The sequence below is a fragment of the Miscanthus floridulus genome, chromosome 14 (assembly GCF_019320115.1).
Source record: "Miscanthus floridulus cultivar M001 chromosome 14, ASM1932011v1, whole genome shotgun sequence".
NCBI lineage: Eukaryota > Viridiplantae > Streptophyta > Magnoliopsida > Poales > Poaceae > Miscanthus > Miscanthus floridulus.
Window position 1 is genome coordinate 37,431,146 of NC_089593.1, and position 72,089 is coordinate 37,503,234.

Sequence of the window (72,089 nt, forward strand, 5' to 3'; positions counted from 1 at the left end):
AGTCCTATCTCATCCGCTCAAGTATAGCTAGAAGTGTTGGGTCAGTATGTGGTGGCTATGGTGGAGCTAAGCTAGAGCCACTGGCATCTATGTTGTGTGGATGAGGTGCCATCTGTAGAATCGGATGATAGTCATTGTCTGAGCTATCACTCGGGTCGCTCTCAACCTCATCTTCCTACTATGCATCAAGCTTCTCCTCCTCTATCTTTGCAATGCCCCTGATGATCTCATCCTACTAAGTTGCTGTCTCTGGTACCTTTGGGTGACGACTCGGCTAGTGAGGTGTCCTTGCACGACTATGACATAGCACCTAGCTCATGTCATACTATGGAAACTCAGTAGTAGCACATGTCCACTCTGCCATTATCTCTGGGGACTTATGTGGAACTGCCTTTTGGAGTATGAAAGTGATCCAATGAGCATAAGGCAGCTAATGGTGACCTCTAAAGCCCTCTGCTAGTGTGTTCTCCATCTCTGAAAACATCACATCCCAAATATCAAAGACAGTCTGAGACACTAGGTAATGCACTAGCCATAGCTAAATTCGAGTCAGGCCCTCGTGGTAGCCCATCCTCGGAAGCAGAGTCCTCATAATAGCATCAAGGAGCCAAGCTATAGGTGTAAGGTCACATGGTGTCCTGCTCGACCCCTCGCCAAATGGCTCTGTGAAGCATGGTCTAACAAGATCTATAGGTGGCACAAGTCTGCCGTGAGGGCATCTCAGAGGCTATGTCTGTCCATAGCATTCCTCGTGAAGATGAATAGGTGACTCTAGAATCCTTAGTATCTCTCTAACCCTCAAGTTTTGGAGCCTATAGTCATGCCCTCGAAAAGCAAAATGAATAAACCTATGTCTCAGGTCAATCCATAAGGAGGAGTAGAACTCATAGACCCAAGATGGAATATACCAACCAGTTCGTTCAAGAAGATCTGACAAGCCTGACAGATAAGTGAGGTGAGGACAGATTTGCTCGTCTGCAGCTGCAACTAGAGACTCTAAGGAGCAGACCCGCTGAGATCTGAAGGCAACACCGTTGTTGAGATATGCACTATAGAAGTCCTCCTGCAACACTGTGTAGAAGTTCTCTAAGGCATGCTCATCCCACCTCGGCAAAAACCAATCCTCAAACTATATGAACCATAACTGCTGCACCTGTCTGGCTATGGTTGCCCTTAGGTCAAGGTGAACAACCAGAGGCAGACCCTATGGTCTGGGAGGTGGATGAAAGCCCCACCTCTGTGTCTAATGCCTCAATGACACCTAAGTGTGTGTGTGACTGGAGTGTTGAAGCTGTGGCTGTGCTACCTGCTCTGTCTCCTCAACCTGCTCTCCCTACTGAGCATCCTCTGTTTGCTCTATCGACTGTGTCTACTGCTTAGTTACCCCTTGAGTCTAACTCTCCTCTAAAGAGACACACCGTCCTCCAAGCATGATGGTCCCGGGTGGACCACCAAGACTAGCCTCAATCCTCTCAATGGCGGCCCTCTAAGCTAGTGACAACTGATTGCCTATATGAATGCCACTACCAGATCCACCTAGCTCGGCTCACTCTGCAGCGGCTGCCATAGCTGCTGCTCTCTCTACCTCAACATCATCGAACTTGCGCTTCTTCTTTGTAGTGTTTTTTTGCCTTTCCTTTTTGCTGAGTAGTCAAGCAAGGCGGGGGGCTTGGATCCTCATCGTCAAGACCACCCCTAATGTTCTTGCAATGAGCCATCTCTGAAGATATCAAGAATCACTACCACTAATAAGGAACAACTGCCAACTGGCACTCGTGAGGCTTGGCCTCAATCCATACTCGTAGGTGCGGGCATGGCGGTGAGGTGAAATAAATGAGGGCCCCCCATGATAGTTATAGAAGAAATAGAACTAATCCACACAAGTTGAAGCGACCGGACGCACCGGTGAAAATGACCGAACATAGAAAACCAGAGTCCGATCAAGTATAGAGAGGTCCAGAAATGCCCAAATGGCGATTGGACATGTCCGATGCACTGTGACCGGATGTAACTCTAAGTCCGATCCTTTTCGTTTAACTTCCTCGTGTTGACCGGATGCGGATTCAACTTCACACCTGATGCGCATGAAATATTGTTGATATTCCAGTCTTTCTTCAGCAACTGTATCTCCCCATGATGTAATGATGGGACGCTACAAAAGGTGAGTCTGGTCCCTGTGTCTGGTCCCTCTTCAACTACAGATACTCCTCCTTTCTTCACGACGCTTTCTCCCAATCAAGTCCCAAACTTCAATAAGACCCAAATAAACACCAATTGGGACTGATATGAGAGACCTCTCTCAAACCCTCAAGTTTTTCTAAATAATTTGCCTTCGGCTATAATTCATTTTAAGAAAATAGGCAACAAAAAAGGGGCGAGGAGCACCATGTGACCACACAAGAGGGTTTTATGACCAATAGGAGCTTCAAATGCTCTCCCTATTTGTGGATAAACACAGCAGGTGCTCAAAAGATAACCGAAAAGAAACAACAAAGCAACACACATGCACATGCAATGCAATACTTGAAAGTAAGTCTAGTTGCTTGTCAAGTTTGTTCTAAGGTTAAGCTTCTTCACATGCTTTTTGGCAGTTATCTTAACCATGTTAGACAAGCTCTAAGTGCATTACTAAAAATTAAACATATTTTATATTACTAAAAATTACACAGCGGGTGCTCAAAAAATTAAACCATGTTAGACAAGCTCATTTTTTAGTGAAGTTACTAAAGTCAAGCACATTTAGCTTATTCCTTAATCGATAAAATGTAGCCTCATCTAGCGGTTTAGTGAAGATATCCGCCAATTGATCCTCGGTCCTTACACCTTCTAGTGATATATCATTTTTAGCAATATGATCTCTAAGAAAATGATGGCGGATATCTATATGCTTGGTGCAAGAGTGTTGAACCGGATTATTAGCAAGCTTTACCGCGTTACAAGAGAGGTACCTTTTCTATAACTACACCATAGTCTAGAAGAGTTTGCTTCATGTAAAGAATTTGTGCACAACAAGCACCCACGGCAATGTACTCCGCCTCGGCGGTGGACAATGCCACACTATTTTGCTTCTTGGAGGACCAAGACACTAGTGATCAACCAAGCAAATGGCACCCTCTGGATGTGCTTTTTCTATCAATTTTGCAACCGGCATAATTCAAATCAGAATAGCCAACTAGTTGGAATCTAGCTCCTTTGGGATACCAAAGACCAATGCTTGATGTGTGCTTAAGATACCTAAGGATTGTTTTAATGGCAACCATGTGAGCCTCCTTAGGATTATCTTGAAATCTAGCACACATACACACACTAAATATGATGTCGGGCCTAGATGCGGTCAAATATAATAAACTACCAATCATAGAACATTAGAGAGTTTGATCAACCGATTTACCTCCCTCATCTTGGTCAAGATGTCCATTAGATGGCATTAGTGTCTTGATTGGCTTACATTTATCCATTTTGAACCTCTTGAGAAGGTCCTTGGTATATTTTTCTTGAGAGATGAAAATCCCCTCTCTCATTTGCTTGACTCAAAAACCAAGAAATAATGTAAGCTCTCCAATCATAGACATCTCGAACTCCTTTGACATCAATTCACCAAACTCTTTGCAATAGTCTTCATTTGATGAGCCAAATATGATATCATCAACATATACTTGACAAATGAAGATCTCTCCATCAAGCTTTTTGGTGAATAGTGTGGTATCGACCTTCCTAATGGTAAAGCCCTTCTCAATGAGGAAATCCCGAAGGCGCTCATACCAAGCTCTTGGGGCTTGCTTAAGCCCATATAGCGCCTTAGACAACCTATAAACATGATTAGGATATCTAGGGTCTTCAAACCTAATAGGTTGATCAACATAGACTAGTTCATTTATGATACCATTTAAAAATGCACTTTTAACATCCATTTGATATAATTTCATTTCATGATGGGATGCATATGCAAGAATGATATGAATGACTTCAAGTCTTGCAACCGGTGCAAAGGTCTCTCCAAAATCCAACCCTTCAACTTGGGAGAACCCCTTCACAACTAGCTTTGCCTTGTTCCTAACAACGATGCCTTGATCATCTTGTTTGTTGTGGAACACCCACTTTGTTCTAATGACTCTTGCATCTTGTGGTCGCTCTTCAAGTGTCCAAACTTCATTTTGGGTGAAGTTGTTCAACTCTTCATGCATAGCATTTATCCAATCCGGATCTTGAAGAGCTTCTTCTACATTTTTAGGCTCAATGCAAGAAACAAATGAGTGATCAATAAATAAAGCAAGTTTTTGAGAGCGAGTCATTACACCCTTTGAAGGAATCCCTATGATGAGATCTTGTGGATGTGCTTGTAGTAGGGGTGAATTTCTTCTATCAACCACTTGAGGGGGAGGTTGTGGAGCATCAACATCTTGAGCTTGTGCCACCATTTGATCATGGGAGACATGAGTATCTTCATTTTCTACTCTTCCATCTTTATCATTATCTTGTGGCACATTTGATTAAAAAGATGGATCAATCACTTGTACATCATCTTCATCATCTTTGGGCTTGATGTCTCTAACTAGAATGTTCTTCATGGCCTCCCTCAATGGTTCATCACCTACATCCTCAAAATTATCATGTGCTCCTTAGGAGCCATTAGATTCATCAAATTCCACATCATATGTTTCTTCAACCAAGCCGGTGGCATGATTAAATACTCGATATGCTTTGGACTTTGATGAGTAACCAACAAGAAAACCAATATCACAACGTCTTTGGAACTTCCCTAGGTGTTGCCGCTTCTCATAGATGTAGCATTTGCAACCAAACACCCAAAAGAATGATACGTCCGGCTTCTTCCCATTGAGCAACTCATAAGGGGTCTTGCCAAGAAACTTTTGAAGAAATAGGCGATTAGATACATAACATGCAGTATTGATAGCTTCTGCCCATAGAGCTTTGGGTGTATTGTACTCATCAAGCATTGTTCTTGCAAGGGTGATAAGTGTGCGGTTCTTTCTCTCTACTACACCATTTTGTTGAGGAGTGTATGTTACGGAGACCTCATGTTTGATCCCTACTTCATCACAATATGCTTCAATGTTTGTGTTGTCAAATTCTTTTCCATTGTCACTTCTGATCTTCTTGAGCTTCACTTCAAATTCATTTTATGCTCTCTTGGCAAACTTCTTAAAACATGCGGTCACTTCGGTCTTGTTATGAAGGAAGAACACCCAAGTATATCTAGAGTAGTCATCAACTATCACAAGACAATAGAGATTTCCTCCCAAACTCTTGTAAGTTATTGGTCCAAATAGATCCATATGAAGAAGCTCTAGCACTCTTGTTGTTGACATGTAAGTTTTTGTTGGATGAGTGTTTACAACTTGCTTGCTAGCTTGACATGCACTACAAAGCTTGTCTTTCTCAAATTTTACATCCTTCAAACATCTCACCAATTCATTCTTCATTAGCTTTTTGAGTGAGCTCATCCCAACATGTGCAATTCTTCTATGCCATAGCCACCCAAGTGATGTTTTGGTGAATAAGCATATCTTCAAGTTTGCATCTTCGAAGGTGAAATCCACTAGATATAGGTTATTGTATATAAAACCCTTGAATATAACTTGATCATCATCTTTCTTTGACACAAGCACTTCCTTCTCGGTAAACAAACATTAAAAGCCAAGATCACACAATTGACCAACAGATAGCAAGTTGAAACTCAATGAAGCAACATATAGCACATTTGATATTGAATGATCATTTGATATTGTAACTTTGCCCAATCCTTGAACTTTGCCCTTTGAATTATCACCAAATATAATCCTTTCTTGACCATCTACTTCTTCATCTAGTGAGGTGAACATACGAGGATCACCGGTCATATGTTGAGTGCAACCACTATCAATAACCCAATGACTTCCACTGGTCTTGTAGTTTACCTACACACAAGAGATCAAGCTTGTTGTTTAGAGACCCAAACTTGATGAGGGCCCTTTACTTTCTCAACTAGTGACTTTGCAACCCAAATTTGTTTAGGCCTATTCTTGTTGGGTGGACCTAAGAACATGACTTTCATTTTTCCACTAGAATCCTTTCTAAGCATGTAGTGATCATTAAAGGCAAAGGGTCTAGCATGATTGGGCAAGGGTTGTGGTGGTGGAGTTTGACACTCATGAGCAAAGTGACCTTCTTATCCATACTCAAAATATCTCTTTGGCTTAGGCTTTGACTTGTATTGTTGTTGATGTTGAGCTTGAGCTTTCTTCTCTTGATTTGCCAAGTACCCAATACCACTTCTATCCATCTTCATCATGGTGTTCATGAGTAGCTCACTTTGGAGATATTGACCTCTTGTGAACTTGCTCAAACCGGTCTTGAGATGTCCTTTCTCCAACTTGAGCTTCTTATTTTCTTCTCTAAGTTCATCATGATTTTTCTCCATCTTGAGTGTCTTGTTCTCTTCTTTAAGCATCTCATTCTTAAGAGCTATATCATAATCATTGTCAAGATTCTCTATCACAATTGTGTTGGTGGTTGATAGCTTTTCAAGATCTTTCTTGAGCTTTTCATTCTCATTCTTGAGCTTGACATAATCATCATAGTTGTCGGACTCAACCACTTTCTTGCCTTTGCTACTAGAACCTTACTCAATGCTCTCAACAATTAAGTCATCACATGATGTAGATATATCAATCTTAACAACATTGTTAGTAGCATCTTGTGACTCATTGAATAATAACTCATGAGAAAGAACAAGATTGTCATGATTAATCTTGATATTGGTGTACTCTTCTTTTAGCAAATTGTAACTAGTGGTGAGCTCATTATATATCCCCTCAAGTTTATCATGTTTTTCTCTAAGCTCCTTTTTAGAGGATTTGAGCTCCTTGAGTTTGGATGACATAATTTTATTTTCTTCTCTAAGCTCAACACTAGCTTTTTCGGCTATGTCATACTTTGCTAAGAGTGAGTCCTTTTCAAGTTCTAGCTTTTTATTTTTAGCTCTTGTCTTTCTAATGATTTTAGTGTATTGGTTTAGCAACTTGACAAGATCATCATAAGAAGGTGATTCAAATTCTTTATCACTATCACTACCACTTTCATCATTGGTAGCATTATCGTCACCACTACTATCATTATCATTTTGTACCTTTCATTCACCCTTGGCCATAAGGAATAGGTGTGTAGAGGATAACGATGGCGGTGTCGGTGAAGATAGTGAAGAGTCAATCACAAGAGCGGCCACCTTCTCCTTCTCATTCTCACCTTTATCATAGGATGAGCCACTTGATGATTCAATGTTCGTGAGCCAATTACCAACAATGTATGCCTTGCCATTCTTCTTCTTCTTGTGAAATTCCTTCTTGCCATCATTCTTATTGTATGACTTATTCTTCTTCTTCTTCTCACCATCATTTTTATCACTTGAGTCATCTTTCTTGCCCTTGTGCTTCTTCTTGTACTTGTCTTTCTTAGGTTTGGGGCATTGATGAACTAGATGACCAAGTTTTCCACAATTATAGCAATCCATTTTGGAGATGAGCTTCCTTCTATTACTAGTGAAGAATTTTTTTTCTTCTTGCCATCAAACTTGACACCATTCTTGTTTAGCTTCTTGAGCATCTTGGTAGTTCTTCTCACCATGAGAGCAAGACTTGCATCATTAATCTCATCATCACTTGAGCTATCATGATCAACTCTTGCTTTGCCCCTCTTCTCTTGGCTAGCCTTGAATGTCAAATCTTTCTTCTTAGTGGAAGAAGAGCCATCTTGTGGAGTGATGTGCATGTACATCTCATGTGCATTGATCTTTCCCAATATTTGAGTTGGTGTAGCGGTGGAAAGATCACCTTGATGAAGCACCGTCACTATATACCCATATTTGTCAATGGAGAGGACACTCAAGATCTTTCTCACAACATCGGAGGGTTGCATTTGTGTGAGTCTAAGCCCATTGACTTCCTCTACAAGAACATTCAAGCGTGAATACATCTCATTGGCACTTTCTCTAGGAAGCATCTCAAATGAATTAAGCTTTTTCATCACAAGGTGGTAGCGTTCCTCACACTTACTCTTGGTTCCCTCATGGAGCGCACAAATGTCCGACCATAGTGCATGGGCGTCTTTGTGGTTCTGCACATGGTTAAAAACATCCTTGCAAAGGCCTCTAAAAAGGGTGTTTCTAGCATTTGCATTCCACTTCTTGTAGTTAACCTCATCGCCTTAAGGTTGGCAGGATCCTTAGGTTTTGGGAAGCCTTGTGAGGCGGCTCTAAGAACTCCAACATCTAAAGCCTCTAGGTATGCCTCCATGCGAATTTTCCAATAAGGAAAATCATCTCCCTCAAAGATAGGAGGGGATCCATCCCCGTGGGATATCTTGCTCTAGGCGGTTAAGCCTAATTTAGGGAGCACGAGGCTCTGATACCAATTGAAAGGATCAAGATGCCCAAGAGGAGGGGGTGAATTGGGCTAATTCTATTTTTTTGCAATAATTAAGCCCTACACTTAGCCCGTTTTACCCCTTGTGTCTAGAATGTGTTTCTATTATTCTCCCGTATAAAAGTTTTGCACCCTAGGTTCTAATCCTATTCTAGCATGGTAATTCTAGGAATGTAAAGACATGAAATGAATTGCTCAAATATAAATGCTCAAAGTAAATAGAGAGAAAAGAACACGACGATGTTTTCCTGAGGTATCGGAGAGTCGCCACTCCCCACTAGTCCTCGTTGGAGCACCCGCGCAAGGGTGTAGCTCCGCCTTGATCCATGCAGGGATCAAGTGCTCTCTATGGGCTGATTCTTTGACACTCCGTCGTGGTGAATCGCCCATAACTGCTCACAAAATGACTTGGGTCATCCACAAGCTCCATCGGATGATCACCAAGCTTCCAATCACCACTGAGCCATCATGGTGATGGCGATCACCAAGAGTAACAAGCACAAACTCTCACTTGACCAAGATAAGTCTAGTAAGTAAGGTGGATGCACACTTGCTACTCCCTTATGTACTAATGAGGTCCTTAATCTTAGATTATCAAATCTCAATCACCCCACTAGGCTCTTGCTCTCCCTTGCACTCCAAAGGTGTTTCTCAACTACAAAAATGGGCAAGAGACCTCAAATGGACGAGTGGGGTATGTATTTATACCCCCATTCAAAGCATAACAGTTGAGGTCCAACTCAGCAAGTATCGGGATGACCGGACGCTCAGGTCAAGGTGATCGGACGCACCGGTCAGTGTAATGTGTTAGCATGCCAGAAAGAGTCGTTTGCTCTGACTAGACTCTGGCTTGCGTCTGGTCAGCACCCATCGGACACGTTCGGTCATCAAAAACCCTCTCTAGAACCTTACTGATGTTGACCGGACGCTGGCACCTAGAGTCCGGTCATTTTTCTGTTCAGCGTCTGGTCCGTGGTCAACAGCCTGTCCATGCTGCTACAAATACGGCTAGCATCGTGTCCGGTGAGCACTGGTGTCTAGCGTCCGGGCGCACTCTGACTACTGTTGCCGATCAAATGAACTGACCGGACTATCCAAGCTGCGTCCGGTCAAAACTAAACCAGCGTCCGGTAAGTCATTTGACTCTCCATTTACTTTCAATTCGAAATTCTTTGTGAATGAAGTTGACTCCTATCGATCTTAGGGCTATTCCTGAGCTACCTAGTGCTAAGTTTGATAAGTGTGCACCACACATAATCCATTAAACTCACCTAGATTAATCTACTAGTCCATACCTCCTTAATAGTACGGCCAAAGGAAAAACAAAGTCATAAACTACTCTAAGTGTCCCTCTAACACCAAATGACACTTAGAACTAGTCCGTCCTTAACCTTGTCGTCCATCCTTTGAAAACCAAAACAATTTCCATCGACTGGGGCATGACAACCATGATTGCCCAATCAATTTCCATTACCATGACATAACTCAAATTGCCTCTGCAAAATACACGTTAGTCATAGTAATCTCGTGTTGTCATTAATCACCGAAACCCAACTAAGGGCCTAAATGCTTTCACACCTAACCCAAACATGGCCAGCGACATCGTCGGGATGAGCTGCCTCGGCAGGTTCAAAACCATTGTGATTACAGTTGCCAAGGCCCTAGTGACATGACCATGCACGCTCGTCCCTGCTCGGGGTGGCGGTGTGCTCGCCCGACCCTAACTAGCAAGGTTGTGGGACCTCACCTCCCTGCCCTTGCATGGCCTGAGGACGTGGCCATGCGCTCACCCACCCTAATGGATGTCACTATTGATTTGGAAAAGAGTGGGGCGCAAGGTGGGTTTGGCTGTGCGGCTATGCCAGTTGGATCCTGTGGTTGGTTAGGTGGCTCTGTTTGGTTAGTCTAATTAAGGGCAACATTGTCATTTCAATCAGCAGCAATGTCTCTCAGGTGGATATTCCGTCTAAGAACACAGGTATAAAAAATTACTGTAGTAGTAGACAAGGGAATTCAACAACTATAATGACATATAAGAAAGTTATAATTTTTTAGTGACATCCAAGGAATTAGATCTGTATTTATAGGGCTAGAGGTCTATCCTGAGAGTAAAGCTCGAATACATCATGAAAATCGACCTGAATCAAACATGTAAATTGAGGGCTTGCTTGGGTGGCGGCTGGATCTCGCCACGTCGTATCTACAGCGATGCCAAAGCTGCGGCACCAGAATCCAACGCCACACCTGTAGCGAAAAAAACCTACTACAAACTAGTAGAAGCAACAATGGCACGTCAAAGTTTACTCACCCACCAAATAGCACCCTTTGCTTTGTTGCGGCAGCCATATCCATGGCACATGACTTGCGGTGACGGGCAATCAAACATGCCCCGAGTCCTTAGGCTCAATCCCAGTCTCGGCCCTGCCTAATTTGACTATGAACAAATGCATACTCCATAATCAAGGTGGTATCAAATCCCATAATCTGTCACCCTCTTTAATAACTAGGTGGCATTAAACTCACATAATTTCAACCCACATGGATCATCACAGGGCCGATTCAAACTAGGCCATGTCGCGGTCAGTCTATAATACAGTGATAGATGAAGAAACTTATTTCTTTAATACGGAGTATTAGATATCAATGAAAGAATATATTACATGTAGATTCAGATTTTCTTGTAAATGATGCAAAATGAGTCGTCCGACAAACGTGAAATACGAGCCTGCTGCTAGTCATAAAGGGCATGTTTGATATGTGGCCCGTGGGGCTGGCCGTGCCCGTGGGCTGCAACAGCTCATGTTTGATTTACTGGGCCTAGCACCGAGCCCGCCTCGTCGGATACAAAATACCCTTTCTCTCTTGGCTCCTAGGAAACGCAATGAAGGTTCGTTTCTCGGCGGCCCGGCCGGCTTCAGCGCTCGCAACGCTTTGAGTCACCTCCTAGCTCGGTGTTTCTCACCCACCACTGACCGCTCCCTTCCTCCTCTGTTGGTGTCGCCGCGCCTCCGACTTCCTCCTCTCTAGCTCTTCTTCATCCATGGCTGCGACGGAAGGGGCTCGCATGTGAGGATGCGAGTCTTCTCCATGCCTGTCGCCCTCACCACCGTGGTGGCTGCAGAGGCCGCGCACACCGCTCAACGCTCGGCTGCTTCGCGCGGCGCGGCTGGCTTGGGGCAGCAGGCCGTGGCGGTGACATCGATCTTGTAGCGTGCTCTCGGCGACACCGATCTCGTACTGGATGTACTTGAGGCCCATCGCCTCCGCGGGGTCACCGTAGTCCATCCACTACAGCCCGCCCCACGGCACGATCTGCACTAGCAGTGGCGGTGTGCCCATCCACGCATTGGGCATCCCACATCCTCCGAGATATCCACAACTAGATAGAAACAGCAGGAGGCACCCACTTGGCAGCCAATTACAGCGGCACGGTGACCTTCTTGTCGTCCTCCCCGCGAGCCTCTGCCTCCGCCTGGTTGCCGTCCGCGGAGGCTACGGCTGGTGGCGCTTGGGCCTCTGGATATCGAGCCAACTACAGTTTTTTTTCAAGCTTTTTTGAAAATGGGCATAATCTTATTTATCATAGTCTCCTGAATTATTTAAGACACAACTTCATGCTGAGCTTAACGAGCCGAGTCAAAGTCGAAAGTTATTCCAAATCAAGTCATTTTTATTTCAAAAGAAAAACGAGTCCAATCAGGGTACTCTTGTTATCTTGTACGAGCCACCGAACTAGCTCAACGAGTTTTTTTGTCCAGCCCTCCTCGTGGGCGAAGGCGTGCTTGGCAGCCCTGCATGTGTTTGATGGAATGCCAATGACGATGGTTGGAGGAGGGCCTTATGTTACCATGTTCTAGGTCTAGGTTCACCATACTCTTCTGAACAGCCAATCAAACACGTTCTCAACTGGACTCGGCTCTGCATAAACATGAAATAAAAACACACACGGACACTCGTACTATTTGAACCGGACTCTGGCCAGCCATCGCAAGGCCAGCCGGCGAGGCCGGGCAGAAACCGGAAATCAAACACGCCCAAAATATCTCTACAGACGGACAGGTCGGACCCACTGCCCAGAACCGGGCACCGATCCTTTCCCCAAGAGGCTTTTTCCTGTGTACCATTAAAAAAGATGGCCCTTTCCTACAGGCCACTAAAAAGTTCGGACTTACCTAGATGCCATGACACTTTATTTTTTTGCCCCTCGAGCCATTCCGTCCATTTTCGCTGGCAACGGTGTGTAACTGGGAAGAGAAAAGACCGAAGTGCCCTCAGTCTAGGAGGATGAGTAAAATTGCCATTTGCCCTGTGTGCCACTCCCTGACCAGCCCTTTTTTGTTCTGGCCCGGGGGCTACCTGCTGGCCATCCATCATCCGCGGAGCGAATCAGGCAGCTAGTTTGCCTGGTGCTGGTCTGGACTCTGGTGGATTGGTGGCCGGAGTGATCGGACGCTTCATCATCGTCCGAACTGCCGAATTTTTGGGTGCAACGGTCGGCTGGTGCCGTGGCTTTTGGCACGTACAGGAAGTGGAGGCAGAGAGAAGTGTGATCCGCCACGGGTTGACTGACAGACAGGTCGGGCACTTGTTGGACGTGCAGGTGCAGCCACGGGAATGGAACGGAATGCCACTGTTTTTTGTCCTGCAGGCAGCTCTGCCATCCTGTTCCAGTGTTCCTGTGTGTTTGACTGGTTGGCAGGTTCCGTTCGGTGAGTCACGGACCCGGCGGCACACAGGAAGTGGAGGCGCAGATCGCAAAGTGGCCAGCGAGGCTGAATGGCTGCGATCTATACGACCACTGATCCCATGTCCGGCAGAGTCAGTCTCAAACTGCAGCGCTCTCGCTCCATGCTCCTCACTGCCATCTCGAATTCGTGCTGGGTCACGCGGCAGCTGCAGGCCGTACTATGTCACAAGTGGCTCCTGCTGCGTCGTGTCAGAGTTGCAAGTACTGATGTCGGGACTTGGAAGGGCCACACAATGCAATGCAACGCAACACACAGGCTGGCTGTCTACTCCCTCCGTCCAGAAAAACGTTGCATTTTTTGCTGTTGTTGACTGTTGCATGATCGATCCATCAGCCAGGCGTTCACGCGTGAGGTACAGTAGGAGTCACTAGATAGTCTGCCAGTGCTGTGCGTACGGCATGCCTACACATATAGCACCGCTGTTTCGCTTATGGACACGCACGACAGGTCGGGCACCGCTGCTTGCTCGGCGGCGTGAGTCCAAATCACAGCTTTTCGTTTCGCGTCGCTGGTGGTGTGGTGATGGTACTCCCTCTGGGTAGCGTGCCAAATAAATCAAAATTTTAGTGAATCATATTCATATTTATAACTCCAAATTAATCTATTATAAAAATATATTTCATAATTTAAGTTTTTTATCTATAACTGTTTAAAGATATAATATACTAAAACATAGTACTATACTAGAATTACATGTTGCCGTTGCTTGTTACATCGACTTGAGATGAGGCTGCTCAGGTCGGGAAGCTTTCCTTTTGGATCTGGAACTTATTGGATGGGACAAAACTGAACGGTAGGGTAATCGATTAATCCTAATTACTGCACCAAATTAACGCGTTGCGTGCCATCATCGCAGCCAAAAACAAATGCTTGCCCAACGACTACCGCTGGAGGAGTAGGAGTAGTAGCATTGCAGTAAACCTATACCCCGCAAATGAGCGACGTGTAGCAAGTTCAGGAGGAATCCTGCGCTTTTTATGCTTGGAATCTTGGCATACGTCGTAGCAAGCATTCTTTTTCTGAGCAAGTCCTTTCTGCTGAAGCTAGCGTTCGAACGAGATGCTGCGCCGGATATCAGGAAAGGCAAAGAAAGGGCACGGCGGAGGAGTACGTGTAGAGTTTTGAGTGAAGTAGTGTGCACTCCTGTTGCTGTTGGTCTGGTCATTCGTATTCATGTTTGGTCGTCGCGTGAATGATGAGAGGGGCCACTCACTGTTTTCTCACGTAGTCGCATCGCCCTGCTCGGCTGGACGCCACGGAATCGGCTCCGCGGATGATGGATGGCCAGCAGGTAGCCCCCGGGCCGGAAAAAAAGGGCTGGTCAGGGAGTGGCACACAGGCCAAACGGTAATTTTACTCATCCTCCTAGACCGAGGGCACTTCGGTCTTTTCTCCTCCCAGTTACACACCGTTACCAGCAAAAATGGACGGAATGGCTTGGGGGGCAAAGAAATAAAGTGTTATGGCACCCAGGTAAGTCCGAACTTTTTAGTGGCCTGTAGGAAAAGGCCATCTTTTTTAATGGTACAAAGAGAAAAGCCTCTTTCCCCAATCATCTCATCCATCATCCACGTGCTGATGCGAATTGCGAAATCGCCGACCTCCCCTCCTCTCCTCTGCTTTCGTCTATTCCCACGACAAACCGACCTCCTCCCGCCGGCGACCGCCGTCGATCCACCTATCGGGCGGCCGAACGACCACCCCTCCCCGAAATAGGCAGCTGAGCTGTCCCCGCCGCCACCGCCGCAGAAAAGCCTCGCAGCCTGCCCCCTTCCTCCCCCGCCCCCTACACCTCGATTTCTCTGGGCCCCGGAACCCCGCCGGCGGGAGCGCTCCCGGCATCTCCTACTCGTGCCGCTGCTGGAGATCCGTACGTCCGCCACGGAATAGCGTTCCTTCTTCTGTTGGTAAGAATCGGTTTGATTTGCACGCCCCGCAATCTGAGTATCCGACCTAATTTTCGTTGCGATTTGAGCAAGGGGATTTCCCCATCGCCTCCTGTTTTCTTCTCGTGTTTAGCCTCAGTGACCCTGCGTCATCTCCCTCGTCCCCCTCCCAGCCCTCTTCACCGAGTGTGAGGCGACAGCTCCGAGTCTTAGCTCGTGCTGCAACGTGCGAGGAGCGCGGCTCCGGTGGCCCCACGCGTGGAAGTAGCGCGGCCTCTGACGTCCTGACGCGCGCGAGCGAGGTGTTGGCGGCTCCGGCGGTCCGACGTGTGGAAGGCGAGAAAGGCTCCAGGCTGAGGACGGCCGAGCGCACCGGAGGGCAGTAACCTGCGGAGCTCGCTCTCGACGGGATAGAATCGGTGGGACAAGAGGTCCGTATTTCCGCCCTCCCCGTTTTCCTTTCCCATCATCCCATGAACCAGCACCAGCTTCTACCCTTCCTCGTTTCCCTATCCCACCCCTCATATCCCGTTATCCAAACGGCAACTTAGGTCGTTACTCATTAGGATGATGGCGTGGTTGTTCTGTTTAGGTTAGGTCTGTTGCTGTGTGCCTGATGAATCTTGTTGTGCTGTCAGTTTCTGGCATGATTTGGGATATACACACCTGCAGATGTAATTTCGAAGCATATGGTATCTAATATTGCATAGAGCTTTGGAGTTTATGTTCAATGAATTAATGCTTGTGCTTATTTCTCTTATTTCTTCAAGGAAGCAAAATTAGTGGGTCATTTAATGCGGACATATTAATTCTTCCAAGTCCAGCACTAGGTTACTGCCATTGCTTGTTAGCTGAGTTACTTTCTATGTACAGTCAGTGCCTACCTGAAATTGATCCCAAAATATGGACGGGTTTTTCTACTAACCAAGTTCTGTTCCTTTCAAAGCTTTTGCATGTAGTGCAATTGCCTGTCTAGTTTCTTGTCGTTGCGAATTGTCTTCCTATCACTAACTAAATTCAAATGAGCAAATTGTTGCGAATTCTCTTCCTATCAATAACTAAATTCAAATGAGCAAATATATGCGACTAGTTGATTGCAGGTAAACTTTCTCAGGAATTAAATGACGCTTTGAATTTTGTATTAGTTCCCTGTTTTCTCATTTCTGATTGGCCAATAACATCAGTTTGCCATTTTCTCCTTTTTTTATGTTCTTAGCCCCTTCATCTCACCACCAAATTGAATACAATTGGTTGTGGAGCAATATATTTTAGCATATAAATCAAATATAAAATGTTTTCTGTAAATGCCATGGATTACATTAAGCTTGGCTATTATCTCCGGGAGATGTGGGGAGTTGATTATATGGGATATTATATGTTCTATTCCTGTCTAGGGGTGTAGATTTGTTAACTTATTCATATTGTTACTATTTGTTCAACTTTTTGAGTATCTCTTTGATATGGATTTGATGGAGAACTATCCTTTCAAGGACAAGGATTTTGCATTCGTTGAACTTTATGCCTCCATGTTTGAAAAGTACATTGAATATTTGGGGAAAAAGAACCCAGAAAATTCAAGAAATAACATGTCTATTTCTGCAGTTTTATCCCATATTAGTGACACATAGGACATAAACAACTTAAACAAAATTGATGCATGCAATCGAGTAGCTAATGGCATTATTCATGACATAGTAAGTACTGGTGGATTTTGTTGCTGTTGATTGATACTACTTATTATGATACTTTCATGGAGATTTATCAACACTTTAGCGGTTAGCCTTTCCGTGTCATGATTGTATGCTTTTATGCAATTAGTGTACCAACATTTTTTGTGGTCATCTCATACCCCAGTTGAGCTTTATGCAACCATAGAGCAGAGGTATTCTCTTGTCCATGTTAATCTTCTGCATTATTTTCTGTTTTTGGTTGAAAGAGGCAAAAGGTGTGTCCATACTGTACCTAGTCACGAGATATGGTATCTTTTGCTAGCGGTACAACAACAACAACAACATAGCCTTTTAGTCTCAAGCAAGTTGGGCTAGGCTAGAGTTGAAACCCACCAAGAGCCCCAAGTCACGGTTCAGGCACTTCAATATCTGCTTTTCAAGCACTCCTATTCAAACGTATATCTCTAGGTATATCCCAAACTTTCAAATATCTTTTTATTGTCTCCCCCCATGTCAATTTCGGTCTTCCTCTACCTCTCCTCGTATTATTAGCTTGGCTTAGGACTCCACAATGCACTGGTGCCTCTGGAGGTCTCCTTTGGACATGGACGAACTACCTCAACCAATGTTTGACAAGCTTTTCTTCAATTGGTGCTACCTCTAAGCGATCACGTATATCATCGTTCCGAACTCGGTCCATTCTTGTGTGACCACAAATTCATCGCAACATACGCATTTCTGCAACATTCAGTTGTTGAACATGTCGAATCTTTGTAGTCCAACATTCTGCTCCATACAACATAGCCGGTCTAATCGCCGTTTTATAAAGCTTATTTTTTAGCTTTTGTGGTACCCTCTTGTCACAGAGAATGCTAGAAGCTTGTTGCCACTTGGTCCACCCTGCTTTGATTCTATGGCTAACATCCGCATCAATATCTCCATCCCTCTGTAGCATCGATCCTAGATACCGAAAGATATCATTTTTAGGCACTACTTGACCTTCCAAACTAACATCTCCCTCCTTCTGTGTAGCTCTGCCAAAGCCGCATCTCATGGATTCGGTTTTAGTTTTGCTCAATCTAAAACCTTTAGACTCAAGAGTCTGTCGTCATAACTTTAGTTTTCTATTTACTCCTGCCTTGCTTTCGTCCACTAACACTACATCATCAGCGAACAACATACACCCAGGGATATCCCCTTGTATGTTCCTGGTAACCTCATCCATTGCCAAGGTAAAGAGATACAGGCTTAAAGCTGACCCTTGATGAAGTCCAATTTTAATCGGGAAGTAATCTGTGTTACCATCGTTTGTTCGAACACTAGTCACAACATTGTTGTACATTTCTTTGATAAGGGTCACGTACTTTGATGAGACTTTATGTTTGTCCAAAGCCCACCACATAACATTTCTTAGTATCTTGTCATAAGCCTTCTCCAAGTCAATGAAAACCATGTGGAGGTCCTTCTTTTGCTCTCTAAACCGCTTCATAACTTGTCTTATTAAGAAGATTGCTCTGTGGTTGACCTTCCGGGCATGAAACCAAATTGGTTTGTTGATATCTGCGTTGTTCCTCGCAAGCGCTGCTCGATGACTCTCTCTCATAACTTCATAGTGTGGCTCATTAACTTAATTTCCCGATAATTATTATAACTTTGAATATCTCCCTTGTTCTTGTAGATTGGTACCAATATGCTTCTTCTACACTCCTCAGGCATCTTATTCGATCGAAAGATATTGTTGAACATCTTGGTTAGCCATACTATAGCTATATCCCTGAGACATCTCCACACCTTGATTGGGATACCATTATGGCCCATCGCTTTGCCCCCTTTCATCATTTTCAAAGATTCTCTGACCTCCAATTCTTGAATCCTTCGCACAAAGCGTCTGTTAGTGTCATCAAATGAGCCGTCCAGCTAAACGGTGTTGTTCTCGTTCTCACCATTGAACAATTTATCAAAATACTCTTGCCATCTATGTCTGATCTCATCCTCGTTCACCAAGAGCTGCTCCCTCTCATCCTTTACACACTTGACTTGGTGGAAGTCCCTTGTCTTCCTATCGCGAGCCCTAGCCATCCTATAAATATCCTTCTCTCATTCCTTCGTACTCAAATGTTGGTAAAGGTCCTCATAGGCCCGCCCCTTTGCCGCACTCACCGCTTGTTTTGCAGTCTTCTCTGCCACCTTGTACTTCTCTATGTTGTCTGCACATCTATCATGATACAAGCGCTTATAGCACTACTTTTCCTTAATAGCCTTTTGCACATCTTCATTCCACCATCAAGTGTCTTTCGAGTCGCATCCACTCCCTTTGGTCACTCCAAGCACCTCTGAAGCAACCTTTCGAACGCATGTTACCATCTTCTCCCACATGCTGTTTGCATCGCCTTCATCCTTCCAAGGGCCCTCTTCAATGACCTTTTCCTTAAAGACCTTTGATGCATCCCCTTCTAATTTCCACCACTTCGTTCTAGCAACCCTAGCTTGTTTGTTCCCACGAGCTTGCACCAGAAAGCGGAAGTCAGCCACTACCAGCTTGTGTTGAGCAACCACACATTCTCTAGGTATCACCTTACAGTCCATGCATGTTCGTTTATCCCTCCTTGTAAGGACAAAGTCGATTTGACTATAGTACTGGACGCTACTAAAGGTTACTAAATGGGATTGTCTCTTACGAAAGAAAGTGTTAGCTATCATCAGATCAAAAGCTATGGCGAAGTCTAAAGACTTCCTCTCCCTCCTGGTTCCTATTACCATATCCGAAACCCCCATGAACCGCCTTGAAACCTGCACTTGATGTACCTACGTGGCCATTAAGTTGACCTCCTATAAAGAGCTTCTCGCTACTAGGGACAGTTTTAACCAAGCGATCTAAGTCTTCCCAGAAAAGCCGCTTAGCACTCTCGTCATGGCCTACTTGGGGGCATACGCACTAATTACGTTTAAGACCATATCACTAATGACAAGTTTAACTAAGATGATCCTATCCCCTTACCTTTTCACCTCCACCACACCATCCTTGAGGCTCTTATCAATCAAAACTCCTACTCCATTTTTATTTGAAGTTATCCCTGTGTACCAGAGCTTGAAGCCGGTATTTTCCACCTCCTTCGCCTTCTGCCCCTTCCATTTAGTCTCTTGGACGCATAAGATATTTACACGCCTCCTAACCGTTGTGACCACTAACCCTCTTAATTTACCCGTAAGGGACCCTACGTTCCAGCTACCTAAACGGATCCTAGTTGGCTCGACTATCTTCCTTACCCTTCCCACCCGCCGAGGTAGGTGTGAAGACCCTTGCTCATTTTGCACCCCACCCGGGCGCCGATGTGGCGTGCCACTAAGGATGCGACGACCCAATCCTTGCTCACTTGATACCGTGTCCAGATCGCGACACGACGCGTCACGGGGGTGACGACCCGGCCCTTGCTCATTTAACACCATACCTGAGTTCCGACATGGCGCGTCGCTAAGAGGGTTACGCTCCAACAGGATTCTTTTGGGTTTCATCTCCATAAAAGTGGCTAAGTTTTTACATTGGCTCACTGCGCCTAACACTAACCCTCCTCCTTTATTAGGGCTTGGTACTTGTTATGCTGGGACACCAAAGGCGTCCCACCATAGGCGGAGTTTATCTTTTGCTAGCGGTGGCAGTGACAAAACTGGTTGAATTAGCACATCTACTATAAATAATTAAATATTGATTCCACCTGGTCAGATGCCACTGTTTAGCTGTGGGCACAAAATAGTCCCTCTTTAGCTATAGCAAAGAATAATATCTAAATTTTGGTAAATTAGATGTGATTGTCATACAGAGGAACCCCAAGTTGATATGACATGATTATGATTATAGTATTTAGTTTGTTGGATGGATGAAACAACGTTTCGTGTTGTTGTGTAGGAAATGATATCTTAACTGTGACATGCTGTTGGTTGAGGTGTTTTACATTCCTGTTGCATAATACTTGCTGCGGATGTCACTGCATGCTTCACGCTTGCATTTATTTGCTTCATGCTCTGAATCTTTTATCTTTTGTTTTGGTATGCAGGTAACATAATGTCTTCTGAAGATAAAGCAATGGCTAGTTGTGTCACTTCACTCTCACCAAAAGCTATGGCGTCGGAACCAGATCCCAACAGGATGATGATGTCTAGATCAAATATGGAGTATTCGCAAACAAATGGCCAGGCAAATGCTGTTCTTGGTCCTGTGGCTATCTTTTGGGACATTGAGAACTGTCCTGTTCCAAGTGATGTACGGCCAGAAGACGTTGCTAGCAATGTTAGGATGGCTTTGCGCATGCATCCTGTTGTTAGGGGTGCTGTGACAATGCTGTCTGCTTATGGAGATTTCAATGCTTTCCCAAGGAGACTCAGGGAGGGATGCCAGAGAACTGGAGTCAAACTTGTTGATGTTCCTAATGGACGGAAAGATGCTGCTGATAAGGCTATACTGATTGATATGTTCCTCTTTGCACTTGACAATCACCCACCATCATCCATTATGCTCATATCTGGTGATGTGGACTTCGCTCCGGCATTGCATATACTTGGCCAACGCGGATACACCATTGTCATTGCCATTCCGTCTTCAGTTACCGTCTCATCAGCTCTGAGCAGTGCTGGGAGTTTCGTGTGGGACTGGCCTAGCCTTGCCCGTGGTGAAGGTATGGTGATCCCTAGGTCCTTGGTGCGCCGTCTGGCTGATTATCCATGTTATGTCAACAGTGGGCATGTGGGACAGTTCCCTGACAATCAGAATGAAGAGGAGGCCATTGTGTATACCGGAACATCAAGGAATGAATATGGTGGCAGACCTCCCATCAACCAAATGTATTGCTATAACACTTTCCAGACAACTAGAGAACCAAGCAAAGCTCTGTATACTGTTGAAGATGGGAACTGTGGTGCATCATCAAGGCCTCATAATTTATCATGTGGTCAGAATGAAAGTCCTGAGGCAGGCCAAGGTTTGACAGATGAGCAGTCATGGTGGGTTCGTCCTGGTGATCTTCAAGGATTGAAGGGTCAACTAATACGCCTCTTTGAATTATCTGGAGGATGTGTCCCACTTGTTCGTATTCCCTCAGAGTATCTAAAACTCTTTGGCAGACACCTATATGTATCAGAATATGGAGCTGTTAAGCTTGTTCATCTTTTCGAGAAGCTGGCTGACTCTTTTGTTGTCATAGGGAAGGGTCATAGAAAGATGATCTGCCTCTGTAATTCTGGTGATAGGAACCTGAAGAACTATTCAAGTACGCCAATCATTTTGAAGAAGAACACCGGAAGTTCTGCTCTTGAAGAAAGCACGATAGGAGCATGTCAGCAGTTGGGCAGCTCATCAGATGATTTGTCAGAGGATGAACCAAATATCAACCCAGATATAGATGGCTCATATGTGTTTAATGAGCATCTAGACAGTTTCAGAAGGGAGATTCAGGAGCTTCTTGTTTGCTACTCCTGCCCTGTTCCGCTTGGTAATTTCGAGAGTTTATATGAGCAGCGGTACAAGAAGATCATTGACTATGAGAGCTTGGGAGTCACTGGTCTCGAGGAGCTAGTTGAGAAGGTGAAAGATGTGGTAGATTTGCACGAGGACCAAGCCAGCAAAAGCAAGTTCCTTATTGGTAACTACACCACCGGTTAGGCTCTTTTCTGCTGTCTTGATGTCCTAGTTCAGCTCCTAAAGTAGTTCAGCTCGAGTTTCCTGAACATGTGTTACACAGGGCCGGCATCTTTTTTTACTGTGCTGGTATGATAAGTGTGGATGGCATAGTAAGTGTTTGTAAGAGCTTCCCTCAGCTAATCTGTGCAAACGGAGAGTTGTTTCTTCTATGCAAAAAAGGAGGATTTTACAAAAGAACAGTGACCATTTATTAGTTATTTTGCAAATACATCTAATTCCAGTTCAGTCAAGGATTGCTTCCTTATTGCTTCAGAGGTTAGACTGTGAATAGTCTTTTTGTTAAAATGGCTAAATACTGGATTGAAAGGATCATCAGCTCATCGCCATCATTTTGTTGCCATTGTGGCCTACTGTGATCTTCGTCACCACGCTTGCTCCAATCCATTAGTTGTTCTGGATCATCGGCTCAAAATTAGCTGTAGATTTCTTTCTATGGCAATAAGATTTTCGCCAATGTTGTTCGCTTTGTAAAAGGCTCCAAATACATCCATTGGTGGTTTAGGTGGAGGCGACCTTAGATGTGGTCAGTGGAGACGATAGACGTTTGGCACGAGACGATGGACGTTTGGCACTGTATAAGATTACGTGCATCCGAGCGTCTGGCTTGTTTTAGCTTTTTCTTTGTAGTTACAGAGGAAAAACGATTAGCGCGCCAAAATGTTTTTTTAAAAACAATTATCTTATTCGGGGTTTTTTCAAAAGGGGAAAGAAGGCCCTCCAATAGTTTTGTAAAATAAAAAATAAAAATAAAGATAAGGACTTGGTAAAATTTTTCTCTCTATAAACGCTCAGATATATGCGTTGCTTCAGCGCTTGCTATCTGCACATAATTGTCCTGTTTGGATAGGCTCCTCGCCCCGCGCGGTGTGGTACTAGAACCGCGGCTGAGGAGCTGCGATCCGTAAAATCGGAGACTCTCGCGGCTGAGCTGCGATATGTAAAATCGGAGACTCAGTTCAATTCGCAGTAGGTAAGGACATGGGTGGTTGAGAAAATCATGCGCACAGCACGGTGTTTGCCCAGCTTCTCCTTGATTCTCGCGGCCGTATCCAAACAGCCCCAATACCTGCTGGAATTTCCACCTGGATACAGACACATTAGCAATTCTATTGTTCATGCCACCAGGCGCATTAGTAGACAGTAATTCAACTATTCCTTATTTACAGAACAAAATATCAGGAGGTATGTGCAATGCTGAACAAGCATGTTTAGCCTTGTGTTAGTACTTCTTAGTACATCTGAACTGAAGAGGTTGCTTTACAGACTGGCCACGGGCTATTCTGTTAGAAGATGCAATTTCGAGTCAAAAAAAAAAAAAAGGCAGAAGCTTCAGTACTCAGTAGATCAGGACTGACGAGCAGCCTTCATCTTTTGTGGTACTCCCTGTTGCTGCAGCTCTGATTTAATTATGATGACAATGCCGGATTTCAGGATGGACGCATCCTGATCCACCAACCGCGCGCGCTACCAGAGACGGAGAAGGAGAAGACTACGGGCTACCGGAGATGCAGAAGGAGAAGAACACCGCGACCCACCAGTCGCCCGACCGTGACCAGAGCAGAGAGGAAGACGCGGCGGCGGCTACCGGAGACAGACATGAAGACATGGCGGCGGCTAGGGTTTCGAGGTTAGTAGATCTCCTCACCGGCGGGCTTAGAAGGTGTTGGGGGAGGTAGGCCGACCAGGCAGTGGGGATGGCGGGAGGGCAGCGTTAGGGTTCCGGCGGCGATGGAGGCGGGCTTTGTTGCCGTTTATCAATGGACAGTCTACAACGACCAGACTAATACGGTCAACTGCATAGTACCCTAACACTAACAAATAGTACAACTTGAACATTGACACGCACATTGTGGTGGTATGCACGAGCCCCTCTAGTAGGGGCACTCCCAATCGCAAAGTGGCGGGAGTATATAAAAAGAAGAGAGAAGAATTAGAACAAATTCTTGGAGAAGCACGATGACTTCAAATGATTAGAGTCAAGGTGGAGATTGTTGTAGGGTGACTAGATTAGGACTCAAGAAGTGTGGTATTAGGACTTGAGTGTAGAATACTACTAAAAATAGGACTCTTACTTGTATAAACAAGGGTGGAGGCCATAAGCATCAATTAAGCCAACACAAGGGTCTCATCCAAGGCTTATAAGAAGCAATTAGGAACACTCAAGAGGATTATGCTAGACTATTTTATTGCACTAGATTCTTGCATATGGCAAGAATTAGAGGGTCCGAAAGGATCAAGTAGGGTTGTGAGAGTCTGAGAGAGTGATAAACCCTAAACTCTTTTGAAATTGTGCTTATAGAATTTGTCGACATTTTTGAAAAATCTTAGAATCTTGTTTGTGGTTGCTTCAACATCATCATCTATAGTTTTCTTTGCGATTCATTTATGCTGTTCTTATATGGTGCAAGCTTGTGTCAAACTCACAATAAATTTTGAAAATGTGTTAAGGACTACTATGCATAACTAGGGGTATCAGATTCTGAAACGTCCCAAACTAAAACTGACTTTAATTTAGAGGTATCCTAAGTCAAACTACTTTGAATTTATCTAAATTTATAAAACACACTAATATTTATAACACCAAATTAGTATGACGAAATAAATACATTATAAAATATATTTTCAAAATGTATGTTGGGCTGTGCCCTCCACCTTTTGCACCCCCTTGCCGGCGTAAAGGGATGTTGGCTCACGTACGACCCTTTTCGCATCCCCTCGATGGCGAAAAGGACCAGTCGGTCATTACGAACATCTTGGCGTGCCGCAGGAACAAACACGTAGCGATAGAGTTTTCGCCCTTGTAGACTAAAACCCAGCCCAAGGCGAAAGCATGCAGCTTACTTCGTGTTTACGTAGAATAATGTTCTCGTATCTTGCAGGAGTTTTCTACCTTTTCGTCTCCAGGGGCGAAGGCGGCGCAGGAGTCCCGTCGTTTGCTCCAGCAGAGGGGACCACCGGGCCGCGATGGGGCAGTTGGAGCCCAGGGAAGTTGTAGGAGGAAAAGACCAAAGAGCCCCCGGCGAAATGAGAATATTCTTCCGAATCAGGGTAGTTGAGAGGGCATTCATGTCCATGTAAATGTTACGGAAGTGTATAAATAGTGCCCCACGGTGGTTGTAAAGGAGGTTTTTTGGAAACCCTAATTTTAGCTGTTGGTATAAAGGTGTTGTTACCTAGATTGTATTTTCGCCAGACTTTTTTCTTCTTGGTTTGGTGTGCTTGGGTGACAACTAGGGTTTAAGGTTACCGCCTAGAACAACAATGTACTTGTTTAGAGTCATAGATACTGTTATTACCTTTTTTTTTACAAAATTAGTTAAATTCAAAATGTTTGACTTGAGTGTGATTCTAGAAATTGATTTGTTTTAGTACGGAGGCAGTACATGCAGCGGCATGTGCGCGGCAGCATGAAAAAGATGCAATTTGTGTGAACCATTCAACTTGAGCGTTCAGTTCATATGTTAATTATGTGCGAACCAGCAAGAACATGATGCAATTGGCGTCAAGAAGAAGAACCACAAGGCAGTTGTATGTTTCCAATCTAATTAAAGAAAGGTGAAGCTCGGACATGATTGTTCTTGTTCACGTTTATTGGTGAGGAACACATGTTTTTGGGATGTTGGAGGCGCATCATACAACTTCCTCGTCTTGGAATGAGTTTTTACATTAACAAGTGCATTCAGCGGTGTCATATTATATGTGACAGGGCATATACCTGTATGCATGTCATAAAATTTCATATATTGGATTCATACTGCTTTCATTCTTTTATGGTCATCGACAATGAGATATTATATTGACTGATAAAAGACTTCACCGGCCGTCTTACGTTTTGAAATGAAGGGTGTATATACTCAAGGATTGTTTCATTTCAAATCGTTTAAGTGCTATGTAGTTGACAACATATTTTGGAGTATGTAAAATACGGTGTATATAAGAAAAAAGAAAAAAGGCCAAAGTTAAAAAATTGTTGAAGAAAAAACAGATACGGTGAATCATTTGAGTAAATCTGTTTTTTTTTTTAACAAAACGGCAGGATGGAAGTACTAGTATCTTGCTATTGACCCCTTTGTGGAGGGGTAAATTTGTCGGATGGCATTTTCTAATGTTGATATTTGCAGATAAAAATTATTAATGTTATTTTTGGATGATCATATTTGGATTGGTGATACATATTAATGGTAGGTATGTATGTGAATATTGCTTTTTGGAGGGTTTGAACATCTAGAATCCTTTATAATTTAGGATGAATTTGAACTTATATTATAGGACGGAAGGAGTAGCTATGTTTTGGATGGTTATTGCCCCATCAATCAGACAATCACCTCCCATCCGATCTCTGGGATCCTTGCAGAGATCTACCTGCTTTGCTAGCTGTCAATGAGATGGAGGCAAAGAAGCTTGTCATGGATATGGAAGCAATGAATCCATGGTGCAATAGAGAAAAGAAAAATGGAAAGAAAGAGGGATATTCAGTCTATTGATTGATTTGGACGTATTGGACTATTAGCTAGGAATGCAAACAAGCAAGGGCTATTAGCTGCCTGGATAATTTTTAGTTGGATAAATGTTTGCCATAACTAACAATTTTTAGAAAAAGGAAGTTTATTCTGGTCTCTACAAGAGTTTTGCATATAACTAATTTTTATTATAGTTCTAGCCTCTTGCTGTTTTTTTAGCACTCAAAAAGCGAAAACAAACAAAGGGATTAGTTCTCCATCCAAACAGGCCTTGAAACACATCTCTCTTCTCGCCTATAAATACACCAGTCTTTAACCATATATATGTACAAGCCATATCTATCCTCAAACTATCTTATATTAGATAGACCGACACGGACCACACTTGCACTTTCGAAGATGATAGGTGAAGTGGATGCCGATGTTGTTGTACGGTACTTCAGAGGCAAGAGCATCCTGATGACTGGCTCAACTGGCTTCCTGGGGAAAGGTACCTCTTCAGGACTCGTCCAGTACTCTTCAAGGATGTGCAGTGTGCCTGCACAATGCACGGCTGATCTTCTCAGTGGGGGTGCTTGCTGCTTTTTCGTCTCTTCGTGTTCGTAGTGCTTGTGGAGAAGATACCGAGGGTTCAACCGGATGTCAAGAAACTCTTCCTCCTTATTCGAGCTGCCGATGTCGAATCTGCAATGCAGAGGGTCGAGACTGAGGTGAAAACAAAATATTTCTATTCTTCCTTCCATCCCAGTTTTTGATGTTGTATCCAATGATCCAGTCTCAGCTTTTCTCCATGACATGCAAATATGTTTCTGAAACCATTTCTGCATACAAGGACGGAGGAATGAAAATCGTGACTCGTGTATGAATCTTTGAAATATGCAAAATCGATGTCCTCTATGTTTGATTTACCATTGTGCTCGTGCATATCCCAACCAAATCTTGCTCACGCAATATTAATACGAAATTGTTAAAGAGATGGTACCTACATACCATAAAGCAAACAAGAGTATTATGCACATTAATTAGTTCTGAAGAACAAAATGTGCCCTCCGATCCAACTTTAACATGGCTTGTTGTTCAGTAGTAACTGTGTGGCTATAATGTGCAGTAACGATTTATCAATAACATAATGACAAGAACAATACTCAAATAGGTTTTACTTGTGCAAATATGTGACGAAGCAGAAAAGATCCCTTTAATAGAAGAACACACTGACTGGTCGGAAGAGGTGGCAGTTGCGGTAAAAGCTTTTGAGAAATGAATAGTAGCGTAGCATGTGCTATATTATGGAAGTAAGAGACAAAGTAATCATAATAGATATACAGGTTAACACCCTTACAATAGCTGAGAGAGGGACCGAGTTCCGAATAAGCTGAGCGAAAATCTGAAAGTAATCTTGCACGGCGCAAACTCTGCAGGTTTGCTGAGTCAGAATATCTCCTGATAGATTTGCTAGCTGCATTCAATCTGAAAAAAAAAATATTTTTTGGATAAATTTGCTCTAGAACATCCTTCAACATTGATATTTGCTGATGGACACTAGTTAATGTTGTCTTTGTTAGAAGATGCTCTTCAGTTGTGGCAAAAAAAATTTTCGAAGCTTCAGTTGTGGCAATTGGCTCCTAGGCATTATTATGACAATTAAAATACTTTTTTTCTAGGAGTGGATAGGAGAGACAAGTTAAAACTGACAAAAATGCTCCTGACTATTATAGTACAACCCTTAATAGTTATCTAAATAATTAATAACTTTGTAAATGAAGTCTGATGAAGACAAACCTTATACTAAAATTATGGAGCTCGATAAGATCTACAATTTTTTAGTTGACAATTTTTTTATTTTAAATTATTTAGAGTGTCAAAACTTCTTTTGAATTTCTTGATTTTGAAATTCAAAATCTAAAATTATTGAACGACCTCAGATGTTGACATGTTATATACAAAGTTGTAGTTACAATATGACCTATAATTTTGTAGTTGATATTTTTTTATTCGAACTTATTTAGAGTCCTAAAAATCCATTTTTATTTTTTAGACTTTGAAATTTAAAATTTAGAATTTTCAAATGACTTCATATGTTGACACGACTTATACCACAGTTGTTTGAAAATTTTAAATCTAAAAAAATAAAAATAAATATTTAGGATTCTAAGCGACTTCAGGTATTCTAAAATTTGAGTTTAAAAATCTAAGAATTTCAAAAGAAGTCACACTCTAATAAATTTCAATAAAAAACTTATCATATACAAATAAAGTTGTAGATCTCAATGAGAACTACAATTTTGATATGAAGTTCATATGCATTCGACTTCATATGCAAAAGTTATGAATTTTATTAGACAAGTATTAAGGGTTGTAGTATAAATTGTCAGGGCATAATGGTCTCTTTTTAAAAATTCTCTCTCCCATGAACTCTTAGAAAATATTATTTTAATATTTATAGTGTCTAGGAGCAAATTGCCACAATTGAAGAGTGCTTTCTAGACAAGACAAGATGGAGTGGATCCCATTAACAAATACCAATATTAAAGAGTATTCTACAGCAAATTTACCGTTTTTTCTAACAAAACTAGTGGCAAATGCATAGGTCACTGAAAGTTTGAAGCAAGACTGAAAGTAATATATATATACCTAATAACTGTTGTGTTTCACTAATCATATCGCTCCTATGTTAATCTTTCTATGCAAACTCTGTTCGTTATCGCTAGGTAACAGGAAGGGAGATCTTTCAAACTTTGAAAGAAAACCATGGTAATGGGTTTGAATATTTCATCCAAGAAAAAGTATGCCCTTTGCCAGGAGAAGTCATGTATGAGAACTTGGGCCTAGGCCCTGCCAAACTGAGAGAACTATGGAAAGAAATAGACATCATTGTCAATGGAGCTGCAACTACAAATTTCTATGAAAGGTCTGAGCTTATTTCTGTTAACAAATTATTTGAGATGGCATATTGATAATGTGGAACTACGTATTTGGTCAATTATATATATGGCCGTGCAGATATGATGTGGCTTTCGACACAAATGTCATGGGAGCCAAGCACATATATGTGAGTTTGCAAAGAGGTGCAGTAAACTCAAGATGCTGCTACACGTTTCAACAGGTAGGAAGCAACAATCCTGTGTTCCATGTAGTGGACTCCTTCAAGGCACTCCTCTTAGTTACCTCATAGGAGGCGAAGAGTGGCCAAATCTGGACCGTCCATTTTCTTCAATTAGGCCTTGTTTGGTTTAGTGGGGATCGGAGGGGATTGAAAGAAAATAGTAGGATTTTATTCCTTATATATAGGGATGTATACTTACTGATAACATTTGTTGAGCAGCTTATGTAGCCGGTGAGCAAGAAGGGATACTACTAGAGAAGCCATTCCTGATGGGTGAAACCCTGAGGAAAGATGCACACCTGGATATCGAATCCGAACTAAATCTGATAAAAGAGACCATGAGAGAACTGAAAGGCAACCGTTCTTCAGAAAAGACTAAGAAAAGAACCATGAAGGAGCTGGGCCTCAAGAGGTGAGAGCTAACCCATTGGAAAAGTACATTTGTCCTGTTATATGCATCTGTGCTGCTACCTACTATCCAAATAAAATCACAAGCATATGACATATGTCTGCTAACGAAGGGCAAGGGAGTTGGGGTGGCCATACACCTATGTATTCACCAAAGCAATGGGAGAGATGCTGCTGGGGCACCTTCAAGGAGATCTCCCAGTTGTCATCGTCCGGCCTAGTATCATAACCAGCATCCAGAACGATCCATTGCCTGGCTGGATGGAAGGGTTCAGGTACCATACCGCCGTGCGTGACAAAGAAGATTTCTGGATGGCAGTCTGCAGCATGCACAGTGAGTGAAAAAGAAAACGGTTGCCTTTCGCAGGACAATTGACTCGTTCATCGTCGGCTACGCCAAGCAGGCTTTGTCAATCTTCTTAATTGATCTCGACTTGATAATGGACGTGGTGAGTTTCCAAATTAACGCAGCATCAAATCAAATCTACAGAAATGTAACCAGCCATATGCATCATGCACGGTGACAGATTTCCGGGGACATGGTGGTGAACGCCACGATGGTGGTGCACTCGGAGGAGCAGGCGCAGAGCATGTACCACATGACGTCGTCGCTGCGCAACCCGGCGCCCTGCACCGTCCTCATGGAGTCTGGCCCAGCGGCGGATCCAGCAAAAATTTTAAGGGTCTGAACAATACGTACTTTCGACTACTATTCGATCTTAAGTCTTAGTCCCACCTTCGTGAGGCTCCGGGGGTTCCCTGCTCGCCGCTCGGTATGGGCTCCGTTGGATCCGCACCTGGTCCGGCCTCCGCTACTTCCTCCACACCTGGTCCGGCCTCCGCTACTTCCTCCACAACCCACCGCGGTCCTCGAAGAACGGCGAGCCCGTGCGGCTTAGCAGGATGCGCTTCTTCCGCACCTTCCCCAGTTCCGCGCGTACATGGCCATCATGTACAGGCTTCCCCTCGAGGTCGTCGTCATTACTCAGCTCAACTTTATTCATTGTTTGATTGAATAATGCTATATATATATATATATATATATATATATATATATATATATATGGTGTATTTTATATACTTCCGGGAGTAGTTACTCTCATAATCAATAAATCACGTTGCGTATGTGTACATACTTATTTATCAGTTTGTGTATGTTGACATACTAATATTAAGATACTCTAGATCTTTACTATGTGATTTTTTTTTCAAAAGAGCATATATTTTTTAATATATTATATAATAATATGATAGTAGCATATAAAATAAGTATAACCATATACTCTAAGTATACATACATACTTGTCATACATAGTATCCGAGATGGTCTAGTATGATGATATACTCTATCTACGTACACTTTGTCGGGCCATATACGCCCTAGAGATATACAAATTGAAGTAAGTACTACCTGGAAGTAGGAAATAATTTCCATATATATATATATATAATCGAATGCTCTTGATTCTCGGATCCACGGGTTGTTGATCATCAGATGCTTCGCCTGCTGAACATTGTTATGTGCGGTGCTTTCTCCCGGCGCCACGATGAGCTCAGCAGGAAGTACAGATACGTCATGCATATTGCAGAACTGTATGCGCCATACACCTTATTCAAAGGATGGTAAGCAATCAACTGATCAAAGCCTAGTGGTTTTCCTCCTCCTCCTACTTCTTTCATTCTTTTTGCATTTTGGGACGGCCGCTCACCATTCTTTGGTGTACTTCGTCCTGCTCGGCATCCCGGTGTTCACCATGATAGGCACCGGCACCGCCTCCGTTGTGGTGGCCAACGGCTACCTCGTCTACATCGACTTCATGAACTACCTCGGCCACTGCAACTTCGAGCTCGTCCCCACGCTGCTCTTCGACGTCTTCCCTCCCCTCAAGTACCTGATGTACACGCCATCGTAAGTAGGAGTGTATTTCATTTTCATCCCATTGCATCGGATTGCAGCTGGTTGTGATTTGTTAAGAACATTGCTTGCATGCTGTCCTGTGTGCTCATCCTGACCAATTCGATATGGGACTGTCTACTCTGAGCTCGGGTGTTTTACACACTCCTGACACCCAAGTGTCAAAAACCTATAAAACACTCGATTTACCAAACAAACCAGAATCGAGTGTTTTTAGGGTATGGAACACTCGATTTCCAAACCACAAGATCTAGATCTAAGCGAACAGATATACAACAAATTAACAAATCATTTCTATGAAAGACAAATTAAAAGAAATTCAAATGAAAAATAAATAAAACATAAAAATAGAAAATAAAAATGGTAGAAAAATATCCAGATTATTTCTATGAAAAGCAAATTGGAATAAATCCAAATATAGACAAAAAATGACATACAAATACACAAAAAAAATCAGAAAATTTTCAGATAACATATTAAATAGTGCAAATCAGCTATCTATATAATGTAGTACCAATTTACACTGGTGCATCAAAGCAATTACACTTATAGTCCGAACAAATTAGATTGCGTCCTATAATATAAAACTAGTAATAGTAGCATGTAAGTGTCAACATACAGCCTGTTCGTTTGGCTGTGGTTTGTCGTAAACGATCGTAAATTTTCAGCCGGAACAATATTTTTCTCTCACACAAACCAGCCAACGGTACTTCTTCACGAACCAGCAGTAATACGAACCAGCCAACCAAACATGCTGATAGCTCACTGATACTATAGAAACTAGCAATCCACTGCAGTGGAGAAGTGCTGGCCGGAGCTGCGGAGGAGGAGGGCGGGGAGCAGAGAAAGAAGGCACGCACGCCGCTGCGTCGTCCCGCAGCCAGGAGGGGAGCAGAGGAAGAAGGCACGCCGGCCATCGCGCTGTCCTGCAGCCGAGCAGAGGTGGTGGGAGCAGATGGGCATGGGGCAGAGGAAAAAGACGTGGGAGCCGTCTCGTAGGTGAGCAGCGCTGGACGGAGCAGGCGCGCGTGGATCATGGAGAAGAGCTATGGAGCTACGGTGGAAGGAAAAGAGATAGAAGAGGATAAGGATGAAAATGATAAGACTGACGAGCTTTATTCATGCAGTGTGGACAGGCTTCAGAGATAGAGACGTGTACAGTTAGATGGACTCCACAGCACGCATCAGATGGCTGACAAATCGAGTGAGGCAAGGGGAAATAATGCTCGAGTGCTGTGTAGAATAATCGATTCGATATTCTTGCGGCGTGCTCATCGTAGGTTCCACTTGCTGCACCACACGCATTTCCGCAGGAACTACTCGCTGTTCATGCCGCTCTACGATCACCTGTACGGGACGGCGGACAAGTCGAGCGACAACCTGTACGAGCGCGCGCTGCAGGGGAGGGAGGAGGCGCCCGACGTCGTCCACCTCACCACTCCGGCGTCCCTCCTCCGCCTCCGCCTCCGCCTCCGCCTCGGCTTCGCGTCCCTTGCCGCCGCGCCGGCGCCGCTCGCGTCCCGCTACTGCGGCAGCGACCTGGTGGCGGCGGCGCGCCCGGTGGCCGCGCTGCTCGGCCGGACCGCCTTCAGGTCCGAGGCCAACAGGCTCCACAAGCTCAACCTGGAGACGTGGGTGGTTCCAAGATACTCTCAGATACGGAGTACTGGTATTATTAGTTATTAGAGCATCTCCGCGAAGTTGCGTAAAACTAACTCTCTATTTTTATTTTTTGTTATTTCAAAAAGCAACTGTTTATCAAAAAAAAGTTATTAAATATTCTCTCCAACTCGTAAGTTTTCGCAGTTAAGGAACTCCGTATCATTGCACGTCCGATGTTTTTCTCGGAAGATCAGAATAATTTGGATGTTTGAGTAATTAAAAAAATAAATGGTTTCACATGAGAAAGCAGTAAGAAATAAAGAAATTAATAAAAATGTTTGGTTGGTTAAAATATTTTAGGATTTCCAATGCAAAATCGTCTAGAAAAGCTATTATTGGAGACTATCGGAGAAAAACAAACTTTAACGTTGCTATTTCTTCTCTTAACTTGCTATATCTAGAAAAGTAAACTTTATCAAACTCCTGGAGATGCTCTTACTAGTGTATGTTTTTCAAAATAAAAATAGAAAAGCACTAGTGTTGTTCTTAAATTTTGAGGGTGCAACAGTTATATTTGGATGCAGTATTTGTCCAAGGAAGGTCTGCATGCGGTAGGGCGGTGGAGGACGCAGAGGCAAGTGGCGCGAGAGTACTCACGCTGGGTCTACTAAACCAGGTCCGCCTGCCTCTGACCTCTCTCTTCACTCTGTCGTCCAGCTGCTGCATTCTTCAATTTTGTTTCTTGCTAGTTGACCAACTTCACTCCCGTCTCCAGCACCCTCCTCGCTGCTGTAATCAAACACAACTACTGTAAAAAAACATAGAATACATCGCCGATCTCTAGACTTGACCGATGATGTCATTCCAAACTTTCAAAGTAATATTTGTGGATCCTTAAACCTATCAACGGTGTTATTCTAGTTTATGAACTTCCAAGACTGTCAGTATCGAAACCTAGCTAGCGGTGTCATTCCAAACTCTAAACTTAGTTTTGAGCTCATCTGGGTCTAAATTAGGTTAACAAGCTCTATATGCAGATAATGCTTCCAAGTTTAGGAGCCAGCGGTGAATTTTATACTCCTCTCTATTCTTCATCTTTGACACGTGGGATCTATATGTCAATTTGGAGACCGTGATGACAATACCGCCAAGTTTAGGAGGTGAATTTTACTCCTCCAAAAATGAAAATATAAATATATTATTTCACATGTCAGGTCCACAAACACATGCTTCATTAGCATATAGAGTGGTCAGGTCCCATTTGTACCTAACACTAGTAGAGAACAGACATTTGATCCTCGACCAAAATGGGCTCTAGTCCCGGATTTTTTTGCGCCTGGGACTAGAGATATCTTTAGTCCCGGTTGGTGGCTCCAACCGGGACTAAAGGTCCCTGCCCAACGGCTACTGCGCCAGACAGAGGTGGCAGGGACCTTTAGTCCCGGTTGGAGCCACCAACCGGGACTAAAGGTATACTTTTACTCCCGGTTGGTGGCTCCAACCGGGAGTAAAGGTTTACTCCCGGGCCGTGGCTGCGCCCGGGGTTGGAAAGTTACCTTTAGTCCCGGTTGGAGCCACCAACCGGGACTAAAGGTCTCCCCTTTATATCCCGGCCGTCTCCTTCCTTCCCGAGCCCGAGCTCAGCATATTTTGAAGCTCACTGCAGTAGTGTTCTTGCTTTCTCCCTCCCTCCATTGTTCCTCCATCCATTCTTCGATTCCTCCGTCGATTTCTTCGATTTCTCCGTCGATTCTTCAGTTGTAAAGGTTACCAATCTCATACTCTCATTTTCACCATTGTCTTATCTCATTTTGTTCACTATATATATATATATATATATATATATATATATATATATATATATATGGTTCTTTATTGTGGTTTTTTTCATTTGTAAGCAATTTGAGCTCAAAATCACTTCAAGCTTGCATATTTACATAAAAGAAGGTTAAAGTAGCTAGTTGAACTTGCGGACCGTGTTCATCTCGGCGACCATGTTCTCTGCCGAGAGGTAACGGACGTCAAGGAGGAGCTTTGATTCTACGAGGGAGAGCGGCAACGGTCGTGGAAGACCGTGTTCCCTTCCTCGTAGAATCGGAGCTCTTCCTTGACCAAGTACGGTGCCGTCCGGTGGAGAAATGCTCGCCGAGATGATCACGTAAGCAAGTTCAACTAGTACGGATGGTTATTTATTCACATGTCCTGATATCGTCGCAGTAGTCTGTCAATCACCGTACTTTTTATTTTAACTTTTTATAAAATGAAAAACTTAGAAAATAGTTAGAAAATTATAGAAAATCCGTACTAGTTGAACTAGCAGACCGTGTTCATGTCGGCGAGCATGTTCTCTGCCGAATGGTAACGAACGTCAAGGAGGAGCTTTGATTCTACGAGGAAGAGCGACAACGGTCGTGGAAGACCATGTTCCCTTCCTCATAGAATCGGAGCTCTTCCTTGATCAAGTACGGTGCCGTCCGGTGGAGAAATGCTCGCCGAGATGATCACGTAAGCAAGTTCAACTAGTACGGATGGTTATTTATTCACACGTCCCGATATCGTCGCAGTAGTCTGTTATGTGTGTACACTCCCATTCTTCTGTTAATTTGCGGAAATATCATGTGAATTACTTACCTGCCGCAGTAAAAGACGAGAACACAATGACCATTAAAAATATCATTGTTTAGAGATCTAGATAATTTTATAGTTTCTTAATTTTATTTGTTTATAAAAGGAGAAATTTATAGTGTATTAAAAAATGAGTATAGAGAGTAGATGGCAACTGCTTCCGGGTCCTCGGCCTCTCATGGGTTTCCAAAGCGACTTAGGCCGGGCCTTCCTCTCATTCCATGCGACAAGTGTCGTGATGAGACGAAGATTGTGATGGAGTACCGAGTGAAGAAGAAGGGTCCCAACAAGGATCGTATCTTCTATAAGTGTCCGGATCGCAATGTGAGTTATTTTATCGTATTTAATGATTATGGTTAGTTTATACCTATTTTCATGATGGTTGTGATTAAAGTTCTAATTTTTTGTTTTAATTTCAGTGGGATGGCAGTGGACGATGTTCAGGCTTCTACTGGGAGGAAGAGTATGTTGAACTCGTGCAAAAATATCTTGCACAACAGGCAGATACGACGACTAATGAGGCAGTGATCCCGCCGAAGAAGCCCAAAGATGTTGCACAATCGGGGGATCTGTCTGTTTTAGTTGAGATTGGTCGCGAAATCCTTGTGCTCCTGAAATGTATTTTAGCTTTAGTTCTTTTAGTGGTAGTTGGGATTGTCTACATTGTAGCGATGCTTTCATAAATTTGTATCTTTTGTGGTGGCACGCATGTTGTATAAATAATTAATTATGATCTAGGTTTTAATATGATATTTATGTCATGTAATGCAGATGAGCCGTCATTGGATGTATAATGCTGATTGCCGCTCCTAAGAGTTCATTGACGGTGTGCATTCTTTGTTACGTGCGGCCGAGGCAAACAAACGCGACGGTTTCATGTGCTGTCCATATGCCATATGTAAGAATACGGTGGAATATCCTTGCTCAAGGACTCTTCATTCACACTTGTTCAAGTCGGGTTTCATGCCAAACTATATTTATTGGACAAAGCACGGAGAAACCGGTGTTGTAATGGAAGAAGGTGAAGAAGAACAATGGGACGACAATGATATTATTCCTGATGGTGCATGCTTCAATGATACTGCAATGGGAGAAGCTGAAGAAGAGGTAGCCGCAGAAGATGAGCCGGCTGATGATCTTTCTCAGGTCATTCGTGACGCACAAAGAGAATGTAAAAGTGAAAAGGAGAAGATCAAGTTCGAGCGGATGCTAGAAGATCACAAGAAATTGTTGTACCCAACTTGTGATGCAGGGCAGAAAAAGTTGGGAACCACACTAGAATTGCTGCAATGGAAGGCAAAGAATGGTGTATCTGACAAGGGATTTGGAGAGTTACTAAAAATCCAAAAGAAGATGCTTCCGAAGTACAATGAATTGCCCGCCACTACCTACGAAGCAAAACAAGTTGTCTGTCCTATGGGGCTAGAAATAGAGAAGATACATGCATGTCCTAATGACTGCATCCTGTACCGTGGCAAAGAGTACGAGAAATTGGATGCATGCCCGGTATGCCATGCGTCGCGGTATAAGATCAGGCGAGATGACCTGGTGATGTTGAGGGCGAACGTCCACGTAAGAAAATCCCTACCAAGGTTATGTGGTATGCTCCTATAATACCACGCTTGAAACGTCTGTTCAGAAACAAAGAACATGCAAAATTATTACGATAGCACAAAGAAGACCGTAAGGTAGACAATATGTTGAGACACCCTGCTGATGGGTCCCAGTGGAGAGCAATCGACGAGAATTCCCGGAGTTTGCAAATGACGCAAGAAACTTAAGGTTTGCTTTAAGTACAGATGGTATCAATCCTTTTGGAGAGCAGAACAGTAGTCATAGCACTTGGCCTATTACTCTAAGTATCTACAACATTCCTCCTTGGTTATGCATGAAGCGGAAGTTCATTATGATGCCTGTGCTCATCCAAGACCCGAAGCAACCTGGCAATGACATCGATGTGTACCTGAGACCACTTATTGATGAACTTCTCATTTTGTGGAATAAAGAAGGTGTACGTGTGTAGGATGAGTACAAACAGGAACACTTTGATCTGCGAGCATTGTTGTTCGTAACAATCAATGATTGGCCTGCTCTAAGTAATCTTTCAGGACAGTCAAACAAGGAATATAATGCATGCACACACTGCTTCGGTGATATTAGAGGTGTATTCTTGAAAAAATGTCGAAAGGTCATGTACCTTGGCCATCGTCGATTTCTTCCTGCAAATCACCCCGTAAGAAAGAAAGGCAAGCATTTTAAAGGGAAGGCAGACCACCTGACCAAGCCTCGCAACCGAACCGGTGAGAATGTACTCGATATGGTCAATGATGTGAAAGTCGTCTTTAGAAAAGGACATGGAAGCCAACCTATTCCGAAAGACGCTAACGGTCATGCACCCATGTGGAAGAAGAAGTCCATATTTTGGGACCTACCCTATTGGCAAGTCCTGGAGGTCCGTAGCTCGATCGACGTGATGCACCTAACGAAGAATCTTTGTGTGAACCTGCTAGGCTTTATGGATGTGTATAGAAAGCCTAAGGACACATTTGAAGCACGACAGGACCTGCGTTGTTTGAGAGAAAGAGACAACCTGCATCCAGAGAAGACAGATGATGGACACCATTACTTATGTCCTGCTAGCTACACTCTAAGCAAAGAGGAGAAGGAAATCATGTTTGAATGCTTAAACAACATCAAGGTACCATCTGGATTCTCCTCGAATATAAAGGGTATTATAAATGTGCCAGAGAAGAAATTCTGTAACTTAAAGTCCCATGACTGTCACGTTCTCATGACGCAATTACTTCTAGTTGCATTAAGAGGAATTCTACCTCCAAATGTACGTCTAGCCACCGTGAAGCTATGTGCATTCCTCAATGCAATTTCTCAGAAGGCAATTGATCCAACTGATCTAGCTAAACTACAGAATGATGTGGTTCAATGTCTCGTCAGCTTTAAGTTGGTGTTCCATCCTTCCTTCTTTGATATTATGACACACCTCCTAGTTCACCTAGTCAAGGAGATTTTCACTCTCGGTCCTGTGTTCCTACACAACATGTTCCCCTTAGAGAGATTCATGGGAGTCTTGAAGAAATATGTTCACAACCGTGCTCGCCCAGAAGGAAGCATCGCCAAGGGCTATGGAACAGAAGAGGTCATTGAATTCTGTGTTGACTTTATTCCCGACCTTGACTCGATTGGTGTTCCTGAATCAAGATATGAGGGGAGACTAAGCGGAAAGGGGACACTAGGAAGGAAAACATATATTGGTACGGATGATGATTATTTCAATAAAGCACACTACACAGTTCTACAGAACTCCTCTTTGGTAGATCTGTATATTGAGACACACAAGGATCTCTTACGATCCGAGTTTCCAGGGAAGACTGAAGCTTGGATTATGCATAAGCACATGGAAACTTTCGGCGGTTGGTTGCGAAAAAAATGTCAAGGTGATGAGAGCATCCATGAGCAACTGTATTTATTGGCTATGCAACCATCATGGCATATCGTCACATACAAAGGGTACAAGATAAATGGGAATATATTCTACACAGTAGCCCAAGATAAAAGGAGTACCAACCAAAACAGTGGTGTCCGCATAGATACCACAGACCCGAATGAGAATAAGCAAACATATTATGGACGCATAGATGAAATATGGGAACTAGAATATGCACCTACTTTGAAGATCCCATTGTTCAAGTGCCAATGGGTCAAGGTGACCGGAGGTGGGGTAACAGTAGACAACGAGTATGGAATGACAACAGTAGACCTTAGTAATATTGGGTACAAAGACGAACCATTCGTCCTTGCCAAGGATGTGAATCAGGTGTTCTATGTCAATGATATGTCTACCAAACTAAAAAGAGAGAAAAACGATAATGACTCAACCAAAGAGCCAAAGCGCCATATAGTTCTTTCAGGGAAAAGAGTCATCATGGGAATTGAGGACAAGTCGGACATGTCAGAAGAATATGAAAAGGATGACTGAATTCCGCCCTTCAAAGTGAACAAAGACCCTAGCATCTTGGTAAATGATGAGGACACTCCATGGTTACGAAGCGATCATAACCAAGGGACATACGTAAAGAAGAAGTTCACTGCTGTGCCCACTTGATGATATAGTTATTTAATATAGTGTGTGTTTGAGATATTATGTAATAATTGTGAATTCAGATGTTTATTATGTCATATTTCAAATTAAATCAATGTTTGATTTGGTGAGATTTCTCTCTCAAAAAAGTAAATTAGGATACTGAGTGATGAAAAATTAAAATATTAACGTTAAAATGATGTGAAAACAAATTTCCTGTCCAAAACCAATAGTTTTAATAATTTTAATTAAACATTACATTTTTGCATTAACGAAATAATAAATATTAGTTACATTATGTTTTATAATTCTAACAAAAAATAAAAAAAGTTAGGTTATAGATTTTTCCTATGTGCAATAAACAAAAAGAAAATTCATATTTTTAACAAAATAATTTTATGCCTTTTATTTAATTTACTATGTATTTAACAAAAACTATTGCATTTCTATTTTATTTAACAAGACTATTGCTTAAAACAGGCAGGAAACGAAACTACAGGCCACCTTTACTCCCGGGTGGGAAGCCCACCCGGGAGTAAAGGTGGGCTGCAGTTTCGTGGCCCGCCAAAAAAAACCCTTTACTCCCGGTGCGTGTTACCAACCGGGAACTCCCGGTTGGTAACACGCACCAGGAGTAAAGGGTTTTTACTCCCGGTTGGTGGCTGGCACCGGGAGTAATTCTCTCTAATATATAACCTCCAGCGCCTGGCGCAGATCGATCCGCTCGTCTTCTTCCTCGTCGAACACCGCCGTCCTCTTCTTCCTCGCGCCATGTCCGTTCACCTTCCATGACACCGGCGCCGCCCTCTGCTTCCTCGTGCGGCCTCCACCGCACGTGCCCGTGCCCCTCCTCCGCGCACGCCCGTGGCCCTCCACCGCGCCCGAGGCCCTCCACCGCGCTCGTGGCCCTCCACCGCGCCCGAGGCCTCCACTGCCGAGCTCGAGGTGATATGTTCGTCGATCTCTTTGTACATTCATGAATCTACAGACAAATGAAGAATTTTTTCTATCTTCATAGATCAATGTTTGTTAACGAAATTTTATCCAAATATATTCATGTAGGGTCTTTTTTTGAAGGATTTGTTGTAGGATATATAATGGTCAAATAGGAACTCAATTTGGATACCCAGTTTGTAAACTAAGTGTTTTTTAGTTTATAAAAAATATCACATGTGATGATGTAAGTAGTTTTGGTTGGACTTGCATGCATGGCTACAGACAAATGAAGGAAAACTTCAACGTTTCTTCATTTGTGAACTTTGAATATACAGATATAATATATTAATGTTGCTAAAGTAATATGAGCATTACATATTTTTTTCCGGGAAGACTATCTTCAAACTTTATATCATAGCATCAGAGATCGCCTGTAAAAGAAGAAAATAAATTCTTATCATTTCGGAAATAGTAATAGTTATATTAGTAATAAGACACATATACTTACATTTCATAATGACTTATACTTACATTATCAACATAGAATTTTCTCATATGATGAATGACTACATGGTTCACATGGTACATAGGATCACAACATCACGCACCAACACCGCCCCGGCCCGCCTCACGTCGTCGTCGTCGTCAGCACACCGGCCACCGCGCCGACACGTATATATACATCATTTGTATTCATATGCATGTATATATACATCGCGGAGCACCGCCGCCCTCGTTCGCCCATGCGTTTCTATGTATACGGCGGAGCACCGCCGCCCTCGTTCACCCATGTGTACAGACATATATACGGCGGAGTGGAGCACCGCCACTCTTGTCACACCACCCTTTCTCGTGGCCTAGTTGATCAACATTCGTATTATCATTATCGTTAATGCTAAACAATCACACCAGGGCGAACCGCGCTGTTGATGTCACCGACGTGGTTCGCCCTAGTCACCGACGCAATTTGCCCTCGGCCGTTTATGTATAGCCCTAATTCGCCCTAGTACCGACGTAGTTTGCCCTAGTGTGGCGAATTGTGTCCGTGACCGAGGGGCAAGATTTAATACTGCATATTGTTCGTAGATTTTACGCATGTAAGCAAAGATTTGACGTACTATATATTGGTTTTGTTTTTTGAAGCTAGATGGCCGACCCGAGAAACATGGATGAGGAGGAGTTGATGATGAATTTGATCAACACTGGCACTCAAGTTGCCAGCGATGATGGTGCTAAAAATAACGTGCAAGAGGATGCAGATGACGGGAGTCAGTACTTAGCTCTTGAACAAAATGAGCAACAACATATTGGCCAAGTATATATTTTTTATTATTAGCTATATATATATTATCATATGTCTTATGTGTGCTCATGACATTAAAAATAATGTTTATGTTTTGTAGCCCTCTAGATCGACATCAACAACTACAACGAAGAGTAAAAATGTTCGAGGTCCCAAAAAGCCATTGGAGGGCCGCTTCATCATCTCGGAGTTCAATGTGGATACAGGAGAACCGGGGGGGCCGAATAAAATAAAATTTGTGCACCACTGTGGTTACCTTGTACGGGACCGGCTCCTGATTAGTACCCGTGAATGGAAGAAGAAGACCAATGCTCCTCATATCAGTTTTGTCTCCGATCATGACAAGGCGTTAATTTGGAAAGATGTCTTGGTATATTTCACGCTCCAAACAGATGGTTATGATGATATAATAGATGGTGATGAATTGAAGGAGCGAGTTAGGGATTGGGCAATGAAGAAGATGGCCACCCAGTTTCAGACTTGGAAGAAACACCTATACACGACGTATGTGAAGAAGAACATAGCACCAGATTTTACTGTCCCAGGCCTGATCTCAAAGCAGAGGCCCTATTGGGATGAGTTTGTACAGTACAAGACTTTGGAAGAGGGTGTGAGTCGGGTGATAAAGAACCAACGTAATGCCCAACAGAAGACATACCACCATACCTTGGGATCAGGTGGCTACCCGACTGCCATTAAGAAGTGGAACAAAATGGAAGCAGACCTTCTTGCCAAGGGTATCAGACCAGAATCACTCGAGTGGGGAGAACGTGCAAAGAATTGGTTTTTCGCTCATGGGGGAACACTAGACCAGGAGACAGGGAAGTGTGTTTATGGCGTAAGACTACAAGAAGCAGCAGAAAGATTGTTTTATGCTCAGAGAGCTACTGCTAGTGGTGCGTTCAGGCCCAACAGAGAGAAGGATGAGTTGACATACGCCATCGGGACTATTGAATATGGTGGCCGAACTAGAGGCAAAGGAAGTGTCTCGTGGGACCATGGATTCCCTCAGGACAGACCTTCCTACAGAAGTCGCCAGAGAAAGAAGGAAGAAGAGGCACAGCGGCTCCAGAGGTTGGAGGAAGCGGTGCGTGAAGCACAGGAGCGGGAAAAAAACCTTGAAGCGAGAATGCAGGAGGAAATCAGAAGGCAAGTGCAAATAGCAGTGAGTGCAAGCAAGCAGGCATCAGAGCCAGGAATCAACATTAGCCAATCTATTCAGTTAAAAAGCAGCTACGCTTCCACAGAGATACCAAATCAAGGGGACATAGGACTGCGCTTCCCTGTGGATGACGTCACTGAACCTTGTACAACGTGTGAGCTACACATTCCGAAGGAGAATTCCACAATCAAGGTGGCTATCGGTCTTGTTAATCCTATCGACCGAACCAAGACACCAAGGATTCACGGGAATATAATCCAAGAAGGATATGCTACCATCTCGGTAAATAAAGCTGAAAAAGGTTTTAGTGATTTGCCTCTTGACATTCCTGGAGGTGATGGCGAGAAGACTCTAGGAGAAGCGGAGAAGACATTCATTCTATGGCGCAAGCGCTACATCATCATTCTAGGGATGTCGGCTCCACCTCCTCCTGAACTACCTCACCATAGGTACGTGCGGATGAAAACACTACATCATTAATTTGTATTGGCTTAAATAATTAACTATCTGCTCATAATAATATGTCATCCTTTTTTTGTAGCAGATCCTCCCCCAACCTAAATCCAATTGTTCAATCGCCAGATCATCATAGTGCTCTATACGACGACATTGTGTTGGAAGATGAGGCTACATCCACACCATCTCCAAGGAGGTCTCCAACGCCGTAGCCACCACCTCCAAGGAGGTCTCCAACGCTGCTGCCAACACCTCCAAGGAGGTCTCCAACGCCTTCCCCGCCCCCGCCTACCAAGAAGCCTAGCAAGAGGCCAGCCCCTCAAACGAAGAACTAGTCCCCGCCTGCAAAGAAAGCCACCGTGAAACCAAGGGTTATTCCCAAAATAATATCTGAAGAGAAGGAAGAAGGAACTGATGCATATAAAAAAGACATGTCTAGATTCTATGACAAATTTAAAATGAATCAAGAAGCAAGGAGAAACTCGGAGAAACCGTACTTCTTCGTAGCTCCAGATATTCTAAGAAAAAAGGTGACTTCTTACCAGCAACAATAGCGGAAATCTCGTAAGCCGTCCAAATCAACGTTATCGGACTATGACCACACTCTCACCAAGTCAATTGAGGCGGCACAGAAAAAGAAGCGGGCAGGGAAAGGAGTTGCCCAACTCAGACAACAAGCGCACCAATCAATCCCCCCGCTAGTTGTTGGTAATGAATATGGTTCGAATTTAGGATTAATGCATCAGGCAAACATACCTTCGGATGTCGATTTGGATCACCTTGGTGAATTTCTTGATGAGACTGGTCTCGACCTTTACTAGATGTTTGGTGATGGAAACATTGAGAGTGCGGCGGAGGTTGATATTTGGAAGAAAAAATTTGTACTAGGCCAGAGTCTATACAACCCTCAAGCCTTATCTGATCTGGGGACGCAAATGTACCTGCTAAACAAGTGGTACATGCAGACGTCTACCAGTGGAGACTTCTGCGTTGGTATCCGAATTAGAGACGAACATTGGTTCCGTGGCGATGATGTTATGTATGTTGACTTTGCAGAATTTCATCAACTATGCCACCTGACCTCTCTGGACAAAGTTATCATTAGCTGCTATTGCCTGTAAGTAATAATTCTTTCGATCTATTATTAAACTCATCATATATGTGTATATGCATATAAATTATCCTAACAAGTACTATATATATGCAGATTTACAATGACAAAGCTCAGAAAGGAAGGCTACAATGAAATTGGTTTTGTTGATCCCCATATAGTATTCAAAGACCCAATTACTCCAAAGACTAATTGGAAGAATGAGTCAGAGAGTAACCTCATGAACTTCTTAGTGAACCAACGCCACAAGAAGGATATACTCTTTCTATATAACTTCAAGTGAGTGTTAATCATGCCGATCATCCTTAATGGCTCATATGTTGATTCTAGTTAAATAATAAGTGTTATGCGTTATATCCTATAAACACATGCAACAATCACTGGATATTAATGGACATCGATCTGGTGAAAAGTCACTTGATAATCTATGACTCGATAAGAAAACCACAACAAGACTACCAAGATATGATAGATATTATCCAGAGGTAATTTTGGGATCTCTAGCAACTATATATACACACAAACATGATGATTAACTATATCTGATGACGTGGCAAATTTTTTATTGGGCAGTGTTTGGAAAACCTTTATTGAGAAGCAACACATGGAAAAATGCAAAGCGCCACTGAATGTAATCCCTTTGAAAGTAAGTCCCCGCATCATCTTTATTAATTAAACATATAGCTTTCACCGGATCACCAGATTGGATGATAAATCTTTTTCTCGTAAAGTGGTGTCTGAGGCAGGAACAGGGGAACAACTACTGTGGTTACTATGTTTGTAAGTTTATCAAGGTGCTCTCCCAAAGAACTCCTACAGAGAGACTCAAAGTACGTTAAAAATACACTATATATTCATTTAATTATTATTATTGATTGTGTTACTATGTCTTTATATATATATGTACATATATTAATTTATTTTCCTTTAATTCAAACCTGTAGACTCGATGGTTGGAGGAAAAGGTCATACGGCAAGACCAAATCAAAGCAATTCAAAAGTCTATAGCCGGATTTTTTAATGAGCAGGTCATCGATTCCAAGGACGAGTTCTACTTCGACCCAACACTGCCATTGAAGCTAAGCTAGAGGATGGGAGGAAACTTGTTATGTCACAGCAACTGTAATGCAATCTTTTGTAATATATGCACATGAAATAATATAATATAAAATACACATATGCATGCATGCATATATATATATATATATATATATATATATATATATATATATATATATATATATATATTTCTATGCTTGAATTGTGTGATTTAATACGTTCATTGTGCTTGAACCGAAACATACTATACGCGCGTATAAATGTATAATTAGCAGCGTACAATACGACTTCGAAAACCTATTTTTGAAAAAAAAACAAAAAAATGAAAAGAAAAGAAAAAAGAAAAAAACCTTTAGTCCCGGTTCGTATTACCAACCGGGACTAAAGGTGCCGGCCATCGTGGCATGTCAGGAGGCACCTTTAGTCCCGGTTGGTGTTACCCACCGGGACTAAAGGTCCTCCTTTAGTCCCGGTTCCTGACCCGGGACTAAAGGACCCCCTTTAGTCCCGGATGCTTGCTCCCGGGTGGGGAACTGGAACTAAAGGGGGTTCCCCACCAGGAGTAAAGCTCGGTTCTCTACCAGTGTAAACGGTACTCAAAACCAAGTTTAGAATCCGGAATGACATCACCGGGCCAAGTTAGGGAACGGCTGTGATCAACTTAGTTTAGAAGTTGTTCATGGACTGGAACGACATGCATCGTTGGCCAAGTTTAGATACCCACATATATCACTTTGGAATTAGGAACCGGGATGATACCTCTAGCCAAGTTTAAGAACCGGTGGTAAATTTTACTTAAAAAAATTGTGAATGGCTACAGCGCCAGCTTGCGCCCTGTGGGCTTGTGCACTTGTGCAGGCAAACGAGCTGAACAAGAACGGCGAGCTGTATGTCATCAGGAAACCTAACCTGAGGACCAAGATCGTCGACGGGACAAGCCTGGCCGCCGCCGCCGTGCTCCACATGATCCCTCGGGGCACCACCGACGTGCTCCTCCTGGGAGACGCCACCAAGATGTCGTCCGTGCTGGCTTCGGCGCTCTGCCAACGCGAGATTCAGGTACTGTGCTGTTGTTGCCATCACTCCAGTTTAATTTATGTCCAGATTATCGTGTTGTTGGATTTGTTTATGAACGAGAAGAACCCTTTGGTGTAAATGACGCATGCAGGTTCAGATGGTCGACAAAAGGACCTGTACGAGTATCTGAGGCAGGAGCTACGCCCAGAGACGCACAAGCATCTCCTTCTTCTTTCTGACGGGAGCCGCAGCAGCAGCAAGGTATGGCTCGTCGGCGACAAGCTGACGGGCGAGGAGCAGAGGAGAGCCCACGCCGGCGTCCACTTCGTGCCATACTCGCAGTTCCCTCCCGACGCCGTCCGCGGCGACTGCGTCTACCACAGCACCCCCGCGCTGCTGGTTCCGGACGCCTACGAGAACCTCCATGCCTGCGAGGTACGTGAGCTAACCACAAGGGTCTCTTCTGTATTAGCTGTCTGATGTGTTGGTATGCTGATCAGCTGATGTGTTGGTGGTCGCATGGGTATGCAGAACTGGCTGCCGCGGAGGGTGAAGAGCGCGTGGCGAGCGGCGGGCATCATGCACGCGCTCCAGGGCTGGGACGACCACGAGTGCGGCGCCAGGGTCACCGGCGTCGACAAGGCCTGGCGCGCCGCGCTCGCACACGGCTACCAAATATCAAGTCTCTTCTGTTGTGATCTTCCGTGAGCATCTCGTCTAGGTAGATCTAAACAATTGCTTCCGTGTTAGGCGCCGGTATTATAACATAGATAGATATAGATTGATAGATAGATAAACAACAGCCCGGCATAGAGGACCTGAAATTCCTAGTAGAAAAAATCCTATTTGATAATGGGCTCTCATTGAAGCATGTGCGCAGGCCCATGTCGACTTGGGCAGTTGGGCCTACCACTACTGTAAAACTGTACTTTGCCGAGTGTCTGAGACTTTGCCGAGTGCTTTTTATCGGGATACTCGGCAAAGAAAAATTTTGCCAGAGTGCCGCACTCGGCAAAATAAAGCACTCGGCAAAGGTGGCTTTGCCGAGCGCCATGCACTCGGCAAAGCCTGGCTCTCGGCAAATCTAGGCTTTGCCGAGTGCCGCGGCACTCGGCAAAAGTCCCACTCGGCAAAAGGTGGCCGGCCTGTGACGGCGGGCATCTGCCGTCAGACTTTGCCGAGTGCCTAACGGATGGCACTCGGCAAAAATTTTTTTATTATTTTTAAAAACTTATTTTGCCGAGTGTAAACCTTGGGCACTCGGCAAATTTTTTTTTAATTTTTTAAAACTTATTTTGCCGAGTGCCAGCGTCAGGCACTCGGCAAAAAAAAAATTATTTTTAAAAATCAGCTTTGCCGAGTGCCTTCTGGGCCGGCACTCGGCAAAGCCCACTTTGCCGAGTGCCCCCCCATGGCACTCGGCAATTTTTTTTTTTGATTTTGGGCCCAAATTTTTTTCTGTGGCCTTGTGACAGAATTTCAAACTCTATTTTAAAATTTAGGGTAATTTTGACTTTTTTTGATATATTTCATTAGTTTATTTCGTTTCGTCTAATTGTTTGGGATATTTTAAATTTAAACTGCAGGTACATGGAATAATAGACTTTGGTCATCCAAAAATTGATACTCATGATATTTAGGGTATGTTTAGGCCGTATCCAGAAAGTCACATGAAATCTCGAGTATCTCGTTGACGTAACATGTCGAGGTACTTGCCGGAAATGTGATTTTAAATTATATAAAATGCAAACGAAGTCCGAAAATCATGAAACTTGTTGAGGCGTCGTGTTATCACATGTGGAGGCTGTGGTAAAAAATTTTAAAGGTTTCGAGCAAATTGTGACGTCGGATGCCAAAAACCCAGACATCTCCACATGTGCATGTGACTTTCTGGATATGGCCTTCATGATTTTCGGACTTCGTTTGCATTTTATATAATTTAAAATCACATTTCCGGCAAGTACCTCGACATGTTACGTCAACGAGATACTCGAGATTTCATGTGACTTTCTGGATAAGGCCTAAACATACCCTAAATATCATGAGTATCAATTTTTGGATGACCAAAGTCCATTATTCCATGTACCTGCAGTTTAAATTTGAAATATCCCAAACAATTAGACGAAACGAAATAAACTAATGAAATATATCAAAAAAAGTCAAAATTGCCCCAAATTTTAAAATAGAGTTTTAAATACTGTCACAAGGCCACAGAAAAAAAATTTGGGCCCAAAATCAAAAAATTTTTTTTGCCGAGTGGCATGGGGGGCACTCGGCAAAGTGGGCTTTGCCGAGTGCCGGCCCAGAAGGCACTCGGCAAAGCTGATTTTCAAAAATAAATTTTTTTTGCCGAGTGCCTGACGCTGGCACTCGGCAAAATAAGTTTTAAAAAATTAAAAAAAATTTTGCCGAGTGCTCAAGGGGCTTACACTCGGCAAATTTTTTTTTTTTTAAATAAAACTGCCGGCCCAAAATCCCCCCACCCCCAGTACCCTAGCCGCCTGCTCTGTCCCGACGCCCGCCGCGCCTCCCCTGCCGGCCAGCGCCGCCCGCGCCGCTCCACCGCGCCGGCGCGCCCACGCCGGCGAGCCCCCGCCACCGCGCGCCCCCGCCCCCGAGCAGCCCCCAGCCCGGCCGCGCGGCTCCCCAGCGCGCCCACGCCGGCGAGACCGCGCCCCCGGGCACCCCGACGCCCGCCGCACCTCCCCTGCCGGCCACCGCCGCCAGCGCCGGCGAGCCCCCGCCACCGCGTGCCCCCTCCCCCGAGCACCCCCCAGCCCGGCCGCGTGGCTCCCCGGCGCGCCCACGCTAGCGAGACCCCGCCCCGAGCACCCCCAGCCCCGTCGCGTGGCTCCCCGGCGCGCCCACGCCGGTGAGACCCCGCCACCGCGCGCCCCCGCCCCCGAGGACCCCCAACCCCACCGCGCCGCCCAGCCGCGCGGCTCCCCGGCGCGCCCACGCTGGCGAGCCCCCGCCAGAGCGCGCCCCCGCCCCCGAGCACCCCCAGCCCAGCCGCGCGGCTCCCCGGCAAGCCCCCGCCACCGCGCGCCCCCACCCCCGAGTACCCCCCAGCCCGGCCGCGCCGCCGCCGTCAGCGCTGCCCGCCGCCGCCGTCCACGCGTACTGCCACCGCCGGCGCGCGCGGCTGTCCTCCCTTGCACGCGCCGTCCCCGTGCGCCCCTGCTGTTGCCGCCGGCTTGGAAGAAGGAGGAGGAAGCAGCAGTAAGGAGAAGAAGGAAGAAGAAGGAAGAAAAAAGAAGAGAAAGAAAGAAAAGGAAAAGGAAGAAAAGGAGAAGGAAAAAAGAGAAGAAAAAGGAAGAAGGAGGAGGAGAGGAAGGAGGAGGAGAAGGGGAGAGGGGGAGGAAGCCGAGGTAGAGGGGAGGAGGAGGTGCCTCGGCCGTCTTCTCCGTGTGCCCGTCCCGCCGCCGCCCCTACCGTCACCGAACCGCCTATGAGCGTGGGCAAGGTATATCCACCCTTTCTCCGTTTGTCGGCCTTCATGCCGTTGTGATGTCGGCCTTCGTGCCGCTGTTCTTATCGGCCTTCGTGCCGTTTGTGATTGTCGGCCTTCGTGCCGTTGTTTTTTGTAGGTTTTGGAAACCTCCCCGTGCAAGGGAGGTGCTGCCGAAATTTTGAACTTATAGTGTCGTGTTTCTTCTTTTGCAGAGCAGGACCTGTCGGAGGTGACCCGGAGGTCCCCGATCGTTTTTGTCGGCGTCGCGGGTCTGCCTGCACTGCGTCGCCTCGCCACTGCATCGACTCGCCACTGCCTCGCTAGCCTGACTTCACCGACACCCTAGGTATAAATCATCTCTTTTTCCGCTTGTCTGTCGTCGTAGATCGGTGTAGCCTAGTTAGGCGTCTCCCGTCCGAAAGAGATATCTTTGGAGGTATGCAGATCTTTGCATATCTGCGAGCATTTCTGTTTCGGATTGTCCACGTTTTTTGGACAGCCCGCGGATGCGTAGATGGGTTAGTTTCCATGGTCCGCTCCGGTCCGAGACGGTGTTTCGGCATCACCCCCTGTTGTTCTCCGAATACACACTCTCCCTTGCTGGACGTGTATCGGGAGAACAGCAGGGAGGTGCTGTTGAAATTCCGTCTCGGATAGGAGCGGAGCATGGAAACTAACCTCATCTACGGATCCACGGGTGGGATTAGGACCTATCCTCACCTATTAGAGAGTAGGGACACCGCGTAGATGCAATTGATGGTGACTCATATGTGCTGATACGTCTGTTAAAGGATGGAGGACCGTGAGTGGATGTACACGCTCCGGAGAGACGAGCACGATTACGACTTGCTGTTTATAGTCAAGGTCGAAGAATTCTTACAGCATGCATTTGGTGAGAGTGCCAGAGGCCATTCTCTAGTGGTTTGTCCGTGCAGCGGTTGTGACAACAGAAGAAGGAAAGATAGGTTAACCATGGGTAAACATATTGTGAAGTTTGGATTTACTCCGGGCTACCACCGGTGGATCCACCATGGTGAAGCTGATCGTATCAGGGAGGAGGTGGTGAGACCACGGCTCGAGGCTTTCGATGATGATGCCGGGGTAGCAGACATGCTGGATGACACGCACCAAGCTTAGTTCGCTCAAGGACGTGACAAGGAGGAGATGGAGGCTATCGCAGATGCCTTCTTCCTGATGTTGGACTCGGCACAGAGACCCCTTCATGATCATACTAATGTTTCTCAGCTAGACGCCATTGGTCGCGTAATGGGGTTGAAGGCCGAGTTAAACCTAAGTCGAGAAGGCTTCGACAAGATGGTGGCCGTGTGGAGCGATATGCTACCGAAGACACACATTATGCCGAAGAACTTGTACGAGTCAGAGAAGCCTCTTCTTGCACTTAAGATGCCGTATGACAAGATACATGTGTGTCCAAAGGGGTGCGTCCTATTTAGGAAAGAACACGCGGATGCAAAGTACTGCCCGAAGTGTAAATCCTCCAGGTACGTGGAGGTAGACTCAGGCGATGGCCAGAAGAGGCAGCTTAAGATCCCCATGAGAGTCCTATGACACCTTCCGTTCCTGCCGAGGCTCCAACGGCTATTCATGACCGAGGAATCCGTGAAACAGATGACATGGCACAAAAACGGCACACGATACAATCCTGAGAAGATAGTACATCCATCCGATGCTGATGCATGGAAGTACTTCAATTCACGGCATCCTCTCAAAGTAGAGGAGGCTCGTAATGTACGTGTCGCGCTGGCAACAGATGGGTTCAATCCATATGGCATGATGGCTGCACCATACACATGTTGGCCCGTGTTCGTCATCCCCCTGAATCTCCCCCCCCCCGGTGTCTCCTTTCAACAACATACCGTGTTCCTATCATTGATAATCCCTGGACACCCGGGGAGTAATATGGGTGTCTTCATGGAGCCTGTGATAGATGAGTTGATCGATGCTTGGGTCAAAGGGGTGTGGACATACGACCGAGCTACGAAGACTAGCTTCAAAATGCACGTCTGGTACCACTACTCCCTGCACGACTTCCTGGCGTACGGGTTAATGTGCGCCTGGTGTGTTTAGGGGAAGTTCCCATGCCCAATATGCAAGGAAGCTGTGAGGTTCATATGGTTGAAGAAGGGTGGCAAGTATTCGTCGTTCGACAAACATCATCAATTCCTCCCTCTTGACCATCCATTCAGAGAAGACGTCAAGAGCTTTATGAAAGGTGTCAAAGCGATGGACCCTAGACCGCACTTGAGGACTAGGGTGGAGGTTCGTGCTCAGATAGATGCTCTCATGCCCAACGAAGATGGTGGTTTCGTGGGATATGGTGAGCAACATATGTGGACTCATAAGTCCGGCTTGACGAGGCCCCCTATTTCGATGACCTCCTACTGCCCCATAACATTGATGTCATGCACACTGAAAAGAATATCGCCAAGGCACTTTGGGCAACGCTCATGGACACTGACAAGTCTAAGGACAACCCTAAGGCTAGAGTGGACCTGGCGACATTGTGCGATAGGCCAAACCTAGAGATGCGGCCTCCTGCAATAGGAAAGCAGTGGAGAAGGCCTAGGGCCCCCTATGTCTTGAAAATCGATCAAAGGAGGGAAGTACTTCGATGGATCAAGAATTTAATGTACCCTGATGGGTATGCAGCGAATCTGAGCAGGGGAGTGAACTTAGAGACTCTGCGAGTCAACGGGATGAAGAGTCATGACTACCACATATGGATTGAGCGCATACTTCCGTCAATGGTTCAAGGCTATGTCCCTGAGCATGTCTGGCTAGTGCTGGCAAAGTTGAGCTACTTCTTTTGCCAGCTTTGTGCCAAGGAGCTATCTTCGACCATCATTACAGAATTGGAAACTATGGCACCTGAGTTGGTCTGTGAGCTTGAGAAGATCTTTCCACCTGGCTTCTTCTTGTCGATGCAGCATCTAATTGTGCACCTCCCGACCGAGGCATGGTTGGGGGGGCCCGTGCAGGCCCGTTGGTGCTATCCAATCAAGCGATGTCTAAAGACTCTTCGCAAGAAATGTACAAATAAAGCCAGAATTGAGGCTTCCATTGCAGAGGCAAGCATTCAGGAGGAGGTTGCAAACTTCACGACATCCTACTACAAGCCGAACCTTCCTAGCAAGCATAATCCACCCCCTTGTTATAATGCTGGCGAAGTTGAATCGACCCTCAGCCTTTTCAAATGCCAACTAGGCAGCGCAAGTGGATCGACCCCCAAGAGATTGGATCCAGAAGAGTGGTGCAGAATCACGCTATATGTGTTCACCAACCTTGTTGAGGTTGCGCCATTCATTAAGTAAGTTCTCAACGAACTTGTTTCAATACGACGTCACTGTTCTGTATCGAACCCCATTGATTCTCTTTGGTATAGGGAATTTGTTCGTCAAGAGTGGCATCAATCAAGGGATCCTACCTCGCACGAACATGATACCCTTCTTTCAGAGGGTGCAGGAGCTGGGAGGCCTGATTTTATTTCTTGGTTTAAACAAAAGGTCGTACATTCGTCGATATTCCTTACTAGCTTGTACGTTCCAATAGTATAAGGATGTATCATGCTTGAGCTTGTAGGCGCAAACCAATGCGTCCATGAGTGACGAGTTGAGACAGGTTGCAAATGGCTTCAAGTTAAGGGTGAAGTCATATACTGGTTATGATGTGAACGGATATCGCTTCCACACGTCAAGACACGAGCAGACTCGGCTCGGTCGGAAAACCACCAACAACCAAGTTTTTACGCCGGGCACTAATGACGTCGAATACTACGGAATAATTGAGGAGATCTATGAACTTGAATATGAGGGTCGGGTACCTCTTACTCCTATCATATTCAAGTGCCACTGGTTTGATCCTGCACGAATGAGACGGGCCCCTCATCTTGGGCTAGTCGAGATTAGGCATGATTCCGTCTATAAAGAAAAAGATGTCTATATTGTGGCTCAACAGGCCGTGCAGGTGTATCATACGCCATACGCGTGCCAAGACAAAGACCATCTTAAGGGTTGGTCCATTGTGCACCAGGTATCTTCGCACGGTAAACTACCTGTTCCAAACGATGAAGATTACACCTTCGACACAAACACATATGATGGAGAGTTCTATCAAGCAGATGAGCTACAAGGGAGCTTTGAGATAGTCTTACCCGGTGTGACGACCGCCATGGAAGTAGACAATGAAACGGTTGATGACGAGGACTCTGGAGATGTAGTGCTAAATCCGAAGGACATTCAAATGCTTGAGCGATTCCATTTAGGCAAAGACAATGAAGAAGACACAGAACCTTTGGATAGTTTTGCCCATTTGGACAATTTTGACAGTGATGATGAGACCTATGACCCCAATCATGAAGATTATTCCTAAACCATGTAATACTATGTTTTTTATTAAATTTTGTTATGTTTATTCATTTTGAACTATTTGACATGTATGTACTAACGCTTGTTGTTCATTCTTTGTACATTGCAGGTGACAGAACAAAGATGGTGGGCAACCGTTCACCGAGGCAGGTGCTCTCGGTGTACCAGTGGCTACGCCCTCCTGATGGAGGCGAGGGGACGTCTTCGCCCCCAGCGGCGAGAGCAGGCCCAGGTCGCCCCAGCACGGGGAGGGGGAGGGGGAGGGGCCGGGGTCGCCCCAGGAGGGACCCGCCTCCTCCCCCAGCTCTCGACCAGCCGGAGGACCCATCTCCTACCCCGGAGGAGCACGTGGCGGCCACGGGCACGACCACCGACACTCCATCGGGGGACGAGGGGACTCAACAGACGGAGGACAGTTCTGCTTTCTCGGCTCCCTACCTGCGAGGTCCCACAAGCCTTCCTCCGATTCCGCTTCCTGACCGACGCCCTCTGGTTCGTCCTGTGGGAAGAAGGTAAGTAACTATAGATGTTATCACTAGTACTTCATATGATACATTGAAAATCAAAAGAGAAACTGATAATTTTTTGTAATCACTTGTGCAGGGGCTGGCTAGTTCTGTCGGGTGCTCTTGACCCCCCACGCACCCCCGCTACCGTCCTGGGATGTCTGTGCAGGAAACACTTCCCCGGCCTTGTGGACTTGAAAGAGGGGAGGTGGGAGCCGGCCTGGTCGTGGGACAGGTACAAGCTCGGCTCGGATGACGACCAGAACAACAAGCACGAGCGGGTTTTGGCGGACTTTTGGGTAAGTGTCTCACAACATAGCTCAATACATCTCCTCTATTGCTTAAGTCTTTTATTGAAATAATGAACGGATACATCATGTTTGTATGCAGAGGTACTTCAAGGCCGAAGAAGGTAGAGAGACCCTGGCGGATCAGACGGCACACAGAGCCTGTAAGAAGTACGTCGGCGACATGATTCACGAGGCGCGACTCCAGGCCCACGTCGACTACTACAGGTCCATCAAGAAAGAGCCCCTCAACAAAACCGGCGTAAGAAATGTGGCGCTGACCAAGGAGCAGTACCTTCAGGTAGGTGAATAATATTAATTCATTTTGAGATTTAGTAGGTCCAGAATTGATCTTCTTATATGTCAAACACTTGATGATGTGTAGGTGCCGGCCTCGTGGTGCATGTCGCATAGATTGGCATGGTCGAGGATCGTGGACAGGTACCTTGACCCGGCGTACATCGCAAAGCACGAGCAAGGCAAGCGGAAGCGGGCACTGAGGACCGCTCCAACTCACCACCAAGGCAGCCGCAACCTCCCCGCATTCAAGCGGGCACTTGTACGAGATGCCATTTATCTATTCTAACGCTCAATTTTGCCTGATTTCTAATCATCTTGCCGTCTTTCTCGCAGGAGGTGGCACACCCGGACGTGCCGGTGTCGGAGTTTGGGGCATGGGCTGTGTCCCACATGGGCCCGGTGAAATCCAGTGTCGTCTTCAACCCGGATGCCCCTGCCCAGGCTTACTCTGACCCGAGCGTCCACGCTAAGGTCAGAGACTACACGGAGGCGGTTAGGGCGCTCCATGGCTCAGATCACAATCTGAGCACTGAGCCCCTTGAGACAGAGGTGATCGTGAGGCTGGGGCAAGGCAGGAAGCACGGGCGGTTGTGGATTGCAGACGGCGTCGACTCCTCGAGCTCTGCACCCTCTCTCTCCGACGTGAGGGCACGGAGCACGGCCAGAAGCCTTCCCATACGTGCACAGCCTACTCCAACACTGTCACGGGTCGACGAACTTCAGGTAATTCTGGTTTCACTCGTCGTACATTGAACGTTACACACATTGATCAGATTTGCAATACTGAAACATGTGATTGAAACACTGCAGGCCGAGTTGGCAGAGACAAGGGAGACGCAAGCGCACCTGACCGCAGAGCTGGAGGCCACGAAGAAGCAGATGGCGGACATGTATCAGATCATGCAAACCATCGGGCAAGCATCGGGTGTCCAAGTGCAGTTGCCAGCTCCAGCTCCGGTTTGACACTTCACTCCTGTGAGTATGGAAGTTTAATGCGTTCGTGCCGTTGGGATTGTCGGCCTTCGTGCCATTGTGATTTTCGGCCTTCATGCCGTTGGGATTGTCGGCCTTCGTGCCGTTGTGATTGTCGGCCTTCGTGCCGTTGTGATTGTCGGCCTTCGTGCCGTTGTTTCTTGCAGGTTGGAAACCTCCCCATGCAGGGGATGTGCTGCCGAAATTTTTAATTTTTAGTCTAACACATGCAATCTCTTCTCTTTTGTGCAGCCTCCGTCGGCGGGTTCAAACAATCCCGCTAGCGTGTCACCGGCGGCTGATCACGTCAACCCTTCGCCGCAGTCCGGTCCTTCACCGCTGTCCAGGGGGCCACACCTGCAGTTTCCGTCGCCGCAGTAGAGATGTTGAACTTTGTGATGTCGAACTTGTAATAATAAACTTGTGATGTTGAACTTTGGTGAATTTGTGATGGATTTATTAAATATGCGTGTGCTTGTCATATATAATGCATGTTGGTGATATAGATGTGATGATTGATGTATATATATATATATATATATATATATATATATATATATATATATATATATATATATATATATATATATATATTGTCTGTTACAATGGAATGTAAAAAAAATTACAATTCTCGGGGTCTTTGCCGAGTGCCATGGACAAGGCACTCGGCAAAGTTTTTTCCAAAAAAATTCTAGAAATTCTTTGCTGAGTGCCTGGGCTGGGGCACTCGGCAAAGTATTTTTTTTAAAAAAATCCAGAAATTCTTTGCCGAGTGCCTGGGCTGGGGCACTCGGCAAAGTAATTTTTAAAAAAAAATAAAAAAAATTTGCCGAGTGTCTGGACAGGGGCACTCGGCAAAGTATTTTTTTAAAAAAAATAATTAAAAAACTTTGCCGAGTGCCTAGACTTGGGCACGCAAAGTAATTTTTAAAAAAAATAATTTTTTTTTTGCCGAGTGCTGGGTCAGGCCCTCGGCAAAATAACCGTTGACGGCCGATGTGGAACGGCCGAAAATATTTTGCCGAGTGCCGCCCCAAGCACTCGGCAAAATTGTTTTTTATTTTGCCGAGTGCCCCGATAAAAAGCACTCGACAAAGACCCTTTGCCGAGAAAAATTTTGCCGAACGGACTTTGCCGAGTGCTACACTCGGCAAAGCCTTTGCCGAGTGCAAAGGGCTCTTTGCCGAGTGTAAAAACACTCGGCAAAGCCGCGGCCTCCAGTAGTGTACACGCGCTCCGCTTGGTGAAGATGAGTGCCTGAGTCTCACATCAATTGCCGTAGCGCATTCGCGCTGCTCCTCTGTTCGTTAATCTCTGTGTGGTTTGATTTGTGTGTTTCATCGTTTCATTTGCCCACCAAGAGGGCTTAAACGTGTTCCTTGTTCGTTAATCATGTTATAATTACAAGCCGGTGAAAAGTCTTGGGGCGCTGGGCGCTGGCATGCTATAGATCTAATTCTTGATTGGCAGAAATATATGTGCATTCGTGTCTCAATGCTTACTTTGCCTACGCCAGTATTTGTTATACATTGCCTGCATTACTCCTTTCTGCTATTATCATAGCAAGTAGAAATGTTACATTCCCTCAAAAAAAAAGTAGAAATCTTACATATAAATACCTGAGTAGCAAGAACCTTGTGTCCTTGCCGATATGCCAGACGTGGTTGATCCTATACAATCGTCTACCTTTTCTATCTCATGGTTATTGTACTGGTGCTCTGGGTATTCGGCGTTTATGCAGTGCTCAATTCTTCCATAAATGAGTAGGTTAGAATGAACATGATCTGTCAAATGTTTACTTAGATTACTTCTTTTGCAGCCTTTACATGGCGGATGAACCTTCTGATGCGTGCTCATGCACAAATTAAGAAGATGCTAGGGATAAAAGTAAGAGAATGAAGAGCTTTTCAAACATTATTCAATATATATTTGACATGGGTGGGCATGAGCTCTTCATAGATTAGTACTTTTATTTTATCCTTCTCTTCAGACGTTGCACACTGAATCTGTGAAGGCATGGGTGGACATGAGCTGGGTTCGAACAGTGGGATCTCTGAAGAAATCCTTGCTGGGCTCCAATAGCTACCAGATTCAGTGTTGGGTGCTTCTAAGATCTTATCTTCTGATGATAATAAGTTTTCAGTGCTGTTGCCGCTTTCAGTGGATATGTGGAGGAAATCGATATTAATGAAAGTTGGAAAGAAGTGATGTTACTGATCAGCTCTATCCAGATTCCTTCTATTTGCCTCATGGGCTTATGGTTGGTACTAAATTTGTTGAGCTTGGTCTTATAGGTTGCACATTTGTTTGGACTTGCTACTAGTTTCCTAGATGCAATGGTCTGTTTTAGAGATATGAATGATATCATATTTTCATATGCATATATTCAATCACGTCGTTTTTGCAGCATGCTATCCTGCTCCTAAGGGCATGTACGACGGGTCCCTTAACCCCGTCTCTTCGACGCAATTTTTACGAAAAGCACCCTGTACAAGTCTGGAGACGGAGCGGGCGTCGCCTCGCGAGGCGACAGGAACATCCCGTGCTCCGAGGCGGAGAAGACGGCTCCAGCAGCGATGTACGGCCCGCCTCCTCAACTCGTCACTGCACGGATCCCGGGCGCTCATGTGCGTGGTTGTCGTTTGGGCGCGCGCGGGAAGGTGCTATTGCGGTTGTGGCGTTGCGCTGCTCCTCGGCGAGCTGCGACGGCTGGACCCTGTTGACGGTGGCCATGGTGACCGCGGCCATGGCCAGGAGCACCCCGCCGGAGGCCTTGAGCACCGGAGTCCTTTTTGTTCAATAGGCCCGATTCGCTTCGTACTTTTTAGCTTGTTTTTTCTGTTAGAACAATACTTTTCTCTTACAACAAATCAGCCGGAACAGTGTTTCGGCTTGTTTTTTCAGCGAAGCAAATGGGGGCCTATTGAACTTTTGTGTAGTGTTAAGTTTCATTTAAACTTTTGTTCAATTAAATTGGATGGATGGTGGTGATATTTCTGTATTTTTGTTCAGTTTAAGTTTCTGAATGTCCTGAAAATTTTGTGAACGATGGTGTGCTGATTTCACTGTCATATGCCCGTATCTGCACGTGCTGATTTCACATGTTTGTTTATTCCACTGCCGTTTTTTTATAACAAACTGCATGTCTTCCATTAGTAACTGCAGCACCAGTAAGTGTGAACTGCAGCACTAGTATGGGATATTCAATAATCAATCTAAGTGCTACAGCCTATGAACTTTACTGTTGTCTGCCAATTTTTAGGTTTCTTATGATCTTGCAAATTAAAGCTTTTTATGTTATTTGGATTAGTTATGTCGATCATGTAAGGTACTGAAGTGAGCACTTTTTATTGGCCAAGAATAGAGTGTGCATCGCCACCTATAGAGTTTCAATTACGTAGCTGCCCAGTTTCACTTACAGTGTTACAGAGTGTTTCGGTTATCTGAATCTTTGTGTGAACTGAAACTGCATTGGTACAATGAGGAAGCTAAGGAATGCACGAAAAAGGAAATCATTTACCTTGTAGGAGATAATGAAGAAAATGATCAAACTGAAGAAGAGATGCCAAAGCGACCAATATTGCAAAAAAAAAAAAGAGAGAGAATGTGTTAGAGCTTCTCTGAATGTGTTAGACTAAAATAGCTTCTCTATGCATGTTGGAACGCCGATTGCTACGAAGGTGATAGGAGTGGGACGTGGAGGGGCGAGGCTTGAACGCCCGGTGGCGAGGCGGCGGCGCCGTGCTCGGCGCCGAAGCTAGGGCTGTGGATGAGGGTGTGAGCGTTGGGGCGCCAGGGAGCGAGAGAGATGAATCTCAATCTCTAGCTAATCTCATTAATGAATAGTGTTCCACACTCATAACCAAATGCTAACAAATCTCTCCTCACTCTAAGGAATAATGAAACAAACTCCTAATCTCTCTGAGGGTAACAAACCAAACGAAACAAACTTCTGAAGACTCGGTTGCCGCGAACAAACTGCGACGCCGCGACATGGTGACTGCGCGCTGGTGTGCTCCTGCCGTGGTCCACCTTCAGCCACTAACTTTGCTGCGGCGTTGGTATACTTTGCCGACCATAACATCTCTCGCCCCCCTAGACGAACAGCTCGTCCTCGAGCTTGAAGGAGGGGAACTCTGCGCGAAGATCTTCAAGCAGCTCCCATGTGGCCTCTGCTTTCGGAAGGCCTGCCCACTAGACGAGGACATGCCAATTGCCACGATGAAGCTGAGCCCGCAAAGCACGCTCCGGCTGCTGGAGGAGACGACCATGGTGCAGCAGAGGTAATGCTGAAGGCGTAGTCGGCGGGGTGCCCCGGAACGGCTTGAGGACTCCAGTGTGGAAGACTTCGTGGATGCGCGCGCCCTCCAGAAGTGACAGACGGTACGCGACATCGCTGATGAGCTCAGTGATCTGGAATGGCCTGGCGAACCGCGGGCTCAGTTTGCCCCACGGTCCAGGCAGCAGCGACTGGACTGGACAGTGAAGGACGCACAGCCATACCGAATCGCCAACAGTGAACTCTAGCGGGCGATGGTGGTCGTCATAGTAGAGCTTCGCATATTCCTAAGCCTAAAGAAGACACTCCCAGACGTCAGCGAGGAACGCGTCATGATCCTAAAGCAAAGCGTCCACGGTGTCTGTACGAGCCAAACCTGCAGTGTAGGGAATCAAGGCCGGCAGAGGCCGGTCGTAGACCACTTGGAACGGAGTGGTGCGCAGGGCGGAGTGGTATGATGTGTTGTAACAATACTCCGCCCAGGGAAGGCACTCAAGCCACGCGTGGGTCGATCACCGGTGATGTAGTGGAGGTACATGGTGATGGTCTTGTTCACCGCCTCCAACTGGCCATTCGTCTGGGGATGGAAGGCCATGCTGAGGCAGAGCTTGACGCCTGCGAGCTTGAACAGATCACGCCACACGTTGCCGGTGAACACGGGGTCCCGGTCGCTGACGATAGAGTTAGGGAACCCGTGCAGGCGAACGATGGCTTTGAAGAATGCCTTGGCAACTGCGGAGGTGGTGTAGGGATGGCTCAATGTGATGAAGTGGGCGTGCTTGGAGAAGCGATCCACCATGGTCAAGATGACACTCTTGCCATCGACACGGGGTATGCCCTTAATGAAGTCGAGGGAAATATCAGACGACACATGTGAAGGCACCTCCAGGGGTTGCAGCAAACCCACCGGCTGAAGGGATTCCACCTTGTTCCTTTGGCACACGGCGCACGCGCGCACAAAGTTGCAAACTAGTGCGCGATCCTGCTCGACGAAGAACTCAGTGCGTAGTCGATGTAGAGTTTTCTAGAAGCCCTCATGGCTGGCGGAGTGGGCGTGCTCGAGGATGGAAGGCAGCGTTGCGGACACCGCTAGGATGAAGACACGGGCGTCGTGGAGGATGAGACCATCCACAACACGCCAAGGGGCACCTCACTCAGCGATGACTGAGTCCCGGAGGGCGCGCAGGTCGGCATTGTCGTTGAGCTCGCAGCACAGGGTGGCAAAGAGGTCGAAGCCCGGGTCGGACAGGGCGTTGAGGTGATCATCGGTCTTGTCCTGGTGCGACAGGGCGTCCGCGGCAATGTTGAGACGCCCTGGCTGGAATTCGACAGCGAAGTCATAGCCAAATAATTTTCTTACCCATTGATGTTGTGGCAGTGTGGACAGGCATTGATCGAGCAGGGAACTGGAGCGCATAGTTGTCGGTGCACACCACGAAACGCCTACCCCATAGATACGGTCGTCAATGGCGGATCGCTTGCACCAAGCCAATGAGCTCTCATTCATAAGCGGCCAGCTTCATGTGGTGTGGCGAGAACGGACGACTGAAGAACGCGATCGCGCCGGTGCCTTGCTGGAGGACCGCGCCAAAGCCAGAGCCAGACGTGTCGCAGTCCACGACGAATGACAGCTCAAAGTCCGGCAGTTGGAGGATAGGGGTCGTGAACAACACCTGTTTAAGGGAGGCGAACGCGGCCACGGCTGCCTCGGACCACAGGAACGAGTCCTTTCGCAGGAGCTGCGTGAGGGGTGCAGCGATGGCGCCGAAGTCCTTGATGAAGCGGCGGTAGTACCCCGCCAAGCCGAGGAAGACACGGAGACCCCACACTGAGTGTGGCGGCGGCCAGGACGTCAGCGCATTCACCTTGTCCGGGTCCATCGCCATGCCGTTCGTCAAGATGACGTGACCAAGATAGGCCACAGATGACGACGTGAACGAACACTTGCTGTGCTTGAGTGCAACTAGTGTTCAGGCAGCGCCGTGAGGACCGCTTTGACATGTTGGAGATGTGTCGTCCATGACGGGCTGTAGATTAGGATGTCATCGAAGAAAACCCAGACGAACTTATGGAGGAAGGGCTGGAGCACGGTGTTCATGAGGCTCTAGAATGTTGTCAGCGTGTTCGTGAGGACAAACGGCATGACCAAAAATTCTAAGTGGCCATGATGAGTGCGGAAGGCCATCTTCTCTATGTCTGCCAGGTGCATCCGGACTTGATGGTAGCCCAAACGTAGATCCAACTTGGTGAAGAAGTAGGCGCCCTTGAGTTCATCCAAGAGCTCCTCCACCATAGGGATGGGAAACTTATCCTTGGTTGTGTGCTCGTTTAGGGCGCGATAATCAACGCAAAAAGTGCCACGAAGCATCCGGCTTCTCGACAAGCAGTGCCAGCATGGAGAACGCTGATGTGCTCTAGCGGATGATGCCCTGTGTCAGCAAGGCGGTGCACTGAGACTTCAATTCATCCTTCTGGAGCTGTGGATACCGATACGGCCGGACTGCTACTAGCACGATATTGGGCTGGAGATGGATCTGATGGTCGCAGGCGCGGGCAGGCGGCAGGCCCCGTGGCTCGGCGAAGATGTCGTCAAACAATTGGAGCAGGCAGTCCAGCAGGGCTGGCCCGTTATTGCGGATGGCATGGAGGCGTTGTGTAGACTGAATGTCATGGCACGTGGAGCCGATGCCTCGCCAAAACACCCGGCGTCCTTCACGCCAAAACACCATGCAAAAGTCGTCAAAGTCCCACAGTATGGGCCCGAGCGTGCGGAGGAAGGTGACGCCCAGGACCATGTCATAGCCGTCGATCGGGATGGAGTAACAGTCGATGGTGAATGTCTCGTCGGTGATGTGGATCTCGACATCACGGGCGAGGCCACGGCAAGCCACGCTGTCACCATTGGCCACGATGACCCCTGCGCCCGGGCACGGCTAGAACTGGAGCCCGACTCGACATGCGACGTTGCCGCATACAAAATTGTGTGTGGACCCAGAGTCAAGTAGGGCGACAAATTGCTTGTTGCCAATGGTGATGTACAGTTGCATAGCGTCCTCCATGTGAATACCGTGATGGTGTTGAGCGAGATCATCGGGGCTTCGAGGTTGAACGACGCCGGTTCGGTGGACGGCTCCTCTGGCTCTTCCACGATATAGTCCGAGACCTCAAGAAAGAAGAGTCGGGAGCACTTGTGGCCATGGACGTATGGCTCGTCACAATTGTAGCAGAGGCCCTGCTTTCGGTGCTCGGCCATCTCCTCTGGCGTCAGGCGCTTGAAGGGCCGAGGAGGAGCCGAAGACGAAGCCGGTGCCTTCCCTTGTGTGCCGGCTGCAGCTGACGGTGCGGAAAGGGCACTGGGGAGCAGCAAGCCGATCTGGTAGGCGGAGCAGGCAGAGCGAGGAGGGGTGCCGCATTGCGGCGCTCGTACGCGCGCGCAAGCCGCATGGCACTGCAAATCTTGCGGGTCATAGAGCTCAGCATCGACCCGGATATGGTCCGGCAAGCCGCCCGTGAAGAGTTGCGGGTCATAGAGCACGTAGTACCATTGTTGTGCTGTGTTGGTGAGATGGAACGAGACGAGCCACACCTTGTCGACCTCGCGAGTGAGCTGGGCTTGGAAAAAGCGCTCGTAGCGATTGAGCCAGCCCAACGGATCCTCCTTGCCGTCGTAAGTCGGAAAGGATAGCTTATGGTAGCGGGGAACGCCGGCGGCCCCAGCTTTCGGTGGTTCATGCGGCAGGGGAGCAGGCACGTGCATCGTAGCCGACGACGGGGTGTTGGGGATGTTGACGATGGACGAAAAAGATGGCACGAGTGATGGTGAAGGTGGGAAACTGACGTGGGTAATGGGCATAACCATAGAGGGCTGCGCCGGCTGGCGCGGATGCTGGCACGGACGGCGCGACTGGGGAAAGGGAAGGCATGATCGGCGGTGCGGAGGACACCTCCGAGATGACAGGGCCCGAGGCCGGAAGTTGGGGGAGGCCACCGTAGCCCGGAAGGCCGTACTGCACGAACGGCGGTGCCGAGGACGTGGGACGCCCCTCGATGGCCGCCATTCGCGTGGTGAGGTCCCCCACCTGCCGCTGCGGCCCGTAGATGGTGGCGGTCAGCGCATTGAGGGCGTGGGTGGGAATGGCGGTGAGCAGTGGCGGGGGAAGTGGTGCAGTGAACACAATGGCGGCGCTGGTGACTGCGGGGGGTGGCATGGTGGTGGTGGGTGCGGTGGTGGGAACAGCGGCGGCGGTGGCGGAAGCTCCAGAACCGGACATGGCTGATACCAGGTTGTTGGAACGCGGATTGCTAAGAAGGTGATAGGAGTGGGACGAAGAGGTGCAAGGCTTGAACGCCCGACGGCGAGGCGGCGGCGCCATGCTCAGTGCCAAAGCTAGGGCTGTTGACGAGGGTGTGAACGCTGGGGCGCCAGGGAGCGAGAGAGATGAATCTCAATCTCTGGCTAATCTCATTAATGAATAGTGATCCACACTCATAACCAAATGCTAACAAATCTCTCCTCACTCTAAGGAATAATGAAACAAACTCCTAATCTCTCTGAGGGTAACAAACAAAGCGAAACAAACTTATGAAGACTCGGCTGTCGCGAACAAACTGGGACGCTGCGACGTGGTGACCGCGCGCTGGTGCGCTCCTGCCGCGGTCCACCTTCAGCCACTAGCTTTGCCGCGGCGTTGGTATACTTTGCTGACCATAACAATGCACAGGATGGCATTCTTCTTGTATGTTCTGGACTGCATTCTACTATACTGAAGTCCCTTTTGTTCAGTTGAACTATCACCGTGAAGGTGTAATGAGATGGATATCATTAAGTTTATTAAGTTTCAGTAGTGTTCAGTTTCTGCTTAATTTCTGAAACTGAATGGTGGTGATTCTGTACTGTCAAGTTTCAGTACTGTTCAGTGTCAGTTAAATTTCTGATAATTCGATGGATGGTGTACTGTCAACTTTTGATTCTGTAATTTTAAGTTTCAGTTAGACTGCAGTTTCTGCATGTGCACATTTCACATGAAGTGTGCACTGCATGTCTCCCGTTCGTATGTACTAGTGAGTTTTCTGAATGCTTCTAGTCATTTCATCTTAGTTATTCTTGAACTGTCTTTCATCAAACGGCCACACAATCGTATACAAATTGATATTCATGATTGATCTTGAGCCCATGCAAAGCATTAAACTGCTTGTAGACGACCCTCCGTCTCTGGGTTGTATGACATGTCTTTTTAATTGTCTCTTTGTCAGATTTTAGTATCTTAGAGACGACCCCTGTCTCTGGGTTGTACATGCCCTAAGTCATTGTCATTCAAGGCAGCGATGTCAAGCCAACAGTCATCAATATCAATATTTATTTACATTTCAATAATTAATATTGTAGAAAGCTGCTCAATTGCTATCCTCTGTTTGTTTGGTCATCCCCAACTAACCTGTCACTATACATACACTAAACTTATGATTTTCCATTGTTATAAATAAGTACTTGACACATCACAGAAAGAACTTTGCTATTAATTATAAATAAATATTCTTATGCATATGCTAGACAACACCTTATTGCTCAAATTACACAGGCCTGAAAAGTATAAATTACAGCATAGGCTTAATTGTTTTTGGCTACTCCATATATCTAAGATAGCAGGTTTGATCTTCACATACAAACTATGGATGGTCGCATAGAGAATCAATACAACAACTCTGTCAAGATTCAAGGGTCTGGTTTCACTTTCTGCTGTGTCTTCCCCATATCACTACGACTGTAATTGAAAAGAAGATGCCAAATCCCAACGCAGTGAACATGAAGAGCAGGACATCTTCAAAGTCATTGTCTAAAGCATGTAGCGCGTTTGTTTCTGTTCGATTGCTGCATTGTTTGGACACTGGAGGTCCACACAAGCTAGTGTTCCCCAGAAAAGAGCTCCTGGAAAATATGGAGAACTGAGATGACTCTGGTATTCGCCCAGCCAACTTGTTGTAGGACAGATTAAAAGTCGAAAGGAAGTTCAGTGATGCTAACTCCTCTGGGATCTCACCAGAAAGCTCATTTGAGGAGAGGTCCAATGATTCGAGTTGCCTCATCTGCGAGCATTTTGGTGCACTGCGGCAGGGGATGAGGAGCGCGGAAGGGGTAAGGGTGGGAGCAGAGCGGAGAGAAGCGAGGCGTGCGGGATTTGATTTTGTTTTTTTAGGCGAGCGGCGCATGCTGCAGTGAGTGGAGTGAGGCGTCGGGCCTTCCGGCCTACATGACCCAAACTGCAGCCTTAAAAGGTCACTCCCGTGGATTCAGAATTTCAGAGTATCCCTGCTCTTCTAGTTTCTATTGAGCACTGACCTGGGCTACTGTGACGAGTCCTGAGAAGTGAGGTGAGAAGAACAGAAAAAACCGAACAGCCCCTCTCAAGTCAAGAGTCCTATCAGAAAACTAAGAGCAAACAAACATCTCATTGAAGCTTCGAAACTACTGGCTTAGCCGAGTTAAAGAATCCCACCTAGATACAACCTACTCTAACTGCTGCCTTTTTCTAACAGAAAAAAAAAATAACTGCTGCCGACTTATACTCATCTTTATTCGCCCAGTGGAAATTATGAAACAATTTCGGTTTCTATCCAGTGTGTGCGCTCTACATTTTATGGGCCGGCTATGAGAGGTCTCATCATGAGAATCATGGGAGCTTTGACCTCGGCAGTTGTGTTCAGACTTCTGAGAACATGCAATGGAACTACTCTCCAGATACTTAAGTGCCTTGGTCTTTACCATCCACGATCATGACCTTTATCAACTCTAACAGGCATTTGTCACGCGACCCCAAATACACTCTGACCGGCAACAAAAGAAAAATAGCACTGAACAGAACGGATGATTTTGACTCTAAGTCAGATTTTTCTATTTTTGTCTTTCTTTCAGCCTTCGTCACATATCCGACATACCGCATCATCAACTCATGGCGGGTTTCTGCCGTACTACTGGCTTCTACTGCCTCTGCTTTTATTTTGACGACCTTGACTTTGGGAGTGTTTCTTTCAGCTTTCACCAGCGCATGGCACGTTTAATTTCTACAGTTTGACTGGCTTTCATATACTAACCAAAGTTATCATTAGACGACCTTGACTCTGACAGGGGCTTTTGATCTGTTCTTATTTTTCTTTTAGCCTAAAACACATGCATGTTTGTTGTTTGACCTACCGCATCATCAGCGCCTGGTATATCTCTGCCGTATGACTGGCTTTGACTACTCTTGCTTTTATTTTGTGGCTAATGACCATGCCAACTCTGACAGGCATTCCAATAAAAAGCTCAGACAAGTGACCTTGACTTTGAGACGGTCATGTCTATCTAGTCTTTCTTTCCCTGCTGATCATGAGCTTAATTAGGTCCTTGGTCCACATCTCTCTTTCTTTAATAATTTTGTGGCGGTAAAATGTGCCAATCCTGTATTCTTTCTTTAATTTAGTATTAGATAACACACAAATCTGTCACATACACAGAGTTCACTAAGACAATACATAGTAGCTCAATACATCATAGGTTCGTAGTTTGGTCCTTCATGCTCATATGAAGAACACAACACAACTTACACAAGAACTAAAGCAACAAGTTAATAGCTGACATCTGCTAGATAAACCAATTCCTTCCATATCTTTTATGTAATGTTGATATCGGTCAAAAGCTTATTATTTAGTATTGTAGCCCTTTATTATGAATCACTCATGTTAAGCATGATTTAGTATGTAGTAGTTTAGAACGGATATGGGCCTCTCGTGCATCCACATTTCATGTAAGTAACAAGGGTCCAGTGCACGTATATGATGAAGCATGTGAACAATAAGGTGTGTCATTATGTCAAAACATGAGGAAGGGAAACAGATCTCAAGTTGGGTGTCACACCCAATTTTAAGGATAAAATTGAATGCACTAACTCATGTGTGCCCAGGGATCAATCACACACACAAGCTGACAAATTATAAAAAAATATCATCACAGTGTATCTTACATCACGATAATAACATAACTTAGTCTTACACATCACAGCGGAAAATAAATGATAACTCTCTCTCGTGGAACTCCGTCACAGGGAAGATCAACTGGTTGACCACAAGCCTAATAATCCTTAGAAAACTCCTTATACACGTTGTCATCTGTTACCCATCCGAGATTTTTATCCAAATATAGAAATAAACAAGCGTAAGTACTTCTCGTACTTAACAAGATAACATGGGGTTATGAAGCTCAAAAAGATGACACTGGTTTACTGCAGTTAGCACTTTTAGTAAGTCCAGATTTTATTGACAAGTATAATCAAGTTATGCTTAAGCTCCCATTTAAACCCTCATAAGCAGATATCAGAACCATTTGCATCATAGTATCATCGTATACCATCATAAATGAACCACAATGAGTAACCATTTATTCTGTGAGTTTTTCGGGCCGCTTGTGACCGTGAGCACGGCTATTATAACAGTTTGTAACCCTCTGCAGAGGTGGTGCACATTCACCGCGAGTCGTGATTCCCATATGCCCGGGTTAATTACTCCCATGTCACTGCCAAGGTGAGCGGGCAGGGTACACTATGAAGCCATTTCATAGGTTTCTCTAACAAGTTAGGGCCGCTAGGTTTCCTCGACAGGCAGATGTAGGAACCCCCTTTCCTATGGCACATATCCATCGCGGCTATACATATAGGAACAGAGGCAGCCCTATACCCAATGTGGCAAGCCCCTCTTGCGCCATAAAGGTAACCTCTAACAAGCTAGAAAAGTTCCTATTACTGAGCTAAAGTCAGAGCCATATGACTCTCACGGTTGCACTTTAGTCCCAGCTTTTGCCGACAGATAAGTCCTTATGGAGGGCCGGGAGCAACATGATCAAAAGTCATTTGCACCTTTGCCCTATGGATCAGTTGTTATAAATCATGTTATACTTTTAGTTCCATAGAACCATTAACCATCGTATAGATCATGTTCAGTTAGAGCACTAGCAATCTACCCATATGCAATTAACCCATAGGAGTCAAGGGAACAAGTCATCAAATGACTAGAATATCCTTATGGTTATCAAAGTTAGACACATGCACATGAGTAAATGATTAAAGTGAATAGGACATCAAGGTAGGCCCATGCTATACTTGCCTTGGTTCACAAACTCCAGCTGGTCCTGCTGGTCGTCGAAGAGCTCTTGATCTCCAATGTTCTCCTCACCGTCTGAACACGACCAACACAACAACACACAACATTCCAGGAACATTCATGCAAAGCAAATAATCCTATAGTTAGAATAGTACACCAGCAGTATTGAAAACAAGATAAAATGTTTATGAAAAGAATCTACGTCTCGCTACGATCACGTCGACGCGAAGTTCATGAAATTCGGAGCTAAAACACGAAAGTTATGAATTAAACGGGGTTTCCTATAACACTTTATTTAATTAAACATAACCATGAAATTTAAAAGCTACAAACTTGATTAACAGTGGTACTAACACATAGATTATGAAATTACGAAGCTAACGCAATTTGAACGGATCAATTCGGAGCTAAAACGAAGTTTTTAAGAGCAAAACAAATCTAGTGGCATTTCTGTATATACTGAAAACGTATTTTGGACTAAAACAGTGCACTTTACGTTTTCAAATCGAGGAAGCGTACTCTGGAAACTACGCTAGGGATGGTGGGTTCAATTCATCTAAAACCGAGGGACTCTTTAGCAAATTTACATGCGAAAGGGTATCTTCTAATCCTGGCCGCAGATCTGGAGATGGACGGCTTGGATCGGCTCTGGGGAAGGAAGAGAAGGGGGGGTCCGGCCGGTACAGTGACACCGGCGGCAAGCTCCATGGCTAGCGGCATGGAGGTCACCGGCACACGCGGTTAGGGGCCTACGGCCCATGGTTCAAAGAACCAAGAGCACCGGGGAGTTGCAGGGTTTCTCGCGAACCCGTCCAGGCCGAGAAGGCGGCCGGAGGGCACGGCTGAGGCGACGGTCGCCATGGCCGGCGGCCAAAAGCTCGCGGCGCACGCAAAACGGCCACAAGAAGCCATGAAATGAGAAATAGACAGCGCGGGGAGAGAGGCGGCTCGGGGATGGTGGTTCGCGCGGAGAGGCGGGCGGCGGAACCGGCGATCCTTGGCGCGGCGGTTACCTCGGGCACGGGCGATGCGAGAGGGAGAAAGGAACAGTAGGGAGAGCGGGGAAAGGCTCGGCACCGTTTTGTAGAGGCTGGGCGCTCGGGAGGAC

General features: G+C 45.6%; 2 protein-coding genes and 3 pseudogenes across 4 annotated transcripts; 4 read left to right on the top strand and 1 right to left on the bottom strand.

The window, feature by feature from the left end:
• Positions 1-14,939: 14,939 nt before the first annotated feature.
• Positions 14,940-22,871, top strand: LOC136504653 (uncharacterized). Of its 3 annotated transcripts, none has more exons than XM_066499609.1 (3): positions 14,940-15,075; positions 15,188-15,485; positions 20,777-22,871. In XM_066499609.1, the coding sequence occupies exon 3, from the start codon at positions 20,785-20,787 to the stop codon at positions 22,375-22,377; it is 1,593 nt and encodes a 530-aa protein (XP_066355706.1). In that variant the 5' UTR covers positions 14,940-15,075; positions 15,188-15,485; positions 20,777-20,784; the 3' UTR covers positions 22,378-22,871. The 3 variants fall into 3 exon arrangements, with proteins under 3 accessions (XP_066355706.1, XP_066355707.1, XP_066355708.1); XM_066499610.1 differs by having other exon boundaries at positions 14,944-15,075; positions 15,228-15,485; XM_066499611.1 differs by lacking the exon at positions 15,188-15,485 and having other exon boundaries at positions 14,951-15,075.
• A 4,302-nt stretch (positions 22,872-27,173) lies between these two features.
• On the top strand, positions 27,174-32,014 carry LOC136503351 (fatty acyl-CoA reductase 1-like; annotated as a pseudogene).
• Positions 32,015-32,105: 91 nt separating this feature from the next.
• LOC136503352 (very-long-chain aldehyde decarbonylase GL1-6-like) lies at positions 32,106-48,377 on the top strand (annotated as a pseudogene).
• A 2,835-nt stretch (positions 48,378-51,212) lies between these two features.
• On the top strand, positions 51,213-53,406 carry LOC136505989 (uncharacterized; annotated as a pseudogene).
• A 9,945-nt stretch (positions 53,407-63,351) lies between these two features.
• Positions 63,352-63,738, bottom strand: LOC136503353 (uncharacterized mitochondrial protein AtMg00860-like). Its single transcript, XM_066498454.1, has one exon. It carries the CDS (start codon positions 63,736-63,738, stop codon positions 63,352-63,354), a length of 387 nt encoding a protein of 128 aa, XP_066354551.1.
• Positions 63,739-72,089: the final 8,351 nt, after the last annotated feature.

What these genes read in the sequence shown, in the direction of transcription:
- LOC136504653 (XM_066499609.1), top strand. Translation starts at nt 20,785, where the DNA reads ATGTCTTCTGAAGATAAAGCAATGGCTAGTTGTGTCACTTCACTCTCA.
- LOC136503353 (XM_066498454.1), bottom strand. Translation starts at nt 63,738, where the DNA reads ATGGCGATGGACCCGGACAAGGTGAATGCGCTGACGTCCTGGCCGCCG.